This window comes from Nyctereutes procyonoides, unplaced genomic scaffold (genome assembly GCF_905146905.1).
Source record: "Nyctereutes procyonoides isolate TBG_1078 unplaced genomic scaffold, NYPRO_anot_genome, whole genome shotgun sequence".
Taxonomy (NCBI): Eukaryota; Metazoa; Chordata; class Mammalia; order Carnivora; family Canidae; genus Nyctereutes; species Nyctereutes procyonoides.
The window spans coordinates 26,881,402-26,941,126 of record NW_026575042.1 but is presented as its reverse complement, the minus strand read 5'-3'; the positions used below and the strand labels follow the sequence as shown (position 1 = coordinate 26,941,126).

Here is a 59,725-nt window from a genome sequence, read left to right as displayed (position 1 = left end):
GGTAAATAATAAACTCATATAATTGGCAAATCTGGAATAGTTTACCTTCAGGTCTGGCTTGATCCAGAACTCAAAAGGGATCACAAGGATCCATCACTTGGCCTGGTTTTCCCTGACTTAATTCTATTACCTGGTCTTCCAAGATGGCCACTTGATGGCTTTAGACTCCTCTTCTGGCTACAATAATCCCAGACCTCCCCCACTCCGCCCCCCCCCACTACACTGCTCTAGTGCTCTATTGTTCTGTAACAAATTATTACTAAATTTAATGGCTCTAAACAACTATTTTATAATAGCTCAGAATTTTGTGGGTTAGGTGTTTGGGAATAGCTCAACTAGGCAGTTCCTTTGTTCATGTGGTGTCACTTGGTGGCATTCAACTGTAGCTGGTCTACCCTAGAGGGTCCAAAAGAATTTTACTCACATGCTGGGCCGTTCAGCAGGGGTGTCTGGCACGCTGGGCTCAGCTGCCCTCCCCTCTCCACGTAGTCCCAGGGCCTTTTGCATGGTTTCTGCTGCAGGGCTGTCAGGAATCTTAGACTGTGGCTCAGCACACCCAGAAACCAATACAGAAGCTGCTAGTCCCCTTAAAGGCCAGACCTGGAACAGATATAGCACCTCTTCCATTGTTCTCCATTGCTCAAAGCAATCACACATTATTACTTCAGATTTGAGAGGAAGGGAAACAAATCTCACCTGTCAAAGGGATGAATAACAACAACAAAAAAAATGTATGGACATCTTTAAGCCACCACCCCTATATGCCCAGTGACAAAGACTGAGTCTATGTCCTAGAACCCCCAGCAAAAGCTCTGAGGTTTACTGACTGATTAAACTGACTTGAGGAATGCATCTGCCCCTGAGCCAATCTCTGTGAAATGTTGTTTGGGAGCTTGGGAAATTCTGATTGGAGCTGAAAGTAAAAAATAATATTATGGCTAAGAAATCCTACAGGGAGGAAATGGTGGTGGGTGGATTCTGGACAGGGATGTTAGTTTGGGGTAACCTAAGGAGCAGACCTGAACAAGGTTTTGGATGCAGGTGCTTTATTTGGGAGGTAAGCCCAGAGAGCAAGAGTGAATGAATAGTGGGAACGGGACCAGGACAGAGGAAGAGCCAATGTTTGCGTTGTGAGCAATGAAATTTGATTCTTCTTACTCTGGGACATTTTTCTACCAGGTCCCTTCCCTTAAGTTGGAGGCTGCCCTGGGGACTTCTCCAGTGCACCCTTCAGGTAGCACTTACAGGAGCAGAGCAGGTTCCCAAGGCCTCAGAGAAGATCTCAAGGCAGAAAAGTATGAAGACGTGGACTTGACCTTCACATGGTGCAAGATGAGTCTAACCTGGATGGAAACCTGTTCCCAGAGCTGATGCTGAAATCCAAAGAGGGCCAGGGATGTGACTCTAGGTACCAAAAACATCTGCCACATGAGCCAACCAACCAATGTCCCCTGCAGGATCAGAACCCAAATCATCTTGCCAAATGGTTAGAGGAGCACTTCTGCAGCTGATGTGATGGGCACCCAGGGGCCCCTCCTGTGCAGCAGATCAGTGCAGGCCACCTTCCCTTTGGGCCTGTCAGTGCACCAGCCAACACCACCAGAATACACCTCTGGCCCATCAAAGTTGGGTTATTTGGCACTTGTTGCAACAAGGGACACAACAAACATGAGGAACCATGTAGGAGGCTGTTGAGGCTTATGAGATCAGAGCTTGGGTTAGGTGATTTGGGGAAGAGTTCCAGGAAATATGGTCTTGCTCTAGACTGGACGCTGTCAGAAAAGGGGGCAGTTTTTATGATTGGGCATCTTAGTAATTTTATATAGAAGGTGATAGGAGGGCCAGAGCAGGGTTAAAGCTATAGTTGATCAACAACCACTCATGTTTTCCAGAGAGAGAAAGGCTATTTGGCCATTTTTGTAGTTTGTCCCAGTGCTCTTGCTTTTGTCTTTGCTCACACGTGATGACAACATGGCTTTGTTCTACTTCACTCCATCGTGGTCACAAAGCAAACTTGTCCGTTGCTGGTGTTCCGTGAAATTGTGGGTTAAGCAGGGGAGGGAACTCTGCAGTGCAGGTATGGGTGCCAGGCCTAGTGGCTGGTGTCTGTTTCTTTCTCGGGTTTCATATGATACAGGCTGTATGCTCTCATGAGAGTGACAGGTGCTCCCTTAGCCTAGCTGCATGGCTCTAAGCAAAGCCGGTTCATGAAGTGCAGGGCTCAGAAGAACAGGCACAGGTCAGGAGGGCTCTTCCGTCTCTTGAAAAGCTCTAAGTGTGGCTGGAGACTTATGAGTCGATTCTCTCCATCTCCTCAGTGACTCACAACCATGATATTCATGGTCTGACCTTGGAAACTGGCAGGGCTCACTGATTTATTTCCTGCCGTTTGTGCACAGGTGACAAAGCATGATGGTGACAGCTCAGATAATCCCCTCAGCCACAAAGTATTTAACGGAGTCAGGCTCTCACGGAGGAAAGTGATAGGCAATGTTGCAGATTCTGCCGCTGGCTGTAACCATCACAGAAGAACTTTAAATGGGACTTGGAGCCTATAGAACAGTTTCTAAAGCAAGGTTTGTGCATGGCCACCATGGTGACCAATGCCGGTGGTGGCCCAGACTGGAGGACAGCCAGGCATTTTAATGCCATTGGGCCAATCAAAGGTTTAAGGAAGTCAGTGCAGCTGGGGTACATGATAGAGAAAAATTATATGTTCCAAAGGAGGTTCAGACTTATTGGTCCGCAAGTCAGCCTCACCATTACCACTTAAACTGTGCAAAGTCAAAGAAGGAGCACATCAGAATTTCTGGAAGCTCAATGATTTCTTGCCATGTTTAATCCTGGAATTATGCACAGAGGCTAGTATTCTGGATATAAGCCAGAGATGAGCTCATCTGGCCAGCAGCACCTCACCCAACCTGGGGTTATACAATTTAAAATACAAAATTCAGGAAGGCACTGCTGGAGACACCTCTGGGTCTGCATCACCTGCGGTCAGACGTCTCCTGCTTCCAGCCACTGCTCTTGGCCAGCTCTGTGCAGCTCTGATTCCCTAAGCCCCACGCTAAGGGGCTTCTCCCAAAATAGAGTTGTTCACAGAGCCGGGGAGCAAGCATCTTGGCTTACTGAGAAAATTAACACTCTCAAACAACTCTTAGTCACTGCAAGGATAGGAACCAGTGCATGGAAGCTCCTGTCTCCATTTCTTAGCTGGATCATTCCAGGAGGCATTCGGTATACTTTTTGGAAGGGTCAGCAGAATCAAGCTGCAACTTTGAGGATGTGTCTTTACATTGGCTTTCCCTTCGTCCCCGTCTCACTTCCTCACTTCTACAGTCCTACTTCCCAGGCTCATTTCCCACATCAACCACTTGCATCCAATTCTTGTCTCAGGCTCTGCTTTCAAAAGAATCCAAATGAAACCACACGTGAACAGTCTTCCTTTATTACATCAGCTCCCCAGGCTAACACAATGGATGCCAAGTATTATTCCTTCTCCAACTTAGGGCTGCAGAAATAGAACAGGACCCAGATATCCAGATGCCTCTGAGAATCCTGCCATGGGACCCTAGGCCTCTCTAGGGCTGGTCTTGCATCCTAACATAATCAAGAAGTTATTTTCAGTTTTCTTTGAGGGGTCAGCCTTTTTAACAGGCATCTTTTGGTGGCATGTGACAGACATGCACTTACGTGAGCTTAGTGCTACAGAGGCAGGGCGATTAGTGGGAGTACATCGAAGTTTCTCGAATAATTGAAGGAAAGGCTGGACGACCCAGAGGAGCATGACACTGGCTTCTTTACATGGAGAGGAAGGTGGCCCTAAACAGCTCAGGAGGCCCATTTTAAAGAAGACAAATTCATATACACATACAGTAATATGAATGGATTTCTGTAAGCTTCAGGAAGAAGCTTTGTCACTGTTGTTCACTGATTAATTCAAGTACCTAAAACATAGCTTCAATATGGTATATGATTAATATATATTTGTTGAATGAACAAATGAATGAATGAAGAGGGTGAAGGTGAGAAAGGGAAGAGGTAAGTGAAGGAAGGAAGTTTGGGGAGGAAATGAAGACGAAATGATCTAGTCCCCAGCTTTGGACAGTCTCTGCTCTTCCCAGGGGTCATGACTGGAGATACTGTCCCATAGTTCCTCTGCGCAGAAGGCTGCTGTAGCTCCCCATTGCCTAGGACAAAAACCCCACTGGCTTAGTTAGTGTTCCATGCAACTCGGCCACAGCCCAGCCCTAACCACCTGTCTCGCACACCCCTCCACCCAGGGCACGTTGGCCCACCAACGCCGTCCTGAGGGAGCCGTCCTGAGCAGCATCACTGGTGGCGATTTTCATCATCCCACGTTTGCAGAGGGAGCAGCTGGCTTGCCCAAGGTCGCAAACCTGACAAAGGATCGCAGTCCAGAAGCACCGGATCCCAGGGCGCTGGCGTTCCTTCTGCAGGGCGGCTCTGCGGCAGCCCCGACGGGTGAACTTGCGCCACCTCGTGGCAGAATCAGAATAGGCACCAGGTGAGGGCGCATCAAACTGTTAGAGGCCTGGGGGAACAACTGGTAACGCCTGGGGGAACAACGGGCTCATCTGTGGCCCACCCTCACCCCTGCACCATGACCAAAAAAAGTCTACAGAAGCTAATGCCGCCGTAATACAAAAGAAGAACAAACAGTGCCCGGAGATTTCAGGAAAGTTCAAAACCCATGCACTGCTGGGCATGCCCTGATGCGGTGAAGCCACTCCGGGACAGGAAACTCCTACTTCCTTTTAAGCATCATCATACTTTTGAGTAGCTCAAAGCAGTTCAGCCAGTGAAGATTCCATTTACCATTTTGATTATTGATTTTTCTCTTTCTCTCCTCCTCCTCCTCCTCCTCCTCCTCCTTTCTTCTCCTTCTTCTCCTTCTTCTCCTTCTCCTTCTCCTTCTCCTTCTCCTCTCCTTCTCCTTCTCCCTCTCCCTCTCCCTCTCCCCCTCCCTCTCCTCTCTTCTCCCTCCTCTTCCTCTTCTCTCCTCCTTCCTCCTTCTTCTTCTTCTTCTTCTTCTTTCTCTCTTAATCCCTGTCACCCGTTTCACCCATCCTCCCATTCCTCCCTCCCATCTGGTAACCATTAAACTTTCTTCTCTATAGTTTAAAAGTCTGTTTGGGGTTTCTCTCTTTTTTCTTTGTTTCTTAAATTTCACATATGAGTGAAATCATATGGTATTTGTCTTTCTCTGACTTATTTCACTTAGCGTTATACTCTCTAGCTCCATCCATGTCGTTGCACATGACAACCTTTCGTTCTTTTTTATGTCCAGCTACCATCTTAAATATCCATTTAAATGCCAATTACATGAAGGACGACATAAATACAGGCATCAGTTGGGGGTTGTTGTGTCTAATCTTTAATGCACATTTCATTATAATTGTCGATTTAAGAGATAAAAAAAACTTTTCTCTGGATACAAGTGTGAGTTCTTTGAGATCAGTGTCTGCTTCTTCCCCACCCCACCCCCTCAACTTCAGCATGGTGCCAGGCACAAGGTAGGCACTGGGTGAATAATGAGAGTGCAGATTACAATGCCCTGGTTGGGGGGGAGACCTCAGGGCAATATCATGCAGATTCTATCACAAGCTGGCAACCACACTGTCGATATGGTGAATTGTAATAGATTTTTTTAAATAACCCTCTTTCAAATTATAGTAAGCATGTGCCAAAGTTTTACTTAACTCATTAATGAGGGAATCAGTAGAGTGTTAAAGTTCGTTCAAAGAAGAATAGGAGAGATTGGCATAATCACTTAGAGGAAGAAAGAATGTTTAAATAGATGGGAAATTAGATAGTGTCTTACAAGACAGTAAAACCTTTGGGAGTTATATTTGCTGGTGAATAGAAATGATTTGCTTCTGTACCAGGATCAAATCACTTAGAACTGACCACTCTTCCTCAATTAGCATCTAATTTCATGGAGTTGAGCCCTAATCAATAATAAATTGTAAGCCAGAGGCATGTTTCTATAGAGATTTGGATCATCCTTAGGTCGGTCTTGTTGAATAATACCCCATATGGTATTGGAAGGACATACAGTCATCCTTTCTATTTCTATTGAAATACAAATTTGAAAAAAAAAAGAAATACAAATTTGTGTTCTCTACCCTAGAACTATAGAAGCCCCTTACCATCCTTTGGGCCCCTCCAAATTTCCCAGGCTTCCCTTGACCCTGATCTACTGTCCTCCAGCCTGTTTTAATACTGAAGATCTACCTTGTGTCCACAAGGCCCAGCTTATTGGCAACACCTCCCACAGCACATGGTGCTCTTGGGAACCACAGGGCATTTGCATGTAGTACTGAGGACTCTAGCTCATCTGTGGGCAGCTGGGGTTATTTGAGATGTAGTGAGGGGGAAATTCCCCAAAAGCATATATATGTGCAGGATGCCTGGGTGGCTCAGTGGTTGACCGTCTGCCTTCTGTTCAGGTCATGATCCCGGGGTCCTGGGATCCAGTCCTGCATCAGTGTTCCCACAGGGAGCCCCGCAGGGAGCCTGCTTCTCCTTCTGCCTGTATCTCTGCCTCTCTGTGTCTCTCATAAATAAATAAAATATTTTTTTAAAAAGTGCATACATGTGCAAAGCAGTTGTCCAATATCCCAGATGTAACGAAATCAGGAATATTTGAAATAATACTGACTGGAATATATGTATATATTGGTTTTGGCCAGATTCTTCTTAGAAGTTGCCCGCTGACTTGCTTTTTGGACTGAATGTGAGCCCCAGGTTTGGTGGGAGGTGGTGGCTTCCCCCCTTCTTTGTCCTTCAGCCGTTTTAGATCTTAAAGTCATTGGGTGCCCCTCGCCCTGCACCTGCACCCCACACACTGCCCCTGTGTAGTGCTGCACTTAAATGTGTGTGTGATCACCCACCACCCTTTCACAAAGGGCACACGGGCTCCCCAAATCTGCCACCTGCTTCCACCACTAATTCATAATATGACCTGAGGCTCCTTCCCAGCTTCCAGGAAGTGGCAAGGACTTTTGTTGTTGAAAGCTTAGAGATTTGAAATCTCATGTAAGGGAAAGCCCTGTAGCACTTAAAATGGATTTCAGGGGCTCCTGGGTGGCTCAGCCAGCTATGCATCTGACTCTCGATTTTGGCTCAGGTCATGATCTCAGGGTCATGAGATTGAGCCCCTCATGGGGTTCCATGCTCAGCACAGCATCTGCTTGAGATTGTCCTTCTCTCTCTCCCTCTGCCCCTCCCCCAGCTTGTGCACGTGCATGTACACACTTTCTTTCAATAAATAAATAAGTAAATAAGTGAACAAATAAAAATATTTTTTAAAAAGAGAGAAATTTCACTTCAAGGACTTTTAGGAGGTAATATTTTCAGAGTCATCAGTGAGTCGCTATGCTAGAGACATAGAGCCACTCTACTACCAGGCAGTCTCAGTATTGGCCTGTAGTCCTTCTCCCTTCTTGGGCTCTGTCACTGCTGGGCCTCGGCATAGCAGAGCTGCTGCTCTCCCCGGCCTGGGTCTCAAATGTGGCATCCGGGTGTGCAAATCAGCCAGAAACCCAGCCCTTCCCTCCTCCTAACCCATCTCCTCCAGAAGGGTGCTTTCCATTTGGCAGCTCCATTCCACATCAGAAATCCAAGTATTGTCTGGTCCTTTGGGGAAATAAAACAATCTTGCCAGCAAAAAGACCCTTTCATACCCACACAGAAGAGAGCAAGCACAATTTATCGTTAGGGAAGAACCAGTAGATGCAGATGTGAGGTGACTTGAAAGTAACGAGTCTGGATACGATTTCACATGACTTTATGCAGTAAGGTGGAAGAAGGAAGAAAGAAAACATCTCTCATCTTTCATCTCCTTGAGAGACAAATGGTGGGCACTGTGATTATCTCCTGAATACTTCCAGAGACTCCTGAGGTCATTTTCATGGTGTATGTTTACAGTTCCAGAGGGCAGAAGGCTCTTGACCTTGGATTATAAAATCAAAAGGTCATGCCACTGGGTGTTATACTATATGTTGACAAATTGAACTTAAATAAAATATTATAAGTAGTCAATGTGGAAAAAAAAAAAAAGGTCGTCCTTCTTCTCAGGCCTATTGTGTTTGCAAGAAGACTCCCTAGGGAGTGGGGAGTGGGAAGTGCTTTTGCCTTCAAAGAAAGTATACTTATTTTACCTTACCTGAAAAGCCACCAATATTATTCCAAAAGCCACCCTTTTTTGACAGAACTCTATTGACAATCTCTCCTCCTTCTGCTTTTTTTCTTAAGATTTTATTTATTTATTCATGAGAGACACAGAGAAAAAGAGAGAGGCAGAGACATAGGCAGAGAAGCAGGCTCCATGCAGGGACCCCGATGTGGGACTTGATCCTGGGACTCCAGGATCATGCCCTGGGGGGAAGGCAGGCGCTCAACCACTGAGCCACCCAGGCGTCCCCTCCTTCTGCTTTTTGTGCATCACTCGATGAGAATTTGTAGTGCCGAGGGCTTATCAATAACTTCATGTTGATTATTCCATCTGATCTTCACAATCTGGGGAGGTGGTTTATTATCCTCATTTTACGGACAGAGAAACAGATGAAGTGACTCTTGTAAACTTGGGAGAGCTGAAATGTGAACCCGGGTTTTTAATATCAAATATCTCATCTTTTTCAGCTTCTAAATATATGGCTAGCTCATTCTAATGCAAGCAAAGAAGGAAAGGTAATATAAGAAGGGAAAATCAGGAGAGGAGTTTTATATTTCCTCAGCATTTGAGCACTATGCCACATTCTAGAACAGAGCCGTTCAATGGAACTTCATGTGGTGATGGAAATGTCCTTTACTTGAATCATCCAGTATGGTAGCCACAAGCCGCAGCGACATGTGTATACATGGGTACTCGAAATTAAGAATTGACTTCTTAATTTTATTTCACCTTAGTTGAAATGTAAATTTAAAAAGCCACGTGTAGCCTGTGTAGCCTCCAGAATGCAAAAGCCCTGCTAGGTGGGTCTCTACATGTCACCTAGGCCAGTAACCAGTGGGCTGTGTTTGCCTCAGACCTTGGAGTGAAGCTCCCACAGATGTCATTCTCATTCTGCCCCTTGGGAAGGAGAACCTGTGGGCTCAGAGACATTTTGGCTATTGGCATGGGTTTGGGCTGTCAACACTCCTATCCAGTGGGGCTCTGACTCTCCTCACAGGCCCTGGCCCCTGTCAGCACTCTAATCCTTCTCTTTCTCCATCCCTTCCTCAGCCCAGAGCACAGTACTCATCCCTAGGTTGCTCCTTCAGGTAAGTCAGGACAACTTCATCAGTAAACAGAAATAATCGTTCACTTGCTCAAAAGTCACATCAGAACAGAGCTGAGAGAGACCTTCAGAATTATTTTTTCATGCCCCCCTCCCACTTTTATAACCAAGAGACCAAGGCCTGGAGAGGTGACCAGTTATGTCCTTGGCCTCTTTGCCTAGGGCCCTGACCCACTGAGCCCACAGATGGGGCAGGAACACCTGTGTAAGCAAGAAAACAGGAGCCATCTGGCAACATTCAGGCATTCTTTCTGCCTACTTACATCCATACAGTGATTCCCTTAAAAGTGATGACGGGGAGCGCCTGGGGTTTAGTCAGTTAAGTGTCTGCCTTCAGCTCAGATCGTGATCCCTGGGTCTTGGGATAGAGCCCAGTGTCAGGGAGCCTGCCTCTCCCTCTCCCTTAGTCCCTCCCCCACCCCACTCATTATCTCTCACACACAAATAAACAAAAATTTTTTTTAAAAAAAGTGACGATGAATAAAGAGAAACAAGTTTCCAATCCTTTAACTACCAACACATGCATTTGGGTCACTTATGGGTGAAAAACATTTCCATGCTGTTCTTAAAGAGTCTCCATAATATAATTCTATCTTTTAAATCTCCCCCTTGCAGAGATTAGACTCAACTCTCATAAACAAAAAAAATGCTTGGGGCATCTTTACTGATTGAATGACACTACTTATCCATTTTGGGGGTAACTACTAACAATCTTAATAATTTTATAAGCAGAAAATCCTGCTTCATGTCTAACTTGACTGATTTCTTTTTTTTTTCCCCCAACTCAGCATAGTGTGATGAGTGCTTAGCCATGCCAGATGGACAGATCATGAGTAGGCCACACTGGGCTAGAAACATAGAAGCCATATCTGGCAGACTTTGTCCAAAGTTCAAGATTTCAGACATGGCAACACAAGTCACCTGGGACTTGAAGGGAGTGCTGCTCACCTGATCTGAAACAGTCTGGATAGCAAACTGTTGGGTACCGCTAATATGCACCAGGGAATTAGTTGCCATAGAAACATTCAAAATGATCATCCCCAAATCCCAGCAACCAGGAAACAGACACGTCAGGAAGGTGGATAGTGTAGGTTCCCATGGATATTACATCTCACTTTTAATGACATCATATGAGCCTAAGTCCTGTTTCCCTCTATAATTAGAGCTAATAAATATCTTCAAGTGGATATTTATGGCAGACTTTGGAAATATTAATCTGTTATTACTAGTGTTATATTGCTCTGAATTTGAATATGGAAAACAGAGCCAAAGCCTTGCTTATCTCAAAACGCCTATGTAGCAAAAAATGAGTCCCTTGGGCTTGCTGATGATGTCTGGCTGGTGTCTGGCTAGCAACATGAGACTGCTGACCTGTTTTAATGTTTCAAACCGCTTCCATTTTATCACTTGGAAAGTTTTTCAATTATTCCAACCCTGCCACAGAGGAAAGAGCATGCAATTTGGAGTCAAAAGTATCAGATCAAAACGCCAAGTCTGACACTTCATGACTGTGGCCGATTAGATTACTTTCCAAAAATAGTCGCTCCCTCCCTTGCCACTGCCTCCCTGAGAGAATTGGATTTCCCTGCCACCTTGACTTTGAGCTCGGCCACGTGACTTGTTTTGGCCAGTGGGAAGTTGGCAGACGTGGCTCTTGCACCTCTGTCCTGGCTAGCCCCCTGGTCTGAGGAAGAAGGGCTGTGTGAGACCAGAGCCAGAATCAGCCTGCTGTTTACAGCCATCCAGCCAACCCAGCCAGGATCGGCCAACCTCAGCTGACCCCTCGACACATAAGAGAGAATATCCGACTACTGTTTTAAGTTTTGGGTGGTTTGTAATACAACCATGCCTGACTGACGCATTGACAAAGACCTGGTTTCAGTCAACATGGGGATAATGATATCAACATCACAATGTAATCAAAATGACATCATGCTATTATCATTTTACCTGCTTAAAAACAAAGTTGCCCCCACTCTCGCCTTGGCTTCCCCAACATTGTATGTGGTGCCAATTTAGCTAAACTGGGACTATAGGACTTCCCAGAGTTCCCTTCCCTGTATGGTTCTAAGCTATCACTGACCACCAGAGAAAGATTTGTGAAGCAGCACACATATTCTTATGCTCTGAAGGTTGGAACAGGGAACCAGGAAGAGTGGGTGCTCACACACATTATTGTTGACCTACTAGCTTGCCTTGTTCTAGGCCGACTGGTTGTGCAACTCCACAGGGAAGGGCACCAGCCTCCCCTGGAAGTCATCCACAGCATCAGGGTTGGAGGTGGTGAAAGGCAGATGTGGGTTCCAGTTGTACTATTCTCTTGTTCATATCAAGCCTTCTTTTCCAACTACCAGATTAGCTGACCTATAGCTACTTTAGGCTCAACATCAGGTAGAGGTAATGGCCTTGCCTATGCCTCTACCAGCTTTCACGACTAGGTGGAAGTCCAATCCTTTAACAAATCCCTCATTCTCTATCACTCATGGTTCTTCTGTTTCTTTGGATTGAACCTTGACACATCATGGCTGAGTCCATTGTTGTCTTAACATGTAAATTCAGGCAAGTTCCCCAGACCACAATCTTGAGTCACTTCCAATTGAGCAAGAAATATGTAAGATTAAACTATTGAACCCTTACTATGTGCAAACACTCTGCTACCTACCTTAAAGTACTGTTTCATTTAATCTCATTAAGTGATTCACATCCCTGATCCAGGCTGGTTCACTCTTGCTATTACCACCACTTGATAGTTCAGAGATACCTACTAGCTACAATAATATCTCCAGTTCTGCCATTTGGAATTGCAGACTGGGACCCAGGGCCCTCTGGGGTAAACCTGGATGGAACCTGGATGGTATGTGAGGCCCTCACAGAAAGAGTCAGGACCACTGTTAGTGCCATTGAGGGTTTATTTCCCCCTCTTCTCCCTCAATCTTGGCATTAATCTTTATCCAAGGGTTCAACACTCAACCCTATCCAAGAACTCAGGTCCCTTCTAAGAATGAAGTCTACCCCCAAAATCTTTGCTTAGTGACTGGACCCTGCTTCTGTGATCTAGTCTCAGATGGGAACTACTTGCCTTGTCCCAAGGGTTGACCCACTGAAGTAGCACCTGTAGGTCTTACCAGGATGTCTCACTGCTTAGTAGACATTTATCTCTATTTGGGAACCACTTTGTATTGAACACCTACCCCTATCAAACATCCCTTGTTAGACTTCCTTAGATGCATTTCCCACATTTTGTGAGCTAGGGAATAGTATCTTTAACTGTGATTTCTTATTCACGTGTCCTTTGTTTTAGATCCTTAAGAAGGAATAATTTGTAAAATGGCTTCCCAGTCAAAAATGTAATCATGAGCAATTTGCTTTGTAGGAAGGAGGAAATGGCAGGCATCCTCAAATGGAGTTTGAGTAATCCTAATTATGTATGTCAGCAGAAGCTGTCATTTTTGTAAGATCTGTAATTAGCAGCCAGCGTGTGCTGGGAAAAATGTGATTGTCTGTTTAAACAGGGTGCAGGGCAGAGACTGCCCAGAGTGGGGCTCTCCTGCTGTGTTCATTAGCCCAGCCCCAGCTGGTCACCTGCTAAGGCTAACTGCATGCCTGAATATAAGGTGTGGAGTTAACCAAGCCCACAGGCCTTTTCCACAGGCAAAGCAGGTGTGACCACTGAAAAAAGTTGGATCCTCTGTTCTTTGTGATTATGAATTTTCTGTTTTTCTAGACCAGTGGTTCTCAGCTTTGGCTGCACCCTAGAATTACCACAGAGACTCTAAAAATCCTGGCACCCGAGCTGCATCCAGACCAATTAAGTCAGTTTCTCTAAGGCATCAGTTTTAAAGTTCCTCAGATGATTCCAGTGTGCTGCCAAGTTTGAACACCTGTTCTAGACCAGTGGTTCTCAAATGTTAGCTGCATCAGAATCACTTGCAGTGCTTGTGAAAGCCCGCCCCCAGATTCATTAAGTGCAGGGGGAGGGTGCCCTATAATTTGCACTCCTCATATTTATTCTAAGAATGCCGCTGATACTCAAAACATTGAATTCCTTTTAGGATTTAAAGTTAACTTTTTAAAAAAATATATTTTATTTATTCATGAGAGACACGCAGGCAGAGGTAGAAGTGGGCTCCATGCAGGCAGCCCGACGTGGGACTCAATCCCAGATCTCCAGGATCACGCCCTGGGCTGAAGGTGGCGCTAAACCGCTGAGCCACCAGGCTGCCCTTGAAGTTAACTTTTATTATTATTATTTATTATTATTTATTTTTTAAAGATCATTTACTTATTTATTCATGAGAGACACACAAACACACAGAGGCAGAGACACAGGCAGAGGGAGAAGCAGGCTCCATGCAGGGAGCCCGACCTGGGACTCGATTCCAGGTCTCCAGGATCAGGCCCTGGGCTGAAGGCGGTGCCAAACCGCTGAGCCACCTGGGCTGCCCGAAACTAACTTTTATTTTGCACACATGACAGCCATTGTGCTAAATGTTTTACTCACTAGCTCACTTAATCATTTTCACAAGGCTGCTTCATTCCTACCCTCAGGTCTCAGAAAAAACACCCGACCTGAGATGCCTTTTGCCTGCCCTTTATCAGGCACCTGCAGCAGTTACTGTCCCATCACTTAGTGTGTTTCCTTCTGGGCCCTAACCACAGCCTGTAATCTAATCTCTTTTCTCCCACTTACATGTGGACACCCTGCCCTGTGTCTAACGTTGACAGGTACTCTACACACTTCCTGAATGAATGAATCCACAAAGTAACCACAGGAGAGGTACTATTATGGTCTGTATTTCACAGACTAGGACGTAGATACAAAAGATTCAGTAATTTGCCCAAGATCATTAGTGGAGGAAGGCAGGCTCAGACTGTATCCTGACCATAGCTGGGCTTTCAAACCACTGCGAGAATTGTCAGCCTTAAATAAAATAGCAATCTTCTTTCTCAGCAAAAACTTACTCATCTAAGAATGTGAACTATTTTTGCCTTGGTGCCACTTGACTCAAAGCTTTCTTCCCAGAAAAAATAAAAATCCAGAACCAAAACCCATGTGGTCAAACTGTAGAAACACTGGCAATTTCTTTTGCATTTCAAAACTCCACTGTTCATATCAGAAACCTACTTGCAATTTCCCAAAGCAGGTTAAGGTTCTACCTCATATAAAATCACATCAAAACCTTTTTATACAAAATGTTGGTATTTAGGGGAAGAAAACTACATGAAAACAAATGGATTTGAATTATGACTTTATTTAGCATGTCAATAATTTATTCTGGTAATAAATTAGTATGTACAGCAATCAAAAGTGTTGGGTGCTTTCCAAGAAAACAGCTTCTGAATGTGTACACTAAAATATATGTAGAATCATTCAAATAGGCAACTTTATTTTCAAACTCAGAAGTGTGGGAACATGAAGATACTGAAGAAGCATGGAGTCTCTTTCTCTAATAGTTCATGATTTAGTTTTGAGTCTTAATGTAAAGGTTTTAATCACCATTTCAGCTCCTGCAAGCTACAAAGCCTGAAATTATAATACTGACAGTTTATACAAAGTTGGTAAGAGACAGAGAGCCTGGATTACAGATCAGTTCTCAGAGGTCTGAAATGTCTGGTAAGGTACAAAAGGCACATAATACACACAGAACTCTACTCGTATCTGAAAGATCCTGGTTTTACTTTCTGCTAAACATAGGATTAAACCCTGTTCTTTTGTGGTTAACAAATTTAGTAACTAAGTTGCTTTAAAAACATCACTCCCACACTACAGATTATCCCTGATTGCCAGTGCACTTTGATTTCATTTCTCCTGGTATGTTTAGACTTGGGTAACTTTTATTCCTTCTATGTTCACAGGACATCTACCTCAAAGGTGCCTGTTCCTGTTTTAAATTCACCATCAGCTGAAGGAGCTAATGTCTGTATCCATAAAACCATCATAATAAGCATGGAACAGTTCATTCCTCTGTTCAGTTCATTCCCATTAGTTGGCACATACCATGCTCTCTTCATCTGAGCTGCCACTGGCTCCAATCTACCAGTGGATTCTTGTGGGGGATCAGCGTCCTCAAATAGAAATTAGACTGCTCATTCCATGAAGAATATGCCATATAACATCATATAATCTACCCCGCACTTTGGCATACAATTTTTGGTCACTTATCAGGTCGCAGGCTAATGGCTGCCCATAGCCATGCTGCTGGCAGGTTTAACGAAAAAAAAAAAAAAAAAAAAAAAGACCAGTTGTTTTAACTTAAACCCCCAGTGTGTGCACAACACATTTATCAACCCAGTAATACAATAGTCACATTCTGGCAAGCTATTTTTTCTAACTGCAGGAACCGTTCCGAAAGCCTACCAGACATCAGTGAGTTTTTAAAAATTTTATAAACACGTAACAAAATTGTGATATGAAAGAAATTTCTGAATTTTTATGTGATTCTAATTTCTTGCTACTGTACTGCAGCAAAGGAAGATTGATAACCTATCTTTATAAATTTCTTTTTCTCCAGGGCAACATTTCTCTGAGTGCATGTCTCGCTCAGTTACAGCTTATATCTTTTATCTTACACTTGTTAGATGTGTCCCCAGGGACATTCTTATTTAGACTTAGGCAGCTCTTCTTCAAGTTCATCCTCAGGAGGTGCAAGAGTTGTTGTAGCTTTACCTTTTACAGGCAGTGACTTGATTTTGAGGTAAGGCTGAAAGCATTGCTGCCAGCCATGAAGCCTTGACACAGACCCCTCTCTCGAATGCAATTTCATCAGCCTTATCTAAAGACAAACGGACAGACAAGATCCAGATACACAAACATTATCTGCTTTGACCTGGCAAAACCATCCGAGCATTCAATTTACTAAGTTGGCAAGTTTTTCTCTTCTGATTCTGCTTCCAATTTCACTTCCTTTGGCTGCTTTTCTTTTTATCTTGTCCCAATTTTCGAGGAATATGCAGAATATTGATAAGAAAACTCCTGATTCTTTGACCATTTCACTTTTTGACTTTTCTTTCCTACTAACTTTTAGCTCTGGAAAAATTGTGAGCTCAGTAGATTTTCTCTGTAATACCATAACCAGAACTCAATGTGGGAAGTATAGTGGAAATGACATGTCAAGCAGAACATGAACGTTCTAATGAATCGAAGGCTAGGCAGACTGGCTTGGTACGGGACCTGAAAGTGCAGTGTGGATAAAGCAACTCATTTGCTTAAGGTAGAACAGCAAAGTTGAAAGGGCTTTTAATAATCTTAATAACTAAGCCAAAAATATAATCCTTTTTTAAAATTAAGGAATCCTAATGACTTTGAGGTAGAAGATGCTGTTACAAGAAAGAGATCAGGTGTAGGACATAAAAATAATGATACGGAAAGAAAACATGCACTGATCTGAAATGATCTTCCTTTAAATTCACGTGGAAAATTAAGAAAACTTCCAATTCAAAGTTCTAAGCACAAAATCCAGGCATGTCATGTCATGGACTTGCTTCTTTAATTGGAGATGAACTCAGCAGTCAATGGTAAGGATCCACACTCTAATGGAAGAGCCAACTACGGAATGGTTGTTTTCTGAAGAAGCCAGTAACTTCGCATTTGATTTTTCCAGCTTGGTTCATTCCTAAATGTTCGGGATTTGGATTCCTAAAGTCTTCTTCAGCATTTAACTAATTCTTTGTGGGTCGAAGGGGCAGGAACTGTTTCTCCACACATAAACTGATCCTAAGACAGAACAAGAAATTATATTAACCACTGAGTGTGTCATAAATGTATCAATATTACTTTAGTTTTGTTGCAAAATCAATCTAGCTGTTAGAGTTTTAAACAATTTTTTTTGTTTCAAAGTTTATTTAGTAATGTCTACACCTAACATAGGGCTCAAACTCATAATCCTGAGATCAAGAATCACATGCTCTTCCAACTGAGCCAGTCAGGCGCCCTGCAGTTGTTTGTTTTTCATTGCCATCACTTCACTCTTGTTCAAGGAGTCAATGGCAACACCAGAAATATAATCCTAAAAGTGCTTCAGTTTTTAGTTCTAAATTCACAATTTAAAGCATCTTATATTACAAAGCATGCCCACCTTCATTACAGAGCATCCACTTGTCAGAAATCACATTTACAATCATATATCACATCTTTTAAGTTTCTGTATTAATTACTACACTAAAACTTCTCCACTTCAATATTTGGTCATTCAAATATGTGTCTTCTTCAAGGTAAATACTTCTTCCAACTAAAAGGAATAGTTCTTTATGTTTCCCAACACAGATAATCTGGTGTCAGCTACATTGTAATTGAAGTTCAATCTCTGGTTATTTATCCTGGCTTCTGTCGGCTACCACAAGAAATCTCTGCCTTCCAGGTTACTGCTCACCTCCTGCAGTCTGATCCCCGGCAGGGTCAGGCCATATTGTGTCATCACTCTCTCACTCCCGCCCAGCACCTGGGAACTCCTCGCCTCTCCCCACCCCCCACAAGCCACCAAACTTGCTCTTTGGAATTTATGGTCTGTCATCAGCACACTGCTTCATATTCTCAACCTCTTTGCTGAGTTTGAGAATAGGTTATCCCCTAGGACATCGTTTCCCTTATAACCTCCAAAATGGTGGTCCTGCGTTCTCAGAGTGTTGGTACCACAGGCACTGGAGGAGGAACTGGTTCTCCCTTCTGCCACTGTTCTTCTCTCTCTAAAACCCACCAAACTTTGACTTTTATGTCATGAGATGTATCATCACTGCTCCCCTCTGTGTTTTCTGGACCTTGTTTAAAGTCCATGGTCAATGATCACAATCTCTCTTCTCTCCCTCCTAGTTAACAAAACGATAACCTTGGTTAAATCTAACTTCCTGTGTCTACATTCACTCATGTAGCTGAATGTCTACCACCTTAAACCCTCTACTGTTTTTTTTTTTTTTTTAAGATTTTATTTATTTAATCATGAGAGACACAGAGAAAGAGAGGCAGAGACACAGGCAGAGGGAGAAGCAGGCTCCATGCACAGAGCCCAATGTAGGACTTGGTCCTGGAACTCCAGGATCACGCCCTGAGCCAAAGGCAGACACTCAACTACTGAGCCACCCAGGTGTCCCTTAAACCCTCTCCTGATCCTCTATCACCACCGGCTACTGCCCCATGTCTCTGCTCCCCTTTGCAGCAAATTCCTAGAAGAAGTCTATACTTGCTGCTTCCTATTTTTCTCTTTTTCTCTCCAATAAGTTTTCCACCAATCAGGCTCTGTATTACTTCATCAAAACTGCTCTTACCACCATACAAATGGCTTCCCTGTTAAAGCCAATGGTTAACTTTCAATTATTCATCAGTGGCATCTGACAAGGTTGTTCACTTCCCCCACCTCTTCTCATCTGGCTTCCAGGATATGGCACTGGTGGTTTCCACCTCCTTCCTTTTTGGCCAGCTTTGCTGATTCCTCGTTTCCTTCCCTGACCTCTTAATATTGGGAGTGGCCTGAGCTCAGCCCTTTCTTTTGTCCATCTCCATCTATATTCACAGCTCTGGTGATCTCATCCGATCTCATGGCTCTAAAGCTATCCAAATGCTGATAACTCCCAAATTCATAGCACCAGCTGATCTCTCTCTTCAAACTCTAGACTTGCATATCCAATTGCTTTCTCACTTGCTCTCCATTTGTATCAAAAACAGACCTCCTAAACTTAGTATGTCCAACTCCTGCCCTCTATACCTGCAGACACACACCTGTCGATTGATGCATCCCCCCAGTTATGAAGGCCACAAATGTTGAAATCATTTTTGATTCCTCTCATATCCTATATTCAATCAGTAAAAATAAGCCTCATCCTTTAAAGTGTATTCAGATCCAAAGACTTCTCAGCAACTCCAGCACCGCAGCCTGGTGCAAGTCATCCATCTTTTCCTGTAGTTCCTCTAACAGCCTCCTAATCATTACCCTTGCTATATCCTAACTCCTATACTTACCTTGTCATAAATCACTTTTATGATGAGAGAGCAGCTAGGACACGTTGCCACGTCTTCCCCATTCTCCAAATCTTCCTACAACAAAATAAGAAACGTTATAGTATTGTCTTCCCTTTGCGATCTCCTCCTCCCAAACTCCTTCCACCCCTTGGGTCAAGCTCCGTTGTGGCTCACCTCCCTACAAGGTATGTGAGGGCCAAAAAGGGCTACCTAGTGAAATACCAACTCCATTTTCCCTGCCAAGTGATACTTTAAAAATACCCAGGCAGTGCAGCCCGAGCGGCCCAGCGGTTTAGCGCTGCCTTCAGCCCAGGGCGTGATCCTGGAGACCCAGGATCGAGTCCCGCGTCGGGCTCCCTGAGTGGAGCCTGCTTCTCCCTCTGCCTGTGCCTCTGCCTCTCTCTCACGAATAAATAAATAAAAATTTAAAAAAATACACAGGAAGAGGGGTGCCTCAGAGGCTCAAGCACTCAGTTCTGGTCATGATCTCCGAGTCCTGAAATCAGCCCCACCCTGGGGCTCAGCACCCGGCCTGCAGCCTGCTTAAGATTCTCTCTCCTTCTCCCTCTGCGCCTCTGCCAGATCCCCCACACCCCCATCCCCACCACTTGCGTACCTTCTCTCTCCCTCAAAAAACACAAGACCAGACCAGACCAGACCCGGGAAAGGTTAGCCAAACTTCATCCACTCAAAACCCCTGAGAAGACAAACACGTGACCCTTCTTCCTCCAAAAGTCTCTCAGGAAGTGGGACCCGAAGTGGCGGAGGATGGCAAGCCCGACGCTCCCCGCCACCCAACCCTTCCCACCACCCACCCTCCACCCCTCAGCCCGACTGAAGGCCAAGACGATGTGCCCACTGACATATCAAAGCATCAACTTTACGGGGACTTGGAGGCTGGGCAAGCAGTGCGTGGGCAGCTATGAGCCTCAAGGCGACGGAGCGGCGGAGGGAACCGGGCGGAGCAAACCCGCGCCTGCTCCCGCCAATCGCCGGGCGGGGCCTCCACGTTACCTTGGTAATGCAGAAGTTATCCCCACACGGGCAGGGGTAGAAATAGGTCTCCGAGTCTTCGTCATATTGGAAGTCCTCGATCTCCACCTCGTCATGAAACACAGCCATTGTCCCTGGGGCCAGCAGAGGTCGGTCGCCCCCGGGGACGGGCTCACGCCGCGGGCGCCGGTGCCAGCCCGGTGTGGTCAGCACGCACCGGCTCAGGAACGACCGCTTCCGGCGCAGAGACAATGACGCAACTCCGGCGTCGGAGGCCAACTAGGTGACCGGGTAGCGGTCACCATGGAGATGGCGGAGCTAGGGGGCGGAGACACTGAGTGCCGCAGCTCCCGGCTGGGTGGGGAGTTCGCCCTTCCGGTCGTCGGAGGGACTGGCCAATGAGGTGTGAGGACTAGCTCGCGCTGCTGTGACGTCACGGCGCCGGAAGCTCTCCAGCGAGGGCGGCGGAGTTCGGCCGGGTGGGCTAGCGGAGTCCCGGCGGCGGCGGCGGCGGTGGCGTTCTCCGTCGAGTCCCCCGAGGTCAGAGAGGCCTTGAGCGGACTCCGCGGAATCGGTGGCAGCGACCCGGCCCTCGACGTCCTTGGGGAGAAAGGGGCGCTCCTCTGGTTGGTCTGAGGAGGCGGCCGGAGCAGCCCTGCTTCTCGAACCTCCCCCTTCTGCCTCCTCCGTGACGGACGAAAAGTTCGCTTGGACTTTTGATTCGCCGAGTGACCTTGCGCCCCGGGCGACGCCTTGCTGGTGGTTTCTGGCTGCACTCGGCTCTTCAGGTAGATCCGCGGCTCTTGCTCACCCTGGGTTCCCTTCGGATGCCCTAAATTGTGTTGTCGAGAGGACCCAGACCGTGAGGGCATCCTGAGCTCTGCTCCTACGTTGGCCAAGCATGTGCCATCATTAATGACCATGATTCCTACAGCAGTAATAACATCGCCTTTTATTATTGGGAGTTTGCTGTAAATACTTGGTACTGCGCCAAGTATAATTCTTCCATCACCCCTGGGAAGTTAGATGTTATTCCGTATTATTAATCTTCACACTGAGATACGGAGAGTTGGTTATCTTGACTAAGATCCCCCATCTAGGAAACGAAGAGCGTCTCTGTCCCCAAAGCCTCGAAACAGATCGCTTAGTTTATTGGAACCACGGTTTCTCCTTTTTAAAAGGAATGGCATCAGCGGACAGAGTTATTGCCTTGAGTCCTCTATACATTGGAATGAAGGGCAAATAAAAAGGTAGTTTGTCTTGAAAGCAATCCTAATGCCTGTTTCAGTACAACCAGATTCCATGGAAGTATTGCTCCATCGCTACACGTGTATTCAAGTTTAGGTAGAGAAGAAATGCAGTGCAGTGAAAGAAGCACTTTTGAGAAATGGGTCTAGGGTCAGAATCTGACTGCTGGGAACTAGTTCTGGGAGCTGGATACATTCTTTGGGCCTTATTTTCTCTTCCGACTAAAAAAAGGGTTGGATTAGAGATGGTATACAAGATCATGTACAGATCTAACATTCTACTTTTGCGTGGAAATTAGGAGACTTACCTGGTTAGCAATTCTATGTACCATATTTCCTTTATATCTACATGGTATGTTTCCCATATTACCATGTATACACAATCCTATGCTTATTTATGTACACATACTCAAAGGTTTGCATGAAGTTACTGATTTTATGCATACTGAGGTGGAGCTCCACCTGATTTAGCTCTTCTAAGGCTTGAAAACCTAAAGGCAGAGGAGTCTTGGGAGAAAAATCAAGAAGTTGCGTTAAAAAAGTTTGTGGAAGGTTATCCCAAAAGCCTCACATTTTGCATAATTGAGCCCTACCTACCCAGCAGTTAGGCAACACTCATTAAACTTGTTGAGGCTTAACTGGGATGGTTTTGGTGTGAGTGGGCAGAGTCAAAAATGCCAGCAAAGCCCACCCAGCTCTGTGGCTGCTCCCTGTATCTTTGTAGGCACAGATACTTCCCAGGTAGTCTCTTGGAGTTGGGAGAACAAGGGAGAGCCTTCCAGGATCTATTCTGTAGTCCCAGTGAGCATTTTGAGACTGGGAACCATCTTTAGTTCTTAACAGTGCTTCTCAGCATAAGTACCTACAAATTAAAGATGAGCCATTTTTGAATGTATGGAAATGAGTGTGTTCATATTTGGTTCTTGGAAGTATAAATTAGTAGACCTTTTAGAAAGCAGTGTGGACCTAGCAAAAACAATTTGCTAGGGAATTTTAAAATTTGAGGTTAATAACCTGGACAGTTTACAGGAGTTGTCGGATTTTTTTTAATAATTTCTTTGTAATTTTCAACTTATTTTGAGTATGCATTTACCTGAAATGGAAAAAGAAAAACTAGTGAACCACTTATGAATAATAATGCACACTATGTGTCAGGCACTATATCAAATGTTTTATATGCATGATGTCATTAAAGCAGCCCAGTGAGATCATTAATTCCATTGTCAACATTGGAAAATCAGAGGCTAAAGAACCTGCAAAAGGAGGCAAAGCTGGTAAGTGATAGTAAATTGTGGTGAGAGCTCAAATCTGTCAGATGCCAGGACTTAGGCTCTTAATTAACTTTGATGTCATCTGTGATATAATGGTATTGAAGAAGAGCTGGATTAAACATACAGCCCTGAAGCTCTGCAGACTGCTGAGATTTTCTGTTAGAGCAGTGCTGGTTCCCTTGAAACCTAGATTTGGGAGTCTCCTTGGCTTTCCATACGGCTTTCATCCTGCCGTCTGTCGGCCATACATCTTGTCTTATCAGCCAGAGGTGATACCCTGTATGGTTCTGCTCAGTTTGAGTTTCTGCTGTGCTGAAACCATAACCACCCAACATTTTTTTTTTTACTCCACCCAACATTTTTAGTTAAAACATTACGTTGACTACTGAACTTTTCTTTTATTCATTAAACAGGATGGAAATGTTTTGTAATGAGACATTATTGGACCTTGAGAGTATGACCTAAGCAGATTCACTGGTTGCTATAGGATCATTTGCAATCACAAATTTATAATTAAAAGAAGTAAAGTCTATTGAAAGCACCATTAGGCTTTGAGCGAGGCTCTTCCTGGGCACAATGTGGGCTTCTGTGTCAAGAACATACCTGTCAGGGGATCCCGGGTGGCCCAGCGGTTTAGCTCCTGCCCAGGGCATGATCCTGGAGTCCCGGGATCGAGTCCTGCATCCAGCTCCCTGCATGGAGCCTGCTTCCCTCTGCCTGTGTCTCTGCCTCTCTCTCTGCGTCTCTCATGAATAAATAAATAAAATCTTAAAAAACAAACAAAAAAGAACATACCTGTCAGATATGTTCAGCGTATGGCAGTGTTTCTGGTGATAGCAAAAATGACCCACTGGTGGAAGCCGCTGGTTTCACAGCTCAGGTGATTATCCTGAACCATCCAGGCCAAGTCAGTGCTGGATATGCACTTGGGCTGGATTGTCAAACAGCTCACATTGCTTTCAAGTTTGCTGAGCTGAAGGAGAAGCTAGTTCTGGAAAAAAGCTGGAAGGTGGTCCCAAGTTCTTGAAGTCTGGTGATGCTATCATCGTTGATATGGTTCCTGGCCAGCCTGTATGTGTTGAGAGATTGTCTGATGACTCCTCTGAGCCATTTTGCTATTCATGCCATGAGACAGATGGTTCCTGTGGGTGTCATTCAAAGCAGTGGACGAGAAGGCAGCTGGAGCTGGCAAGGTCACCAAGTCTGCCCAGAAAGCTCAATTAATATTATTCCCAATATCTGCCACCCCAGTCTTACTTAGTGGTGGAAGAGTGGCCTCAGAACTGTTTGTGTCAATTGGCCCTTTAAGTTTAATAGTAAGAAGACTGATTAATGATAATGCATCATAAAACCCCCAGAAGGAAAGGAGAATGTTTTGTGGACCATTTGTGTGTGTGTGTGTGTGTGTGTGTGTGTGGCAGTTTTAAGTTATTAGTTTTTAAAATTAATACTGTTTAATGGAAACGACTTGATCAAAAATCTGTCACAAAAATTTTGAGACCCATTAAAACAAAAGTTTAATGAGAAAAAAATTTAATAAAATGTTAAAACTGCTGATTTGGAAAATAATAGTGGCCAAAATTCTCAGCATGTGATCGAATTTGGAACTTATAATTCTGAATAGAAACTGTTTTGTGAATGCTGTTGTGTATCAGGCTGATGAGAGTTACTGACAGCATCAAACCACTGCCCCTCTACCTGGCAGGGAGTAGAGGGCAGGGGTTAATGGGATTGCCTTGATTTTTAGTAACACTCTTTCTTGCCAGGCACTTGCACAGACATTTATTTGTTCCTCTCAGTGCTCGCTTCGGCAGCACATATACTAAATATTTGTTCCTCTCAGCAATCCAGTGAAGTGGTATTGGCATTCGAACTTTAAAATTTTAACAGATGACTGGCCCAAGATAAAACAGTAGGAAGGAATCAGACCTGAGCCCAGTTCATCTGATTTCACGTCAAGCACAATTTCAGGTCAAGCACTCCATAACTTGTGTACCACTAGGGTTCCCTTACCAAATACCAAATGCTGGGAACTCCTTTGCTTCTTCAGTGACACTTAGGTTCTAAATTAACAGGTGCCATGATAGTTTTGCAAATTTACTCTCTTTCAGTGTTTGAATGCTCTTGGAGGCATTCTTGGTTCTCTCTTTTTTTTTTTTTAACTACTCTCACATCTCATCCAATCTGTTCATCTACTTTTGCCATCTCATAGCTTTATCCTGCTCTCATGTTAGATTGGAGCCTTCTAAATAGGAACTCTTGCCCTTCTGTGATCCATTCTTAACGTAGTAACTTGAGTGGTCCTTTGATGTAAATGTAAATTAGGTCATTCGGTCCAGTGTAAATTAGATCATTTAATGTAAACCTTTCCTGGCTTATTGACACCCTTCAGTTGCTTCCTGTTGCCCTTAAAGGCCATACTCTTTCAGAAGTCTGATGTGATCTTGCACGTGTCTACCTGCTGGGCTAATCTCTTGTCACTGTCTCCTAGCTCCCTACACTCTAGTCCTACTGGCTGTGGCTCCTGTAACGCAGTAGGTTTGCTTCTGTGATTGGGCCTCTGCCTGATGGCTCTGCGCTTACTGTTCGCTTGGCCACCTCTTCCTTATCCTTCGGGTCTCAGCTCAGTTGGCTATTGAGAGAGACCTTTCCCGATATTCCCCCACTCATTTATTTTATCATACTCCCTGTAATCTATATTTGCCTCACTAATTATCTGCTTACTGTCGTTGACTGGACACACTGTAGTAAAAGTTTCATGATGACAAGGGCTTTGTGTTTGGTTCTTTATTGTGTCTCCACCGCCTAAAATAGTGCCTGGCATCCCAACAATTCTTAAATTGAGTGTACCTATTGAATAGAAATCAGTATTTTAAATACTAAACCATTTTAAATCTTAAATTTATCTGTCACCTGAAGTAATCTTTTTTTTACTGCTTAAGTGGATACGATTTTTTATTTATCACAGAAATAGAGTTAATTTTTTTGAAGTTAGGCCTGTGAGGATAGAAACACTGATGGAATATTCTTCCTTGTATCATTTTAGAAAATTCTTAGCATATGTTTATTATCTATAGCTAATTAAATATTTACATTGAATATATGAAACCATTGGATGTATTTCAAAAAAATGGGTAGTTTTTTTGTTTTTATTTTTAATACCTTATTGCTTTGGAAGGCCCTTTGAACACGATTTGATAAAAATACCCTTTATTTACCAGTAGATGGCACTCTTGGTCACAGTTACTGGCATTCAAAAACCAGATTTTAGAATTTTAAAGAGAACAGTTTTTAAAAAGTAACATTTCTTTCTTTTTAAAGAGCTTTTATTCATTTATTTGAGAGAAACAGTGCAGTGAGAAGGGGCAGAGGGAGAAGCAGACTCCCTGCTGAGCAGGAAGCCCAACACAGGGCTGGATCCCAGGACCCCAGGATCATGACCTGAGCCAAAGGCAGACGCTTAACCAACTGAGCCACCCAACACTTCTTTATTTTCAGATTTTGTTGAGCAGTAGACCCTTTAAACAGCATAATCACCAAGAGGTGTATTTTATTTGAGGACAATTTTTTTTTAGCAATGGTTGTCTAAAACATTGAGCGGAGAACAATGTTACCATATTAATTATATATCAGTTCCATTTTATCAGGGAAGTGACATGTGACTGTATCATTCCAGCCATTAGTCTGGTCTTTCATGAGGTGGATATCCTAAGGAGCAAGAGTTAAAGATAGGCCGAGGCAGCTTTAAAAAAGGGAAGCAGGAAGAGAAACAGAAGAGCTAAGTGGAAATACGAGGAGGAAGAATTGATGGGAAGGAGGGAGTGGAGAGTAGACTTGCTGTGAGGTGATGCTTCCTGATTATAATGAGCCTTTCCTTTTGCAGCTGAGAATGCCTTTCCACAGTTTCCCAGAACATGATTCTTACATGTCATCTCTGCCATTGCAGGAACTTTGTGAGAATTTCAGTATATGGAAACACTGCCCTTGTTCCAACTGGTGTCACTCTTATTCCAGGACCAAAGTATTACATGTCAATCAGTCAGCCAGCCACATACTTAATGACTCCTAAAAATTTCATGGACTTCTAAAGTAAGTTTCACCTTCCTTTTTCAACAGTGAACGCACCATTTTTGGTATAGCACGTTCAAAGGAGAGAAATTACATTTAGTAGTCTTACATGAGGTGAGAGGCCTTATGCTTTTTTCATTTACTAGAAAGAAAGATGGTGAGTAGCGTGTTTACTGACAGTGATGCTACAATATACTAGGAAGTAGATCTTTTATCTAAAGGAAGTAGCAAGTAGATCTTTTATCTAAAGACTAGTTAGCAGCACTTTTTGATATGATTTGGTTATAACTGACTTTTATCATCACTTGATTATTTACTTTTGTTTTCTGTCTTCTAAAATGTAAGCTCCCCAAGAAGATCTTTGTTTTATGTCTGTGTCCCCAATGTCTACCACATAATAATAGACTCTTAATAAATATGTCAGATAAAGGACTAAATTAACAAAGATGAAGTAGGAATGGAAGCACACACAGCTTGAATTTTTCTAACACTAAATTTATTGCAATTAGTTTGTATAGTACCTTCCAGAGAGCTCAGAAAAAAGGGTGTGTATGTACATTTTCATTCTCTAAGATAAGATAGGACAGCTATATATGGCAATATAGTCTGTTAAACGTAACCATCTGAGACAAAGAAACATTCAAAAATTGGCAGAGGATAACAGAATGGTAGGAACCAAAAAAATATGTCATTTGACTCACAATCAGTGCTTTTTTTGATAAGCCTATACGTTTTAGAATTTAAATATTGGGTAATCTTTCTGGTTTTATTTTTAACATTTTATTGAACTATAACATAAACAAGTACGTAAATCCTTGGAGGGTAGCTTAATTAATACTTTTAAGACTTAATTTTTAGAGCATTTCTAAGTTTATACCAAAATTGAGGGGTAAGTAGAGATTTTCCATGTATTCCCTGCCTGCACACTTGTATAGCTTTCCCTGTTGTCAGTATCCCCCAGCAGAGTGGTACATTTGTTACACTTGATGAACCTGCACTGACATCATAATCACCCAGAATCTGTACTTTAGGCTCACTCTTGGTATTGCATGTTCTGTGGATTAAGACAAATGCATAATTACGTGTATCTATCACTGTCACATCACCATGGTATCAGGGTATCTTTAATATCCTAAAAATCTTCTGTGGTTTGATGAATTTTTACAAAGTGAAAATACCCACACAATCAGTATTCGGATTAAGAAACAGCATTGTCACTATTACCTCCCTAAGGGTAACTGTTAACTTGATTTCTAACTTGATAGGTTAATTTAGTCTGTTTTTGTACTTTCTATGACTGGACTCATAAGATACATGCTTTTTTGAGTCTGGCTTTCACTCTGTTCATGCAGTGTGCTATTCATGATACCTGTGTTACCACATGCGGTCTGTTTATTCTTATTGCCATGACCCTTAGAAAATATGCTGTTTGCACTTTATCTAGCAAGAAATATTAAAGACGTGGTGCTTTTTGGCTGGAATGCTATTATTAGGCAGTTTTAAAATCGACTCTCCTTTTCTATAATAGAAATTAGTTCCATGAGCTTGGTTAGTGATTTTGGAAACTAAGAGAAAGCATGAATATTTGATGGCACCACTAATTACATAAGTATGTACTGTGGAGATCAGTTGAATCAGCTCCAAGTAGTGGCAGAAATTTCATTAGGGTGGAGCTAGGCTTTAACATTGCTTTGCTGTTTTGTTAGGTCAACTCATAACAGTACCAGCAAAATTCCAGAGTCTTCATTGGCCCCTAAAATAGCCTACTATTTCTCTACTTTTTCTTAAAATATTTTAACTTCCAAGTTTTCTGTTTGCCCAGGAGGCACCATGGCCTGTGCTGCTGTCATGATTCCTGGGTTGTTACGAAGCTCTGTTGGAACCATCTATACTCCAGCTATTTCCCTGAGACTGACATCCAGTACTTTGCGTCACCTTACTCTTACAAGGTGAGTTTCTGGCCCTCGGTGTCTTTTGAGGTGATTCAAAGACATGATCTGCTGATGGTCAAGGGAGGCGTATCAGAGCGTCTTGCTTAAACATTCATGCCATCCGTAGACGGTTAAACTTTACTTGGAAATGCCAGTTTTCATGACAGCTTTCTAGGGTCCGTAATGTTCTAGTGTATCTCGTATACTCATGATATTACAGGGGAAATGAATTATATTTGTGGGGATAATACTTAATAATCTAATTTTACTTTCTATTAAAGCGTAATGAAATCCAAAAGGAAAACTGATCACTTGGAGAGAACTGCGAGTGTCGTTCGTCGGGAGGTTTGTATCTTTGGGCCGTGGCAAGTTTTTCTAGGCTGAACAGTGCACACAGTTATGACTGGTTCATGGAGAAGACTTTAGATGAGGCCAATCCCTTTGAAGGACAGTCGAGAAAGTTTGTCATTTTTTTGCTCACAACTTTTCTGATAGGACATATGACAACTGATTTGAAAAGATGACAGTGAAATAATCAAAATTCTGCTTTAAAACTTAGAATAAGTGGATTAATTTTTGATAAAGGGAGTATAGCAGCAATTGAAGGACCTATCTTCACACGTGTAATGTTTAGGGTTATATTTTAGGGATAGAACTTCTATAGCCTATGTTTTATGAGTAGTTTACCTTTTTCTTTCTATTTTTTGTTTGCTTGTTTCTTTTGGCATCATGTCTCAAAGTCCTTGTTATCCCTACTAGACCAACTTCTTATTTCATCAAAGGAGAAAGCACTAACATCTGAGAGAGGAAGGTGAATGAGCTCTTGTTACCTTTCCTATGTGCAGATTTTTTCCCTACCATATTCAGATCTAGAAAGCTAATCTACCACCTGAAGGGGTGTCAAGGGCTGGGAAATAAAGGATTCTCACCCTATACCTCACTGAGTAATCCCATTTAAAAAAAAAAAAAACGTAAAATGGATATTGGATTTTACTTTTTGTGCTTTCTTCACATTTTTAGATATATTTAGCTTAGTGTTGTGCATTCAAACTAACAGTAAGAAAACTATTATATACTTCTATAACCATGGTCAGAAAGTGCATCATTGCAGGAATTTAATTTTTAGTATTAATAGTAAGGTAGACTTTAATGTAAAAGACTATTGTTTAGGCCCCACTTTCCAAACTTTTTTTTTTTTTTTAAGATTTTTCTTTATTTATTTGAAAGAGAGAGTGTGTGCACAAGCAGTGGGGAGGGGCAGAGGGAGAGGGAGAAGCAGACTGAACAGCTGAACAGGGAGCCTGATGTGGGGCTTAATCCCAGCACCCTAAGCTGGAAGCAGACACTTAACCAACTGAGCCACCCAGGATCATAGCCCCTCAAACTAATTCTAAAGAAAATTGCTTTGAGACCACGGGTAGTGTGTTTGTGTATTCAGTTGTAGGCCAATATTTTTTTGAGATGTCTGTGTAAAATTAGCATAGCAGATTTATGGATATTTGGGAAAATACACTTTTCCTACTGATAAATCTGAAAACCCTTTTTTTTCTTCTTTTTGATTTGCTCAGCATACAAAAATAAAAGTGTTCATTCTATAAATGTGTGATTTGTTAGGATTTCTTTTTAAAAAGTGAAATCTTGCCAGTTTTGAAGCAAAAGCAGTTTATTTAACAAGCTTGGACTATACTCTTTCTGTTGTATTTTGAGGTAGGTAGAATTAGAACAGTGTTTGGTATACTTTCTGTAAAGGGCAAGATAGTAAGTATTTTAGGCTTCATGGGCCGTGTTGTCTTGGTTAACAGCTACAAAACTCTGCCTTTGTAGTGTGAAATAGTCATACACAACCCATAAACAAATCTGAGCCGCTATGTTCCAATAAAAAACATTACTTACCAAAATACCCACATTTGGCCTGTGGAACATAGGTTGCCATCCCTGAATTAGGGTAGCATTTCAGAATTTTACAGGACAAAATTATTGAGATTGTTGGGGGTTATTTTGAGTGAAGGGTTTTTTTTTTTTTAATTTATTTATTTATGATAGTCACACACCGAGAGAGAGAGAGAGAGAGAGAGAGAGAGAGAGAGGCAGAGACACAGGCAGAGGGAGAAGCAGGCTCCATGCACCGGGAGCCCGACGTGGGATTCGATCCCGGGTCTCCAGGATCGCGCCCTGGGCCAAAGGCAGGCGCTAAACGGCTGCGCCACCCAGGGATCCCCTGTGTTTTGTTTTTTTGTTTTAAGATTTTATTTATTTGAAAGAAAAAAAAAAGATTTTATTTATTTGAGAAGGAGAGAGTACACATAGGGGAAGGGTCAGAGAGAGAAGTGGACTCCTTCCTGAGCAGGTAGCTGGATGCCAGGACCCTGGGATCATGACCTGAACTGAAGGCAGACGCTTAATCAGCTGAGCCACCCAGGCGCCCCTGAGTGAAGTTTTAAGAAAACTGCACAGGAAGTTAATGTAAGCTCTAATAGTGTGATTGCAAAGTTAACAATTTTAATGCCCAGGCAGCCCGGGTGGCTCAGTGGTTTAGCGCCGCCTTCAGCCCAGGGCATGGTCCTGGAGACCCGGGATCCACTCCCTTGTTGGGCTCCCTGATGGAACCTGCTTCTCCCTCTGCTTGTGTCTCTGCCTCTCTCTGTCTGTGTGTGTCTCTTGTGAATAAATAAAATCTTAAAAAAAAAAAAAAAAGAATTTTAATGACCAGAAGTCAGAAAATGCAACCATGGTATGACTTTGGTAGAAGAATTTTCCAATTGCAATTCCTTTTTTCTGTGCTTCTGATTTCCTCTCCTCTCCCAGACAGAATGGGAGCTAGAAGCTGGGAGGAATTGGATAAAGCTAGATGGTATCTGGGCTACAGCTTCAGTGGGTATAAGGTCAGCAGGGGCTCACCTCAATTCCTCCAGAGGATGGCTCCTAGCCATAGAACAGGAGTCAGGCCTTGGACTTGCCAAAATGAACATCAGCTCAGCTTGGGCTGTAGTAGAACTGTATCACCGTCTCATGCCACTCTTGCCTTTTATTTGTTTTGCAAGTATACTTTACAGAAAGGACTCCTAGCATGTCACTTGCTCTTTAGTTCAAGTCTATAAGGTAGCTTCGGAACAGGATGGTATTTGCATTTTATGAAAGAGGAAGCAGAACCTAGGAGATAAGCTACTGGCTCTCCCTGGACCAGAGGGAAGCTCCAGCCTAGTCTCTGACTCCTAGGCCAAAGGACCCTGCTGCCCCTCCTGGAGTGGGTAAAGAATAGAGCACTCACCCACCCAGAAATGTTTTTTCCTTGTTAGGTCTTCAGTTCCCTCCGAAGAATTTATTGAATAACCACATTATGATGTTAATGCTCCTTCTTATCTAGAGCTGTAAATGTAACCAGCCTGAGGTCATGCTGATGCAGGAAGCTGAGGTCTGAATTGGATGACATTTGACTTCTTTGTTCAAATTCACATTTTTTTTTTCTTAAGGATCAAAGAATAAGCAGTTCGGGTAACCTTAGAAATGTCAAGGAGATAAGTCAGATTATGTAATGCTGTAAGGATTGTTGAAGCAAGACTAAGATTTCACTGGGGGAAGTCACTCCATGCTTGGCCTCTAGAAGGCTGACCCATTGAGCAAGATGGACTCCCTCCTTCAATTTGATGGGAGAGTTTGGTAAGGAAAGAATTTTTAAAATAAGTAATTCTTATGCATTTATTTGGAAATATGCCAGACACTAGGCTAGGTTTTAGGGTTGTAGCATTGAGCATGATACATGAAGTACTTGACCTCAGATTCTGATCAGAAGAGACCGATTTGATACACCTAATTCATTGTGGAAAAAAAAAATCACTAATCATTTTTCAGTTGTACTAGTTTGCTTCTTTTAGAAGCCTAAGCCTTACCCAAAAATGCCTTATGTGTATCATTGCCTTTTTGTTGACAACGCACTCGATTATATCAAGTTGCTACTTGATTCTCACAACCACCCTCAGAGTAAGATAAAGGGATCTTCACCCCGTTTCACGGATGAGGAAATTTAGACTTCAGAAATTTAGATGTGGTGACCCTGCTTCCTGATTTTCCCAGGCTAGCATCCTGTTTCACTTTCACCGGTACCCTGTTTTGGATGAAAATTACACTGTGGGCCTACATTTAAAAGACTTGGTTAGTAAGTGGGGGGGCCTTAGCCCTTGAAGTCAGATCTTTGATATCAAATTGGTTTTTCTTTCTATGCAACAGAACAATGTGACAGTTGATTTAGACCAAGTTTAATTGAGCAACACAATAGGAGATAAATTTCACAGATCCTCATCTCTGTTATAAATCGAAACTTAAGTGTTACTGAATATAAGGAAGGAGATAGTTGTGGGTGGCACAGTAGTTAGTTAATAAAGTCAAATGGCGGGCAGCCCCAGTGGCTCAGCGGTTTAGCGCCGCCTTCAGCCCAGGGCGTGATCCTGGAGACCCAGAATCGAGTCCCACGTCAGGCTCCCTGCATGGAGCCTGCTTCTCCCTCTGCCTGTGTCTCTGCCTCTCTCTCTCTCTCTCTCTCTCTCTCTCTCTCTGTCTCTATGAATAAATAAATAAAATCTTTTTTAAAAAAAACTCATTTAAAAAAAATAATAAAGTCAAATGGCTGGGCTGCTCCTGGGATAGAGACGTCTGGAGAGCCTATGGTTCCTGTGCTGACTATCGAATACTGATAGTGTGCTTGATTTGTGGTTTAGTGGAGGCTTGGGTTTGAGTGGGATGGGCTGCTTAGCTGGAGATCTGGACCATATCCTGGGTTTAACTCTTAAAGTTCTCTGCTAGTCATCACCTACACATTCTTGGAAGATTGTATGCTGCAGTGGGCTTCTTCATCTCTGAGGGAATAGGGACAGGTATCTCTTTGATATGGATTGTTTCTAACAATTGGATGCCTAATTTGCTGTGCTTATCAGAATCTGATAGAGAGCCTTTTAGAGATTATCTAGCCTTGGATGTGCAGTAGTTGGCATTCCAGCCTCTGCACTGTCAGCTCTGACAGCAGAACATAGTGGGGAAAACCTCAGGCATCCACCACTGGGAGCTGTGTGGCTTGTAGAGGGCCTGGGCCCAGTCTTCTGGTGAGACTCCCAGGGAGGTGTAGTCTGATGGCCCCAGCAACCAGCCCGTGGCTCCTCAGGATGCACAACTCACACTGCTATGGATGGAAGCCTGCAAAGAACGAAGCTCCTTCGTGGAAGGCTCGGCTTGGTAGTGTTGTAGCCACAATATCTAGCAGTCAATACATGTTTGCTGAGTAGAATAAGCAAGTGTTAATCCCACTTCTGTGGCTGGTTGAGTGTACTGCCTTAATCCCACCTGTACGCCTTGAATGAGTGACTTTAAAGTAGGAATGGTGATGACATCCATCTCAAGAGATGAGGTGACAATGTGAGTGTACTAGATGGTTCTGTACAGGTAGGGGGTTGAAAAATGAGGACTTGTTTATACTACCTTCTAGCTATGCCCAGAACTTGTTAATGTCTAAAATGTATAGTGTCTATGCTTTTCACTGACACATTTTTGTTCAATAAATTAAGTCATCTTAAAGACAAGGAAGGCTCCTCTCTGTTTTTCCCCCAGGGGATCCAATCAGGTGAAATAGATTTTATTTTCAATCCAGCAGACCTGTTTTCGGAACCTACTGTGTATGCAGCCGTGTTCTAAGTGCGAGAAGGAGAACAGTGCATGAGGCAGGTAAGGCTCCCACTTATGTGGAGCTTCATTCTGGTGCAGATAAACCAGAGAGTGTCAGACATGATATCTCCTTGAAGACAGGGTAATGGTGTCTTTAGAGGCATGAATGGCTGGGAGTGGGGGTGCTGTTTTAAATTGGTGTGTAATGATTGGAGCCAGGATGAGGAAAAGAGTCAGCCATGTGCACAGCCTTTCTGGCAGAGGAACAGACAGGAGCCAAGACTTTGAGGCAGGAATGAGCTTGGTGTGTTCAGAGGAAGGTGGTAGGATGAGAGGTAGGCAGGGCCCAGGTTGTATAAGCTATTATGGGCTGTATAAGGATTTGTGATTTTACTCTAAGGGGGATGAAAGGTTTTAAGCAGGAAAATGACATATGATTTATGTTTTATTTTTTTTTCTGATTTTTTTTTTATTTATGTTTTAAATGGGTCATCTATCTGCTTGGTAGGACACCAGACTTTTGTTGTGCTTTGACACCAGCTAGAGGCTATGGACACAGTCCCAGGAGATGTGATGGTGGCTTAGAATAGGATGGTAGTGGTGGGGGGATCCCTGGGTGGCGCAGCGGTTTGGTGCCTGCCTTTGGCCCAGGGCGCTATCCTGGAGACCTGGGATCGAATCCCACGTCGGGCTCCCGGTGCATGGAGCCTGCTTCTCCCTCTGCCTGTGTCTCTGCCCTTCTCTCTCTCTCTCTCTCTCTCTCTCTGTGTGTGTGTGTGTGACTATCATAAATAAATAAAAAAAAATTAAAAAGGATGGTAGTGGTGGGGATGGGGAACAGTGGGTGGAACTAAGACACAGAAAGGGCTGATGGGATTCATGGATTTGTGGTGGAAGGGCTGTAGTGCATATAGTAAAGAGGAGAAGACACCAAGAGATTTGGGATTTGAATAATCTGAGCAGATAATAACAGTGGCATATATTTGCTAAAATGGAGATGAACAAGATGGAGGAGAAGAAATAAAGTGCTTGATTTTGTAATCTAGGGTGGGAGGGCAGAATGTGGGGAGAGTGGTAGATGAAACAAGATTAGCTTTGAGTTTCATCAGCTCATATCAGCCTTTGAATCTGGGTTATGGATACAGTGGAGATTCATTATACTATTTCTCTTACTTTTGTATATGTTTAAATTTCCCGTAATAATAAAAAGGAAGAAACTTGGAGAGATAAAAGAGTTTTGGGTTATTTAGTTTGAAATGGAAATTCAGATCAGCGGTAGGATAGTTTGGAATTCACTGCTAGAAATAAAAGGTTTTAGCCATGTAGAGAGTAGGGGAAGAGGGCCCAGGAATCAGCCCTGGGGTGTGTCAACATTTAGAGGTGAAGCAGAAGAGGAGGAACTAGCAAGGCCAGAGGGAAATCAGCAGGATGTTGGTGAAGCCAAGAGAAAGTGTTTCAAGGGAGGAGTGGCCAACTGTGTTGACCTCTATGCGGAGAGACATCACGGATGGAGCAAAATGGGTGGTGGGTGGCCCAATTGCTGAGAGTCAAAGCCTGACTAGACTGTGTTGGAGAGAAAATGGGAGATAAAGTGGAGCCAGGGCCATATAGAACTTTCGAGAATGTTTTATGTGAATGGGAGCAGAGAAATGGCCAGATTAAGGAAGAGTCTTGTTTTGTTTGTCTTTTGAGAAGCAGCAAAGCACGGTGGCCAGGTGCCTGGATTCGAATCTCTGCTTTCCACTTACTAGCCTTGGGACCTCAGGTTTTTAATATATAAAATGGGAATGAGGGGCACCTGGGTGAAGCAGTTGTTAAGCATCTAACTCTTGGTTTTGGCTTGCATCATGATCTTGGGGTCCTGAGATCAAGCCCTGCGTTGGGCTTCAATCTGGGCGAGGAGTCTGCTCGAGATTTCTCCCTGTCCCTCTGCCCCTCCCGCTTGTGTTCACTTTCTCTTGGAAAGAAGTTTTCCAGAAAAGGCAGAAGGGGGGGGGGCGGTGATAATGCCTGCTTTCCGGGGTTACTGCAAAGAATGAATGAGTGTATGTGAAGTGCCTGGCACATGGGGAGTTATACATAGGTGTTTGCAGCTGGCATAATGTGGAGTTGGAAGACCCAAGTGCAGGTGTCTCATGGAGAAGGGATTAAAGGGGTGGTGTGTGAGAGAGGGTCCTGCTGGAGAAAGCAGAGAGAAAACAGCCCAAGTGGACAGGTTAGGCTTCAGTAGGAGCAAGGAGAGTCCATTGGTCATGCCAGGACTTGGTGTTGACAGGCAGAAGCTACTTACGTAGTTTGTCCAGTTGACAAAATTTTGCGGTCTTGTCGGTAAATCAATTCAGTAAAACCAGTTTCTTATAGTCAAATTCCTACTCAGCAGATTGGTTTTCTGCCACAATTTAAATTATGTCTCTGGGCTTTGATCTCCTTATGTGTAAAATGATGTACTATTTTGGATAATGACTGAATTTTCCTTTGACTCTGAAATTCTCTGTACCCTAAAGGTATTTTTGTTTAAGGTTATCTCTAATCCTGGCTTTGTTTAAATTTTTAAACAGCAAATGAATGAATGGGAGTGAACAGAGGAAGCCAACCAGGTTTCCCAAAGAAAGACCTATTTCCTGCACAGAGACTTTTGCAGCAACAGTAACAACAAAATATCCTACACAAAACCAGTTTCTAAAATCAGTATGATGGAATTTCCTTTTAGATGCTGACTCCGTCAAACCATTAAAAATGTGTGCTAGTAAAAGTTGGCAAATGTATTGTTATTTTATTGAACAGTAGAAGAGTCTAAATGTTATTTTATGGAAAACTTCATTTCCTGCCATGTGTTTTAACTTAGGACGTGGCTAGTTGAGGTTTCAGTTGTGAAATCTTTTGATCCATTAAACATGAGAACAAGTACAAATGTTAAAACATATAGTTTGTCCATCATGTTTTGCTTACTCATAAAAGATAGAATGGCATATAACAAGGGCCATGATTAAAGATCTTAATTATATGAAACTAGCTCCAGAACAAAATAAAGATGTGGTCTTCAAAAAGATTTTGCTAATGTCTTTAATCCACATGACTAGAAATCTTTAATGTATTGTGTGGTTTGGCATTAATTGAATAAAATAAAGTGTTAATAGGAGGCATGTCTTTAAAAATCATGAGTCATGCAACATACTTTGTGTGACCAGTCATAGTGGTTTTGCCCAGATTATTAGGATGAATGGCAACAGGTATATTACTATTTGTATTAATAGCAATATGTGTAAAGCATCTGGGAACATTTTTGTTCATAGAGACTATCTAAATGAAATGACTTTTTAATAGAAAGTTTAACTTTATTGAATTTTATATTTGAACATTAGCAAATGATTGCTGATTTCATTTTATATGGTGTAGCATTTGATTGTGAAGCATGCTCACCTTCCAGCTGAAATTCTGTGCCCGTCTCCCCAGGCTCCCCCTCAGTGGTTATGAATGTTGGCTTCCCTGCCACCAGGTGACTCTTGAGGATGTTTTTAAAGCTTATACATATCTAGTTTTATCAATGAATGTGACAAATGGCAGTTAAACCATTATAAATAAAATAGTCTAGCTTTTGGCTATGTTTTTACAGATTATTATGTTGAAAGAAAATAATGAGTGTTTATAAAATAAACTTTTCTTGGTAAATCTAAAATGAGAGTAATAATGTAACAGAGTCCTCTGATGAATCTTATTGTTTTTGTAACAAGATATTTAAAATAGAGTGTTCTACTGAAGAAATCCCTGCCTTCCCTTACCTCTCCCATGGTTTTAAACATGAATCTAGATTTTCTGTAGTGCTTCCCCCTACCCCTCCTTTTCTTTTTAAACAACAAAAGGCTCCTGAACTTCTACTAATTTTTGTTCAGGAAACTAATTGTAAGTGACTTGAAGTTAGCGTTTTCATTCATTCTGCAGATATTTACTGAATATTAAACTATGTGTTGAGCTCTGTACTTGATATAGAGAGATGTAGATTCTATCTTTGAATTTTTTGTGATCTTGTGTGGTGGAAGGGAGATGTTCATGAATATTTATAGTTACATTCACATGCACAAAGTATGCTCAGAAGATGGGAACATTTTATTGGTAGAGTTGAGAGGATGGGGAGAAGCAGGAAAACCTCAGGCAGGATTTAGTCTTTGAGCAGGGCCTGGAAAGGTGGGCAGGAGGTCCACTGACAGGGCTGAGAGCACAGTGGAAGCTGAATGATCTAGGCAGTTTTGGGAGGCAGGTCAATGTCAGGTGCCTTTGAGAACCAGCAGATTGTCCAGTTTGGCTGGTAAACCACTAGCATAGTGATACAAGAGAGGTCAAGCTACAAAGGCCTTTTAGCTTTTTTTTTTTTTTTTTTTTTTTTTGAGTTGAGTTGAGTTGAGTGTTAGCCCCTGGAGGTTTTTGAGCTTGAAAGTAAATCAGTGAGGTCAGAGTACTAGCAGTATTTACCTGTTGGCTGCTTTGAGAGAGGCAAGGAGGCAAGGCAGTGTTCAAGTGAGAAGAAATTCTTGGCTCACGATGTTAATGGGTGAGCACAAGGAGGAAGAAACATAAGCTGAATTTGTGGAACTTGTTCGTATTAGGGACAGGATAGGATGCCTGGAAAAGAGGCAAAGTAAGTGTGTGTGTGTGTGTGTGTGTGTGTGTGTGTGTACACATGTACCAGTTGAAAATGGATTTGACTCTTGAGTCCAAGATGAGTTCTGAATTGAACTCCTGGTGATGGAAAGCTGCTGGTTCTGTGGGGCCCCCTGTGGGCAGGAGCAGCCTTCTCCATTTCTGCGTCTCCAGTGCCAGGCAGCCCATGCTCAAGGAATGTTTGTGGAGGGGCTGAATATGGTAGATTTGGTTGGACACGTAAATGAGCTTACTGTTGGGATGGGGCTATCCAGTGATTAAGGGCCAAGCACACTTAGATTTGAATCCTAACTCAGCCATTCCTGAGTGATCTTGAGTTACTAAACCTTTCAGTTTCCTCATGTGCAGAGTAGAGGATAATGCCACCATCTGTTGGGTTATAATGTGATTATTCATATTAACTGCATGAATTGGTGTATGCGAGACACTTAAGCCTTCACCTGGAATATATCTGTGATAAATGCTCCTCAGACATTGGCTGTTGTTACTCACAGGGGAGTGCAGATGTGAGCCTGATTGCCAAAAAAAGTAAGGAGGGTTTGGGCTGGGGCTTAGTCGCTTTGGGAATGCCTTTAGGAATGCTGGGGAGCCTTGACCTCTGGGGAGTCTTGGCCTAGAGGCGGAAGAGGGAGTGGAAGGGAGGCAGTTTACAGAAGTGCCCACTGAGGAAGTACGAGGAGAAAAGGTAAAGATGTGGGAACCAGGTTGGAGAGGCAGGAGGGGACCCCAAGAGTTCCGGGACATCAGTTATCCCAAGCAAGGAGAATGTTTCAAGATGGAAGGGAAGTAAAAAGTATCAAACTCAGAGAGCTCCCGGAGGGGAAGAACTGAGCCTGGACATTGGAGTTCAGTTGTTGCCTCCTCCAAGTTGTTGACAGGGAGCAGAAGCCAAGTCACCTGTGTTTACCGAGAGTGTCAAGGACAAAGAAGGATCTGTCAGATAAGGAAGTTATCAGTGGAGGTGGAGATTAAAGGTAAGATTTCTGAAATAGCTTCAAGACAGTATGGCTTTTAAGTTTGTTCTAGCAAATAGGGTGGTGCGAAGAAGACCACTGTACCTTATAGGTCCTTGTTGTCGTCTGTGAGAATCGGCCCCCTGAGGGTGTGCGGTGCTCAGTCTGTGAGGGCCTTCATGGCAGCACTGCTGTGGTTCTGCATATGTAATGATATATGAATAAAGTATAATGTGTAATGTAATAAATATTAATAAGCTGTAATTAGAATGAATGCAGTTAAGATACATTATAACTGACACTTAATGAGTACTTACTATGAGCCAACAGCATTCTAAGTGCTTTGCACGTATATGTCCCCAGCAGCTCTGGGGTACAGGTGTTGTTGATCTTATTTTATAGCGGAGGGGGGACTAAGTAATGTGCCCAGAGGCCCACAGCTGCTAAGTCAGTGCTAGGGCCAGAATTACATGCCAGGCATTGTGGGTACAGAGCCTGTGCTGTTGGCAGCCACACTGTGCTGCTGCTTTCTATTTTGTTGCTGAATTGTTTAGGACCGGCACATGGCATTAGGTACCATGTCTGATAAGCAGGAGAACCCTGAAGGAGGAGTCCACTGGAGCTGGGTGAAGCACTGGTTTGGAGAGGGAGGGCAAGACTAGAATTAGAGGTGCAGGAAGAGGGTCAGTGCAGACCAGCCCACTCGCTCTTAGGGAGAGGAAAAAGAGGCCTGGTAAAAATCCAGAGGAAGAGAGGTAAGGGATTTTATGGGAGCAACAGAAAGGTAAGGCATTTTCAGAGATGTTTTGAAGTTGGTGAGGGAGACCACCATCCATCTGGAGAATTGTGCAGTGGGTTTTTAAGAATTGTCTCCCACTGATAGTTCGATTAGACCTAGTCCTGTTGGAGAAAGGGGCTGAAGGAGCCAGCTTTAGGGTGTGAGGTGCATTGATCTTGACAGCTTTCCAACACACTCTTCAGTGGAGCCGTGAACCTAACACCATCCATGGAGAATGATTGTATTTTGGTCACCTGCTATTGCTTTGATTTGCTTCCAGAAGTGGAATTGAATGGGAATAGGAGGTTGAGGAAAGAGTCATACTGTCTTTTTTCCCCTGTTGTGAAAATATCCCAGATTTCAGGAGGAAGAAAAGCCCAAAAGTAGAAGAAACAAAAAATGAAGGAAGTAGAGGCATTTTGAATTTGAGGGATGCTGAGGGGTGAATGGCACTGAGGAGTGTAGCCCACACCTTAGGATTTTCTAGAAACCAGATATGTTGTTTAGAATAGTGCTTCTCAAGCTATCTGTAATGAAGAGCTGTTTTTGATACTGTTCAAAGGTTGTGGACTGTTTGTATTTTGTCAAATATAATCAGTGAATTAGAAATAATAAATTAAAAAAAAAAAACAGGGAATACAAACCCAGTTTATTGTCTATAATTAGATTCAACAGACTCTGAAATTGCTAAAAAAAAAAAAAAAAAGTTTGTAAATGCTTACTTGTAATTTCTGAAATTAGCTAGTCTTGGACTTGTTGCCAGGCTCAGAACAAACAGAGGTTTGTACCTAACAGCGAGCTTTACTTTAAGTATGTCATACTGACCGAGAATTTAGATGGCAGGCAGGTGGTTCACAGGGCTCCCGTTTCCCCCAGGCTTTTTCCAGATTACCCAGCCTGGTGCATGGAGCATACCACGTGCTCACCAAATGAACACTTATTAAACAGCCTCCTTAAGAGATGATTTTTGTGTGCAGAATAAAATTCAATTAGTATGATAGCCAGTCTCTCAAAAATAAGAGAATTAAATTTGTTCACTTGGTGGTAGGCAGCATTTTAAAGCAGAGTGTACCTTGTTTTGCAGTTTTCAACAAATCACATCTTTGTAGATTAAAAAAAAAAAAAGCCTTAGTTACCAGGAAGCCAGTTTGTTTCTGATGTGTATACACACTAACCTCAGTCACAGTTCATCTTTTGCTCTAGGTCGTGTCGGCTGCTAAGGTGTGTGGGGCTGCTGATGAGTCACCATCAGTGAAGAGGCTGCACCTGCTTGTTGCTGATAAAGACTTTTCTTTTAAAGCTGGCCAGTGGTAAGTGGCTTCTCTGTTTCCTTAGTGTTGTGTTCATGAAGGTGCCATCAAATAGGAGGGCTTATCATTGTTATTATTCTTTTTTTTTTTTAAGATTTTATTTATTTATTCATGAGAGACACAGAGAGAGAGAGAGAGAGAGAGAGACACAGGCAGAAGGAGAAGCAGGCTCCATGCAGAGAGCCTGATGTGGGACTCGATCCCAGGTCTCCAGGATCATGCCCTGGCTGAAGGCAGCGGTAAACCTTAGCTGAGCCACCTGGGCTGCCCTATCATTGTTATTATTATTTTAAATTTTAAGAGAACTTCAAGGAGACTGCGCAGAGCGTGAAGCCCGATACAGGGCTCCATCCCATGACCCCAAGATCACAACCTGAGCCAAAACCAGGAGTTGGATGCCCAACCAACTGAACCACCCAGGTGCCCTTAGAAGGGCTTATTTTTTTTTCTGGAAGGGATTACGTGTCTAGCTGTTTCTCCCGAGGAATAGGAATTCTAGCCCATCCCCATTCAGGGGGAGCCTTCCTTAGGCATGGAGAATCTGATTCCTTTCCTCACCTCAGAGCTCACCTTGGTTTTGAGCCCTTGACCTTCTCAGTCATATATGAAAATTGCTGCCTTGAGTTTGAGTTAGATTGAAACAAAGCTTAGTTCTGAGCCACGGACCTGATAACTGATAATTATGCTCTTCAGAAATGGTTGCTATAATAGAATGCGCTGGAATAATCTAATCGGCTTGATTATTTGTGCTGGGGATTGATACATTGTAAAAAATTAGTCTTTATGTCAAATACAGAGTAAACACAGCAGTCTGGAAAGAAGAATACCCAGTTATGTCACAGAATTGACCACCCTCTCAACTGAATTCCTGCATCACTTGTCTGAGTTGAGTTTAAATATTTTCCTGAATTTATTATCAGGACCCCCCCGATCAGGCCTAGCTTGCACCACACTGATTGTGCCTATTTGACACCGAAGACTAGTCAGCATACGGACAGGCTAACAGCCCAGCTGTCCCACTATTCCTGCGAGTGGCTTCACTGAGTTGCAATTCAAGTTGCATTGTAAATAAAACAGCTTGTATTTCCTTAGGAAAGGTGTGTTTGGGTGTATGTTTCCTTTATTTAAATAAAGCATTTATTTCTAAGTGAATTTCTGGCATGTCAATCTTGGTAGTATTTCTTAGGAGTCACTTGACTAATTTTGGCAGTCCATCTGGAAATGTGGTTTTGTTAGAAGGAGGATGTGTGATAATAGCAAGAGTTAGCAGTCTTGTGTTAATAGTTTGCCTTTGAATTTAGAACTAGAAAACAAGATGCTGATTGCAATAATTTGCGTTTGTGAAGCAATTTACTGCAATCTTTGCACATGTTCAGTGATACATATTAAATGCATTTGGGCTGTTTTAGGGGGGCAGGCAACATTTTTACCCTTCAAAAATAGTTTAGCAGTTATTACATTGAAAAGTGGAAACTTTAATTGTAATGATCTGTCTTTCCGTATTTCCCTTCTGTGGAAGTGTTTGGGTCCTGTGCACAGCATTGTCCCTGTGTCTTCAGCTCTGAATTGCGCCAAGACTCCTGATTAGAGAAAGACCGTGCACTGGTTTATAATGCTGCTACCTTGGTGTGCCTGCAAGTGTATTAGCACTTGCAAACTGTAGTTACCAGATAAAAATACCATCATTCCCTAGTGATATATATAGAAATATATAGGGTTCCCCTGTGATCCTCAAGATTAGATTTTCAGGGTTGGTATTATATATCCCATTTCGATGATTGGATTTGGTAATCTCACTGATGTCAGGACTGGTTTTAGAATGCACCTGACAGACTCCTGCTGCAGAGGGCAGACATCAGGGTGGTCATCTCTGGCTATTTAGTATTGACCTTTCCCTGCCAGGTGTCCATCAGCACTCATTCCTGGCCTTTGAACCTCCCCTTTTAAAAGATTGCTCCCTTGCCACTGACTTATTGTGTGGCTGTAAGTTCTTTTGGAAATTTGACTTCTTGCTTACAGAATGGCTATTTGCTTAGGTTAGTGATGTCTGCATCTTCGGTTCCATTGCTAGGATGGCTTTTGCTCTGCATTCTGTTAGGTTATCAGCTTGATAGTAAGCTCCATTAGTAGCATTTTGGGGAAGAGGGCAAAGATCAGGGAGAGAGAGAGTATAGATGCAGCTGCCATGCAATTTGTATAGTTAGGATTATTAGAGTGGAGTGCTGCTAGAGGTAAAGGAGAAGATTGCTCTTGGGCTTATGTCTAGGGTCAGAGATTGGGCCATGATCCCACATCTCTGAATTCCTGACCACTGCCCTCATCTGACACCTGCCAAACTAAGAGGGAGGCTCTAGACCTGCCTCTGAATAAATAAATGAATACTCTGGAGCTTTGGGCACAGAGCTCCAGGTAGACACCTTCAGGATAGACCGGAGATCAACTTCTGGGGCTCTTCCTATGATACTCTGTGTGTGTGTGTGTGTGTTTTTAAGATTTTATTTATTTATTCAGAGGCAGAGACACAGGCAGAGGGAGAATCAGGCTCCATGCAGGGAGCCTGACGTGGGACTCCATCCCGGGTCTCCAGGATCACACCCTGGGCTGAAGGTGATGCTAAACCGCTGGGCCACCAAGGCTGCCCAATTCTGTGTTCTTAATCGACCCTCCAGAGGGGATTAGTTCCTTTACTGGGAAACCAGTTCCAAGAACTCAAGGAATCCAATCTAAAGAGAAAGGCCAAAAGAGGGTATTCCCTCAAAACCATTACTCACAGGAGCAGGACTAAAGCTTTTAGGCTTTTATCACTAGTAGATCCACTGCCTAGCACCTAGCACCTAGCTCCTTGGTGAGTCCCACTCCTCCTCAGAAGTTCTTCGTCTTGATAATAGAAAGATTGAGATTCTCTCTTGAGGTTAGAGTGTGCCTCATGTACTATATGAGTGCCTGAAATTGGCAGATTGATGTTCCTTGTGGAACTCATTGCTGTGGGCTGGGTCAATCCCCTGAGGGAGGCTGTGCCACAGTGTGACATGCCTAGTGCTCTGGAGACTGCATGATTCACATGTTGGCTTTTCTGTGGGTAGTTTCCTTTGTTCAGTTTCCATGTCTTGAAAGAGGGCATAGTAATATTCCTGTGTCTTGGAATATGTCAGGTGTTTAACACAATGCCTAATGTTTAACTTTATTAGTTTGTTTTGCTTTTTGTTATAGCCAGTATTTCAGTCAGTTAAATCATCTGTATTGGTAAGGCCCAAGGGGCAGATTCTTAGTTCTGTGGCCAGTTTCCCTTCTGTTGTTTGGAAGAGCAGCAGGCCAAGTAGGAGTGGATGACTGTGCATCTCTGTGATGGCGCCTCTCCTGCCAGTCAGTACTCATTCCACACTTGGGCTTACATGCTTGCACAGGACCAAGGGGAAGCAAGGCCAAAGCATTTTTGTAGAGAGCAAGGTGTGTCTCTGACTTCATGTAAGATGACATAAGTTTTCATGTTTGAAAGTGACTGGGCTCTACTAAGAGAAGGGCTCCAAGAAGAAACAGATGAGAGGAGTAAGATCAATGAAATAAGATTCTACTCCTACCCTCTAGCAGGGCCGCTGCATTGTGGGCAGTATATACCCTCTATGGCCGTGTTCGGCAGCCTCAACTCTTACATGACCACACATAAAAAGCGCCACATTTCCTTGGTGTCATTGTTCAGACTGTGTCCTCCTCCATGCTTGTTTGGTGACTGCTCTGTGTTTTTAAGACTCCGCTGTTAAGTCTTCGTTAATTCCTCCACACCTGGTATAATTGACTGCTGCATCTTCTGCTTTCTCCCCCCTCCCCCCCTCAGGAAGATTTTTTTAAAAATAGTGGTTTTATTAGTATTTTCCCAATGGAATCACATATGTTGGACGTAAGAAGAAATCTACTGTAAGTTCCAGTCCTTCCAGACAGGTCTCAAATGATGAACATTTTCTCTCCTCCAAGCAGATTTTGTCATAGCCCCTGTAATTATATTTATTCATTTTCTTCCCGTTTGAGTGAGTTTATTGAGGGCAGGAATCACAACATTCTTTTTTTTTTTTTAAGATATTTATTTATTCATGAGAGACACAGAGAGAGAGGCAGAGACATAGGTAGAGGGAGAAGCGGGCTCCCCAAGGGGAGCCTGATGTGGGACTCAATCCCCAGACCTGGGATCATGCCCTGAGCTGAAGGCAGACACTCAACCCCTGAGCCACCCAGGCATCCCAGGAATCACGACATTCTTGATCTTTAGCTCCAGCACCAACCATGGTGCCTGTACTAGGTAAGCAGGTGCTATCTGTAGTATTTGTAGGGATGAGGGAGGGGCTCCACATGCTCAAGCTGAAGACTAAAGGGTTTTAGGATCTCATGGTGAAGCATCGACTTTTGGCCACAGTTTGTGTACCTGGTCTCTGCTGGGCCCTGGGGCTGGACGGGGCTGCCTACCGTGTCACAATTAGATAAGGATATGTGGCTTCACTACACAGTTAGGCTCTTTCTCCCAGTTTTTCCTATATTCACTTTTATGAGAGTGCAGTTAGTACCTCAGCTCTTGGCTTCAAGAATGCTAATCTTGGAAAGGGCATTTTTTAAGTGTGTGTGTGTGTGTGTGTGTAAATTTTTTTTTCTTGGGATCCCTGGGTGGCTCAGCGGTTTAGCACCTGCCTTCAGCCCAGGGCGTGATCCTGGAGTCCCAGGATCGAGTCCCACGTCGGGCTCCCTACCATGGAGCCTGCTTCTCCCTCTGCCTGTGTCTTTGCCTCTCTCTCTCTGTCTCATGAATAAATAAATAAAATCTTTTTTTTTAATAAAATCTTTTTTAAAAAAATAAAAACTTTTTCTTGGACAGATGTTTTATTAAATATGTATTGTGCATATTTTATTAAATCCATTCAGATGAAGTTTTGATGTCATTTGAATTCTGTAGCATTTAATGAAGGAGTCTTTTTTTTTTTTTTTTTAAGGTTGCTTTCCAAAGTTACAGGAGAAGGAAAGATCCCTTCACTTACCTGAGAGAATGGCCTTTATCAACATCAAGCAGCAGAGGGCGCTATGGTTTAGGATATGAAGCTGCAAAAAGTAGCTCATTGATTAACTTATTTTTTAAAACATAGCTGTAGAGATACTCTTGTAGTTCTTCTCTGATAGCATACAGAAACTGTATTAATAAATATTAGCTATAGGCACAAGAGAGGCAGAGAGACACAGGCAGAGAGAGAAGCAGGCTCCCTACAGAGAGCCCGATGTAGGACTCAATCCCAGGACCCTGGGATCACACCCTGAGCCAAAGGCAGATGCTCAACTGCTGAGCCACCCAGGTGTCCCTATTTTAGCTCTTTTATGGATCATTTGTAGCATAAAGTAATTTTTTTTAGGCTAGTTTCTCCATTTTTTTTTTGACCTTGGTGTTTGGTGTCATATCTAAGTAACTGTTGCCATGAAGTTACACCTCTGTAAGTCTTCCAAGAGTTTATAATTTTTCTTACCTGTAAGTCTGTGACCCATTTTGAGTTAATTTATGTATATGGTGTGAGGTAGGGGTCCGACTTCATTCTTTCTATGTGTGGATATCCAGTTGTTCGTTGAAAAGACTGTTTGTTGAAAAGACTGTTCTTTTGTCATTGAATTATGTTGATACCCTTGTCAAAAATCAATTGACCACATGTTTAAGAGTTTACTTCTGGACTTGCAATTCTTCTTCTTCTTCTTCTTCTTTTTTTTTTTTTTTTTTTTTAAGATTTTATTTATGTGAGACAGAGAGAGACAGAGACATAGGCACAGGGAGCCTGACGCAGGGCTTGATCCCAGGCCCTAGAATCATAACCTGAGCCAAACAAAGGCAGATGCTCAACCACTGAGCCCCTCAGGTGCCCCTGGACTTGTAATTGTTTATCATTGGTCTATGTGCCTGTCCTTATGCTAGTACTACAGTGTCTTCATTAACTGTAGCTTTATAGTAAGTTTTGAAATCAAAAGGTGTGAGTCCTCCAAATTTGTTCTTTTTCCAGATTCTTTTGATGATTCTAGGTTCCTTTTATTTCCATATTAATTTTATGATCATTTTGCCAGTTTCTGCAAGAAACCATCTGGAAGTTTAGATAGGTATTGCATTGAATCTGTAGATCTATGTGGAGAGTATTGCCATTTTTTTTAAGATTTTATTTATTCATAGAGACACAGAGAGATAGAGGGGCAGAGACACAAGCAGAGGGAGAAGCAGGCTCCATGCAGGGAGCCTGATGTGGGACTCGATCCCGGGACTCCAGGATCACGCCCTGGGCTGAAGGCAGCGCTAAACCGCTGAGCCACCCGGGCTGCCGAGTATTGCCATCTTAACACTATTAAGTCTTTCGGTCTATGAACATAAGATGTCTTTTTATTTATTTAGATCTTCTTTAATGTTTCTCCAAATGTTTTGTGGTTTTCAGTGTGCAAGTCTTATACTTTTGTTAATTTATTCCCAGTTCTTTTTTATGCTATTATAAATTTTATTTTTCTTAATTTCACATTTAAATTGTTAACTGCTAGTGTATACAAATACAATTGATTTTTATTAATCTTGTATTCTGCAACATTATTTGAACTTGCTTATTGGTTCTCCTATCTTTATAGCAGATTCCTTAGGATTTTCTATATACATCATGTCATCTGCAATTTCTTCCTCAAATCTTCGTACCTTTTATTTCATTTTCTTCCTTAATTGCCTTGGCTAGAACCTCTAGTACAATGTTGAAAAGAAGTGGTAAGAGCAAACATCCTTGTCTTATTTCTGTGTTTAGGGGAAAAACTTGTAGCTTTTTACCATTAAACATTATACATTTTGTTGAAAGCCTTTGTTAGATTGAGGAGGCTCCCAATTTCATAGTTTGCTGACTATTTTTATTATGTAAGGGTCTTAAATATTGCCAACTGCCTTTTCTGCATCTATTGAGATGATACTTGGGTTTTGTCCATTGTTCTAAGTGGTGTATTTCACTGATTGATTTTCAGGTGTTAAACTAACCTAGAATTTCTGGGATTTTTAAATCTGAATTCACAAGGGATACTGAACTGTAGTCTTTTCTTGTTATATCTTTGTCTGGTTTTGGTAGGGTAATACTGACCTCATAGAATGATTTGGTAAATGTTCTTTTCTGTTTTGGGGAAGAGTTTATAAAAGTTTAGTGTTCTTTAAAAATGTTTGGTAGAATTTCACCAGTGATGCCATCTGGACCTATCCTTTTCTTTCTAGGAATTTTTGAAATTACTAAAACTATTTACTTGTTACAGGTCTGTTCAGATTTTCTGTTTCTTCTTGAGTTCAATTTGGTAATTTCTGTCTTTCTAGGAATGTATCCTTTTCATCTAAGTTATCTAAGTTTTTGTCATATAGTTGTTCATGGAATTCCTATAATAATCTTTTATTTTAGTAAGGTAGGTGATGATGTCCTCCTTCCATTCTTTATTTTACTCATTTTATCTTTTATTTTTTTTAAGTTTGTCAGTTTTACTTATTTCATTGCCCACTTTTAAAATTGCTTCAACAAAAAGCGCTTATTTGCCTTTCTTTTTAGGATTGATTTCTTTATCCCAGGAGTCTCTGTGGTTGGTGGGTTCTCAATATGCTCCAGCCCCAGACTGCTAGAACAAGAGAGAATGATAGAATTGGCAGTGAAATATACAAACCACCCTCCTGCTCTCTGGATTCACAATCAGGTGAGCAAACCTGTTTAAACTTGGAGATCTGGCCATTGCTTCCTCCCACAAAATTTGTGTTCAGCTCAATTCATGCACCTAAGAAACCTAGCTAGGCTTGAGTGAAAAGGGTACGTGCTCACAAAGAGCTCCCCTACATCCAGAATTCCGACTCTATAATGCTCGAAGAAGCAGAATCCTTTTGATGCATTAAGGAAGACTCACAGATACTTTGAGATCTGAAAATATCTTCTGGGTTACCAGTGTTCAGTTGAATACTGCTTTAGTATTTGAGCATTTTACTTTATATGTAAGGCTTTTTAAAATTGGTTCTCTGTATGTATGTCTTGTAAATGGTAAATCTATAAATCAGATTATTTTGTCCTAACTATCCTAAATAAAAGGAATTAAACTATCATTCTGTCACTTGGAAAGGAAGTGATTTCTGATCACCTCCCACTTGTGCCCCACAGCTGAGCGCTGCTAAGTCCATGGTGCCATTGCCTCTCTGGAGAGTTCTTAGCACGGTATCCTGAGAGGGAATCCACCTTTGCTGCTAAAACTCATGTTTCACCATGAGACTCAACACAGTCCTACATAAGCTGACTATTCATCACCTCTGAGAACTCTGATAACAAAGAATGAGCTCAGCACAAGTCACTTGTTTGCCTTCTTAGTTTTTGACCCTTGTCTCCTTTTGCCATCCCTTTTCTTTCTAGAGTGTGCCTTCTATATTTACCAACAACCTCCATCCCGTCCCAGGCATTTTCTTATCTCCAGAAAGGAGTTACTAGTACAATATTGTAGCTATAGACAAACTGATTTTAAAATCAAAGGGACTAGAGTTTTTGAAACAGAATAAAGTAGAAAGAATCACATTACTCAAATGTAAGAATAAAATAAAGCTATAATAATCAAAACAGTGTGGTATTGGTGAAGGGATGGACACACAAATTGATGGAGGAGAATAGAGAGTTTAGGAGTATCCAACACACATACGGTAATTTGATTTTTGACAACTGTGCTAAAGAAATTCAGTGGTGAAAGGATAGCCCTGTCAGCATGTAGTGCTGGAACAGTTATTTATCCGTATGTCAAAAAAAAGAATTTTGTCCTAAGGGTCATACTTTTTGATGAAAAATTCCCGCAAAATAAGTTGTAGAGGGATCCCTGGGTGGCACAGTGGTTTGGTGCCTGCCTTTGGCCCAGGGCGCGATCCTGGAGACCCGGGATCGAATCCCACATCGGGCTCCTGGTGCATGGAGCCTGCTTCTCCCTCTGCCTGTGTCTCTGCCTCTCTCTCTCTCTCTCTCTCTCTCTCTCTCTGACTATCATAAATAAATAAAAATTAAAAAAAAATAAGTTGTAGATATCATTGGAAAACACAAAACTATAACAGTTTTAGAAGAAAACATAGGAAACATTCTAGACTTGAGGGTAGGTGCATTAGGACATGACACCAAAAGTCAAATCTGTAAAAAGAAGAGATTGATAATAGGACTTAATCAAAATTCAAAATATTTTTTTACAAAAGATACTGTTAACAGAATTTTTAAAAAACAAGCTACAGACTCAGAAAGTTATTTGCACTTAGATATCCAACAAAGGTTACTTAATATCCAAAATACTTAAAGAACTCTCAAAAGTCAGCAAAAAGAAAACAAGCATAATTTAAAAATGGACAAAAGACTTCTCCTGGCATGGAGCCTGCTTCTCCCTCTGCCTGTGTCTCTGCCTCTCTCTCTCTCTCTCTCTCTCTCTCTCTCTGTCCATCATGAATAAATAAATAAATAAATCTTTAAAAAAAATGGACAAAAGACTGAATAGATACTTTGCTAGTAAGGATATAAGAACAGGTAATAATCAATGACAGGATACTGAACATCATTCGGGAAGTGCAGATTAAAACCAGATACAGGGATCCCTGGGTGGCACAGTGGTTTAGCGCCTGCCTTTGGCCCAGGGCGCGATCCTGGAGACCCGGGATCGAATCCCACGTCGGGCTCCCGGTGCATGGAGCCTGCTTCTCCGTCTGCCTGTGTCTCTGCCTCTCTCTCTGTGTGACTATCATAAATAAATAAAATTTTTAAAAAAATAATAATAAAAAAATAAAACCAGATACAGTGAGATATCTCTACCCCACCTATTAGAATGATTAAAGTTAAAAATTCTGACAGTACCAAATGCTGGTAAGGATGTGGAGTGACTGGAACTCTTTTATAGCTTATATTGCTAGCAGAAATGCAAGATACAGCAGCCAGTCTGGAAAACATTTTGGTAGTTTTATATGAAATTAAATATACATTTATCATAAGTCATAGTAATAGTGCTCCTGAGTCTTTATTCTAGAGAAACAAAAGCTCTGTTCATATAAAAACCTGTACATGAACATTTATAGTGGTTCTATTCATAATTAACAAAAACTAGAAACAACCCAAATGTCCCTCAAAAGGTGAATGAACAAATTGTAATCCATTCATATAATGTCTTGTTACTCAGCAGTAAAAATGGGTGAACCATTGATGCAGTCCACTTGGGTGAGTCTCAGAGGCCACATATTGAGTGAAAAAAGCCAGTCTCAAAGGTTACATACTCTATAATCCCATTTCTGTCACACTCTGGAGGACAGAAATACAATGAGTGGTTAACAGGGGTTAGGGGTAGAGAAAGATGTGATCATAGAGGGGAAAGCACAGGGAGGTTTTGAGGATGATGAGACTGTTCTGTATCTTGGTTTTGATGGTAGTTAGATCCGTGTTTGTGTTAAAATCCACAGAACTGTACTCCCCTCTACCCCCAAAAAAAGTTTGACTCTGAGATAATTTTTAAAAAAGTTTTTAAATCTACAGGGGCATACAAAAATATCCATTCTAATTGTGATTTACATGCCAAGTTGTTTCTGTTCAGAGTAAGGCAGCCACTTGCCCTAGCATTTCCATTCTAAGTATCCTGTCACATTTTTTACCCTCTGACCTTCGGAGTCCTTCCTTCCACATGTCCTCAGCTGCCTCATTCCTTTTTAGATTATTTCTGGATTTCCCACCCATTACTGTCTCTCAAAAAATGCTGTAGGAGTGGGACCAGCAAGGTTGCCGTGTGCCCCTTGCTTGGTGTTAAAATGAGCTTAGTGCCACGAGCCCCCTCCAGTTATCTGCCTCCCACGTGACCTGCCCTGGTCCTGGTCCACAGCTCCCTGCTTGGTTTCATGCCTCATTGGCATTTCAATGAAGGAACTTATTCTTAGAGGCTGGAGAAAATCTCCAAGTGGCATTGCTTGAATGCACATTTTAATTGTAGTGCCTACTCCACTCTGCCCGGTGGGAGTTGCAAACAGCCTTTATGAAGTCAGATTTTTCTTGGAACCGTTCTCAGGTGGCTATTTTCCTCCTGAGGATTTGTCTTATTAAGCTATTAGAGTGGACAATGGAGGCACGTGAGTGTCTGGGTGGCAGCAGGCTGCTCTATTGGGACATGGGATAAAGTGCCATAAATGTCTTCCTTTATTTTATCTGCTTTGGCTCAGGCTCCTGGCAGGGTAAAGGGTTCTAGACAGCTATTGTGTGCTGGGCTCCAGTTGCTGTGGAAAAGTTGTTTATTTCCCAAGTAGAAAATCTATACCCAAAACATGGCTGTGTAATTGAAGGTAATGTCCTTTTACTCACTTCCATATTACAGCGTGCAGTACTTTGAGTGTTGTATTCGTGCTACCTTGGCAGCTTTTATTGATCAATAAAAGACAAAGATGGCTTTTCATTCTTTCCAGATGCTAGCAAATGAGAAGATAGATCTATTTAAGATTATTTTGTCACTCGGGAGATGGCAGTCCCTTTTATTTTTTTATTTTTATTTTATTATTTTTTTGCCAACTTTAGGGCTTTGAAAATCCTCTGGTTTCAAAACACAGTTCTCTAAAGGCTTTGCTGTCATTACTAATCCTGCTGAAGATGACCACTGGAGAAAATGATTTCTTTCTCATTTCTTAGTTTCTTTTACTCGTAGATTCTTAGAGATAAAGAGAGACATGTACAGGCAAGCAAGATGAGGAGTGAGGGGACAGAGATTAAATCTGTTGTCATCATTAGGCAGAACTTTTCATACCATAGCTTCTGTTGTAGAGACTTGAAAAGAAAGGGCATTTTGAAGCACTTTGGTGGCCAGTGTAGTGATCCGAGATTGTACTTACTCCTAACAGAATGCTCCATTGCTGCTAATTTCTCTTGTCAAGAATGAAAACCCACTTACCATCCTTCGTGTAAAAATGGCCTATATATAAGTTTAGCTGTTTTTTTTTTCCCTCCGGGAAAGGATTTCCCTTTGCTTAATAGTTTGTTACCAGAAAGGATCTCTTTTGTGAATTAAAATAATTTTCTTTTTTTTCTCACATTTCTCTGAGACTTTTTTTTTTTGAGACTAAATCTTCTTTAAGATTTAACTTCTTTAAGTTGTAAAGTTCCAAATTCAATTCATGTCATAAAGTACTTACCTGCCTACCTGCCATATAGGGTGTCAAGGAGTGAATGCTGAGGGTTTGGTCTTTAAAAAGCACATGATTACTTATTGCTTCTTAAGAGAGAGTTCATTTAGTTGATTTACATCAGGAACATATAATGGAGCAAACTTTTGCTCTTAATACAAATTTCTTTAGTTCTAGATTCTGTTTTTTAATGACAGGGAAGAAAGAAGCAGGTCCCCCAGAGCTTTTCTCCATGAGAGCTTCAGTGACTGAAACACCCTCCTCTAATAGAGCTTGACGCCAGCAAGCTGTTCTTCCGCCACACGGTGTACCATGTTATGGCCACCACAGCCCTGTGAGGTGAGCAGGACAGGTGTTGGTACCCATTTAACAGATGCAGCAGCAGAGGCTCAGAGAAATGAAGGAACTTGATGGATTTCATAGGCTGTGATTAATATTCATTCTTCTCTGACTCTTAGATCAGTACATTTTCTCCAAACTAGAGGTCTCAACTCTCTCAGATCCAATGCCCTCTTTCTAGAACTACCCGAAATGAAATTCAAAGTTAATGTAATCAACACGTGAAAAATTTTTTTGGGGTGGCGTGATTCTCCAAGTGTAATGCCAAGGAGAAATAAAACTCGTAGATTAAATAGTAATTAGGAATCCCTAATGAGAGACTATGTATTTCACTATATCAGTGGTTGAGCAGATCTTAACTAGAAGATGGAATAAAGTGGTCAGATGGCTGTTCCTCAACGCAGAATCACTGTGAGTACACTGTCTACAGATGCAGGTGGTACAAGCTGTTGTATGGAAACATGCGTGTTACCAATTGGGATGCGGTTGTCCAGAACAGTGGACATACTTGGTAATGTTCTGGATACAGTAAAATATAATCTATAAGGTGGTTACATTGTGGAAAATTCAGACTCCGCTGTGCAAGAAATGTTTTGGGTTTTTTATGAATGAGTTAGGATCTAGTCTCAGATCATTACAAATTAATTTTCACCTACATGTATGTCCCATGGGCCATTCATAAGTTTCTGCAGGGCAGTCCTGTGCATTGGAGACAATGTGCTGCTAAACTGGCTCTCTGAGTACAAAAAATCATGACTTGGAGCATTTGCTAACTTCTATGCTGCAGATACTCAGTGGCTGATTTCAAACTGCCAGTAGAAATGTTCATGAAATTCTTCAAAAATTACCCATCAGCTGAATAGGAGCCAGCTCCAGGGTGCTGCTAACTTCACAAGACATCTAGCATCTCTGGTCCTGCCTTCTAAATGCCAGTTGGGCTTTCCAAACCATCGTGACAACAAAAAAAGTATCATCACATGTTTTGTGGTAGTCACCCCCTGGTGAGTGAAGCCTCTGCTGCCTGTCCTTGCTGCTCCAGGGAGAAGTGAACAGGACTGAACAGCACCATAGCGCAGGCCTCGAGCCTGCACAGCAGCTCTGGCTGTGCCCTGCTGGTGACCTGGACGAAGCCCCCCAGTACCCAGAGTCTTCTCTGGTGAGCCCAGGGCAGCCACGGTGTAATGACACTTGCCCCATCCTGCCAGTCTGAGTTCCATAGCTTTGATCAGAAAACAGGAGCGCCATACAGAAAAGGAAGCTCCTGCTTCAGAGCTATCCCGAGTCCAGTGCCACTTTCCACAACCCAGTTCATCACCTAAGAAGTTAACAAATGGCAAGATGACCGAAGTGAGCATCCTTTTCTCTGTTTTGGAGTGACTGTGCAGTATGGGATCACGAAGACAGAGTGGCAAATGGCCTCTATAATGGACAAGTGGAACCGGCTCACAGGGCCTTGGGACACTTGAGAGCCGGCCATAAAAATAGTCCTCAACGCTGATAAAGATGCAGGAGGTAGATGCCATCCGTTTTCTTCAAGAAGAGCATCAGGTGTAAGACCTGTGCCACAAAGGACTAACAGATCTTTTCTTTCCTGCCTTAGTGTACTCTTGACTCTGAAGTGGCTGTGAGAGTGGGTGGAGAGTTCTTCTTTGACCCACAGCCTGCAGATGCCTCTAGAAACCTCGTGTTGATTGCAGGAGGAGTAGGAATTAACCCTCTGCTTTCCATCCTGCGCCATGCGGCTGACCTCCACCGAGAACGGGCAAACAAGGGAAGGGGCTATGAGGTCGGGACAATAAAGCTGTTCTACAGTGCAAAAAATACCAGCGAGCTCCTGTTTAAGGTAAGGGACGAGTGCACGTTTCCTAGCAAACTCATGTCATGGTGTGACTGGTCCAAAGACCTCTCTTCCTGTTCCTTCTGTCTTCTGTGTGAGAGTTCACTGCCTCAAAACGCTGGACAGGGCTTATCGTGTTCAGGTGGGAATTAACGTACGCTTCTCACGCAGGACTGTGAAACAGCTCATGTTCAGGAGGCTCCCGTGAAGGGACAGGACAGGACAGGTCTGGCGGGCTTGGGTGTGGAGGCAGAGGTACAGAAAGGTTACCACAGCCCTGAGGCTCTGCTGAGCCAGGAGACCTGGGGTGGAGGTGCTCGCATGTCTCCGGAGTAGGTGAGAGGCAGAGTTTGGCTGCGGCTTGGTGAACAAAACCCCCACCGGTTGCATCTGTTGAAAGGAAGTACATTTGACAGGAGAAGGCTTTCACTCTGGATTGCCTTGCAGCTGCAGGGATGAACAAAAGAACAGCAACAGTTAAAAGACACAACTGTGGTCAGTGAAACTGCTGCTTAATTGCCAATGCCTGAGAGAAAGGGAAAAGAAAAAACTCCCAGAGAGTTAGTAATATGCTTGTTAGCATATTCAGATTTCAATTAAAGCCAAATAGCCCTCTGTACTCTGAATGCTCTGGCCTGCTAGGCTGCAAACAATACTTCTCTAAGTAGAGAGGAAGAGTGGCAGACGTGTGCAGAATGGGAGTCGAGGTTCAGCGGCAGTGGTTGTGCACATCTGTTTTGATTTTTAAAAATTGTAGTGTGACCAACTATGTTTGACATTCCAGAAAAATATCCTCGATTTAGTAAATGAATTTCCTGAGAAGATTGCGTGCAGTTTGCATGTTACAAAACAGACAACGCAAATCAGTGCAGAACTCAAGCCCTACATCACGGGTGAGTCCCCTAAAGATATTTTGACTAGCTCCATGCAGTTGTCTGCTGGACGTGCTAGTTGGTTGAGTGTAGATGCTTTACTGTCCGAGGCCACTGACTGGTAATGCCGCTACCTGGAGAACTGGGAGGTGATTCCTCATGGAAGAATAAGGAGGGATTCGGTTGGATTTACTTACTATATTCAGGTTTCTTGCTGCCCATGTTAAAATTTATTTTCCGCATATTTTAAAGGGGACCTTTGCGTCAACACTGTAGTATGCACACAGAGAATTTATATTCCAGCCTTAACTGAAGTCATGCCATTTGCCATTAATGGTCATTTAACTTACTCGTGGTTTCCCCTGCTTGGAAAGATTCTTCACCAGTTTATTTACTTTGCTGAAGCTAGTTCTGAATCTCTACCAAAGATCAGTAAGCTAACTGGCCCTGTCCGAAGAGTGTGTTCTGGTCAGCTTCCCACTTTGCTTGCTGTCAGCCTAGGGAACCCGGAGATGCACTCTCTGCTTGGGTCTGGCGCCCGGTGCTGCCACCAGTAGCCGTCGTGTGAATGACCCCACCCTAGACTCCCTAAGCTTGGGTTACTGGAAATAAACCCTCTTGCTGAGTTGTGGTTAGTCCTTCCTCAGTTCAGTACAGGCATGTCCGGCTTATTTGGTGTTTATTCTGTTTTTTGGTAGAAGGAAGAATAACAGAGAAGGAGATAAGAGATCATATTTCAGAAGAGACTTTGTTCTATATATGTGGCCCACCTCCAATGACAGACTTTTTCTCCAAGCAACTGGAGAACAGCCATGTTCCCAAAGAACACATTTGCTTTGAGAAGTGGTGGTAGGGAGCAGGCAAAGGTGGAAAAGAGAAAGCCGTGAAATCCACTCAGGACAGGAACAGAGACAAGATTTGTGGCACAACGGATTTACCTCCTATTCAGCTTTTTTTTTTTTTTAAGCCTGAACTAAGTGACCAGCTGGAGCATAAAAGAAAAAGCAGCTCACAGACTTAGATGATAAATTTTTTTACAAAGACTTCATTGATTAAATTATTTTACTATATTTTCTTTTATTAATAACTGATTATCTCACGTTGTATCTTGAATTGGTCAATACAGATTTTCTTTCCTCTTAGGGAAAAAAGAGATACATACTTAAACTTAATCATTTAAAAATGTGGTTTCCTGTGTACAATGTAAGCTATCTTTATTTGATAGCAACCTTTATATCTTACGCTCAATAAACTTATAATTTAAACACATTCCTAATCATTTTACTTTGAGATTTCTTTCTATTTAATGTCTTCACTTTACAATACCTGAAGCTTTGCTTCTTCAGACCGTCAAAGTTGGGTTTGGAAATAGAAGCTTATGAGGAAACTGCTTCAGGGAATTGAATATCTGGCATGTTGGCTTAATGTTAATGAATGTCCTAAGTATGTATCCTGACTGATTGTTAGTTTCTTCTCAAACGAAACCCTTACTGCGCTCTGTGTCTTGGCCGCCTGCCTTAACACTCTACGTAGGAGGCGGCTTCTTGTTTGGGACAAAGGCGTCGGTGACTGCTGGACTGCATGTCGAATCTGCCTTCAATGACTAGGCTGGCTGCCTGTAAAAAATGTGCTGAGGATTGATTAGGGGGTACAGAGCCATTTCCAATCCTGCTTTTCTGCCTTTTATTTCATTTCTTTGCCAAGGTTGTTCTTGGCACCAGTAGCTCCTCGACATACTACTCGTTGAATGACTGAAAGAAAGCAACTGGCATTTAGCTCCTTGATAAGCCTGGGGGTCGGGAGGCGGTCCCCAGAATGGGTAGAGAGAATGGTAGAGCCTCATCTCAGGGCTTCTGTAATGAAACTGCTAGAAAGCAGACTGCTGTTCTAAACCTTCGTTTAGATTTTTAAAAATCCAAAACAAGTCCATAGGCTGAGGCCAGGCCATTCTTTCTGTGACACACAGTGTTGGGCCTGAAGCTATCAGCTTGGAGAACACTGTGAGAGGGAGAAGGCAAGATCAGTTCTAGAGACACAGGAGCCTCAGTTGGGATTCTGTTCCTGAGCTGATGGGAAAAGATAACTTGCCTCTTGTCATCTGTGGCTGTAGGCCTCCCAGGGACTTTGGGGCTTAAACACAGAATGGATTTATGAGGCCTGACGATGACTGGCACCACTGTTCTCAGTCATCTCAATGATGACTCTGCCCCATTTTGAATGTTGTCAAGTTTTAAGCAAAGATCATTTGTCAACTATTTCCATCCCAGATTTGAATTCAGCAGGAGGAAAGGGGGGCTGTTGACCTGATGGGAATTTCAAAGTTTATCCAAGGCACTGGTCACCAGTGTTTCAGAGGTGAGGTCTAGCCACTATAAGGAGCCCTGACTCATCAATTGGCCCCAGAGTGCTC

General features: G+C 42.6%; 2 protein-coding genes across 5 annotated transcripts; one reads left to right on the top strand and one right to left on the bottom strand.

Moving 5' to 3' along the window:
* Positions 1-14,537: 14,537 nt before the first annotated feature.
* DPH3 (diphthamide biosynthesis 3) lies at positions 14,538-20,501 on the bottom strand. Its single transcript, XM_055320869.1, has 3 exons — positions 20,269-20,501; positions 19,255-19,329; positions 14,538-17,019 (listed from the first exon to the last, which is right to left on the bottom strand). The coding sequence occupies exons 1-3, from the start codon at positions 20,374-20,376 to the stop codon at positions 16,954-16,956; spliced, it is 249 nt and encodes an 82-aa protein (XP_055176844.1). The 5' UTR covers positions 20,377-20,501; the 3' UTR covers positions 14,538-16,953.
* Positions 20,502-20,698: 197 nt separating this feature from the next.
* OXNAD1 (oxidoreductase NAD binding domain containing 1) lies at positions 20,699-58,584 on the top strand. Of its 4 annotated transcripts, none has more exons than XM_055321176.1 (9): positions 20,699-21,035; positions 26,712-26,854; positions 28,656-28,782; positions 29,046-29,109; positions 42,004-42,110; positions 49,673-49,814; positions 56,207-56,449; positions 57,228-57,336; positions 58,014-58,584. In XM_055321176.1, the coding sequence occupies exons 3-9, from the start codon at positions 28,664-28,666 to the stop codon at positions 58,166-58,168; spliced, it is 939 nt and encodes a 312-aa protein (XP_055177151.1). In that variant the 5' UTR covers positions 20,699-21,035; positions 26,712-26,854; positions 28,656-28,663; the 3' UTR covers positions 58,169-58,584. The 4 variants fall into 4 exon arrangements, with proteins under 4 accessions (XP_055177151.1, XP_055177152.1, XP_055177153.1 ...); XM_055321178.1 differs by lacking the exon at positions 20,699-21,035 and adding an exon at positions 22,598-22,768; XM_055321177.1 differs by lacking the exon at positions 26,712-26,854.
* Positions 58,585-59,725: the final 1,141 nt, after the last annotated feature.

Excerpts from the sequence above, each read along its gene's own strand:
- OXNAD1 (XM_055321177.1), top strand. The coding sequence starts at position 28,664 with ATGGCCTGTGCTGCTGTCATGATTCCTGGGTTGTTACGAAGCTCTGTT. Across the intron at positions 28,783-29,045 it reads CGTCACCTTACTCTTACAAG|CGTAATGAAATCCAAAAGGA; the intron begins GTGAGTTTCTGG and ends TTTCTATTAAAG. Across the intron at positions 29,110-42,003 it reads CGAGTGTCGTTCGTCGGGAG|GTCGTGTCGGCTGCTAAGGT; the intron begins GTTTGTATCTTT and ends CTTTTGCTCTAG.
- DPH3 (XM_055320869.1), bottom strand. The coding sequence starts at position 20,376 with ATGGCTGTGTTTCATGACGAGGTGGAGATCGAGGACTTCCAATATGAC. Across the intron at positions 19,330-20,268 it reads ATAACTTCTGCATTACCAAG|GAAGATTTGGAGAATGGGGA; the intron begins GTAACGTGGAGG and ends ATTTTGTTGTAG. Across the intron at positions 17,020-19,254 it reads TAAAAGTGATTTATGACAAG|GATCAGTTTATGTGTGGAGA; the intron begins GTAAGTATAGGA and ends GTTCTGTCTTAG.